Genomic DNA, 71746 nt, shown 5'->3' with positions numbered 1-71746 from the left:
ATGCTGGAGACCTTCCAATCAAGTTGACTAGGAAGAGAAGTAATTGACACTCATGTAGACTACTTCTACCCAAGACACCGGATCAAGACTTTCTACTCTAAGCATGAAACCTTTGTTCTTTCCTTTATTTCCTTTACTCTAGCATTGACCTGGAAAGATAATGCCATCGTCTATATCTTCCAGGCCATTGCTAAGGGGATGAGCTCTAGAATTTAGAACAACTTTTTATTTCTGGTTGGAAGAAAACCAACTGAGACCTGCTTTGAAGGGGCAATTGTGCCCTGACAGGATTAATCTCTCTCTGTGGTGGTTGTTATTCTCCTTGGGCCTATGAATGCCTAGAAGGCTGGTTCACAGTTGGGCAATGCCTCTTAGATTGTCTAACTGTGCCCCTACCTATTCTAGAAAGGACCTACCAGGAGGCATTCATGATTAACGAATCGCTTTCTTTGGCAGCGCCATATTTTCCTGTCTAGGAATAGATACAGATGAGAATATGATCAGAAACCCTTTCTTAACTCTTGGAGACATTGCAGATTCTGTTGCTAAGGCGTTAGCTGCCCAGCAACGATCCTTAGACTCCCTGCTGAGCAGGGAGCTGTCTGTGCTGTGGCTGACACCACTTGCTGTGCCTGGATCAACACTTCTGAGGAGGTTGAAACTCAATTGCATAAGATCATTGAGCAAGACATTTGGCTTCAAGGGGTGATTTCTTCAACGGGATCTTTCTTTGATTGGTTTGGGTCTTGGGGACTACGGCTCTGAAGTGCACTCCAAACGTTGGGCATTATCCTGCTTATACTTATCGCAATAATCTCTGTGGGGTTGTATTCTCTCAAAAGCTTTAAATGCATGTTTGCAGCTGCTAACACCAAGCAGATGCTCTCCCTAAGACTGGAACATCAAAGAGGGAATGAAGAGAATGGCTGAACTAAGGATTATGAACCTGGAGCTGTGACCTGTAAATACCTTGGAGATAATGCAAAAATATCATGCCACATGAAGGATCAACAGAGCCGGAGAGTGGTAGTTGAGTGTGACGCTAATGCCTTCATTTTTATCACATCTCTCAGTTAAGCTGAGAGTTTGATCAAAAAGGGTAACTTGTTAAAGAGAAAACCACAGGCCCCCAGTGGTGTTATTTGTGCTAAAACCAGTGATACCAAACCTAGATTTAATATCTGACCTCACTGCTGTTTCAGGCTCTCCCAGAAATATAATCTTAATCAACTAGTCTGGGATTTTCTGGTCAACACCAATGAGGTAATCTGTCATGTGGGCCCTCTCCATTCTTCCCCACCGATAGAAAGAAGAAGCAGCCTGCATGATATAAACCTTTGCTATCCCCTTCCCTCCAAAAGGTGTGCTGGTCTAAAAATAATCCCTTTTTTTCTTTTGTCCCACCCTTCTTCCTATAAAAACCTCCCATTTCATACAACCCCTCTGAGAGCCCTTCTAGCTCCTACAGAGACTCGATTCATGAATTGCTTAGTAAAGCCAATTCTACTTTCAAATTTACTTGGCTGAATTTTGTTTTTTAAAAAATCTTCTCATGTGCTAAATCTGCGAATCAGATTCTCCCTCATCCACAAAGTTTGCCAGGGATTTTTTGTTTGTTTGTTTTTTATTGTTGTTGTAGAGTGGCTCTCGCTGGGGATCAGCCGGAAGTGAAAGTTTAAGGTTTCCTCGGGTCTTTTCTGGCCTGGGTTCCTAACACAGAGCTCCTAAAACCCTTGCAAATTCCCAAGTGATAAGTGTAGTAGAAGCATCTTTGTTCTATTGAAGTGACTCTGAGTGGTCTCCTGGGTGGCTCCCGGATGGAGGCTAGTAACCAGAAAGATCAAGCCACGGTTAGAAGCTTGGAATTGTGAGCCCCACCCCTCCTCCTCCAGAGAGAAGAGAGTCTATGAAGTATAACTGATCATGCCTACGTGAGGAAGCCTCATGAAATCCCAATAATATGGCAGTCACAGATCTTCCAGGTTGGTGAACACATTCACTTACTAAGAGGGTGACACACTCCATGGGGACAGAAGTCCCTGCACTCGGGACCCTCTCAGACTTCACCCTATGCATCACTTCATCTGGCTATTCATCTGTACCCTTTACCATATCCTGTAATAAACTGGTAAACACAAGTGTTTCCATGAGTTCTGTGAGCCACTCTGGCAAATGGACAAAACCCTAGGAGGGGGTCTTTAGGACCTCTAATCCAGCTGATTGGTCAGAAGCATGCGTGGCAGGGGAAGGACAGGAAGGAGTCTTGTGGCACTGAGCCTGCAGCCTGTGGGATCTGACACATCTCTGGGTAGATAGTAATTAAATTGTAGGACACCCAGCTGGTGTCCCAACAAACTGCTATTGTGCGGAAAAGCCTCCACACATTTGGTGACCATAAGTGTCAGAAGTGCAATGTTTTATGAGAGTAGTAAAGGGGACTCACAGAAAAGAGAAAGACAGAGCAGGGAAGAATGAGGGTTTTCCCCTGCTCAGGAGGTAGAAAACTGAGTTTTTCCCTTTACACTTGGGGATGCTTTCTAAATTCCACCGTGTATTGGGTTGTTTGTGAATGTCCAAAACAAGTGCTGCTCCTTTAACTCTCTTGGAAGCTAACTTAGCTGGTGGGAGTTGAAATAATGGCATGGAGCCTCCGTGCCTTTCCCTCAGTAATATGAAGCAGAAATTCACAGTCAAACACAGAGTCATGATATTTAGAGGACAAGGTATTTAATATCCACTCTGGCTCTAGCGAGTCTTGCCAGAAGTGTGGGTCGCTGTCCCCACAAATGTCTGCTATGGGGCTGACAGCAGGTAGGACACGGGTAGCTGCCACCATGCTGATGGCAGTAATCGTTAGAAATTAACTGCAATTTATCAGCCAAGCTGTTTCCTGGAAGCTGCAAATGTTCAAATAAACCCCAGTGTTATGAAATGCAGCAGTCACTTTAGACTGTTTCTACAGCATAATTGTCCAGCTGGAGTGATAGATTCCTGCTGCTTCTTATTCCGCCGTCTTCCCTGACATCACTCCTGGCTTATTTTTAAAAGGCTAACTCAGCTGCTGTATTGAATGTGGACTGTACGGTAGCAAGGAAGGAAGTATGGGCACCAATTAGAAAGTCACTGAATTCCAGTGGGAGATGCTGGTGGCTTGCACCACAGTGGTAACAGAGAGTTAATGAGAATTCTCAAATTCTGTATGTATTTTGAAAGTAAAGCCAAAGGATTTCCTAATGGATTGAATGTGGGAAGATAAAGAGAATGAGCGAGATAAAGGATTCAAGGTTGACTTCATGATTTTTTTTTTAGATGTTCTTTTTTTATTTTTTTATTAGTTTCAGGAGCACAAGACAAAGTAATACTTAGACGTTGATCATTTATATCCCTCACACTGTGTGAATCCCCCTCCCCCCATCCACTATCCCTCTGACATCGCACAGAGTCATTACATTTCCACTGTCTCTATTCCTAATTCTGTACTCCACTTCTTGTAAGTATATACATGCATATATATACATATACATACATACATATATATATATATATATATATATATATATATATATATATATATATATATATATAAAAATATAATTGTAGTTGACATTCATTATTGTTCAGCTTCAGCTTCAGGTGTACAGTGCAGTGATCAGGCATCTACATCATCCCTGGGGTGGTCTCCCAAATGGGACAAGTGTCCATCGGATACCCTACAAAATCTTTACAACATTATTGATTACATTCCCCAAATTGATTTTTAAAACCCCGTGGCCACCTTGTGGTTACCGACTGATTCCTAATCCCCTCACCTTCCCCCTTATCCCCACACCCCCTCCCATCTAGCAACCCTCAGTTTTTCCTCAATGTCTCCAAAACTCTTTCTGATTAGTTCATTCACTTATTCTTTTCTTTAGATTCCACATATAAGTGAGATCATATGGATTTGTCTTTCTCTGTCTGACTTATTTCACTTAACATAATGTTCTCTAGGTCCATCCATGTTGTTGCAAATGGTAAGATTTCTTTTTTCTTTATGGCTGCATAATACTCCATTGTATAAATGTACCACAGTTTCTTAATCCAGTCATCTACCGATGGGCATTTCAGTTGTTTCCATGTCTTGGCTATTGTGTATAATGCTGCAATAAACATAAGAGTGCATAAAGATTTTTGAATTGGAGTTTTGGATTTCTCCGGATAGATACCTAGGAGTGGAATTGCTGGATCATAAGGTAGTTCCATTTTCAGATTTTTGAGATACCTCCATATTGTTTTCCATAGTGGCTGCACCAATCTGCAATCCCACCAACAGAGCACAAGCGTTCCCTTTTCTCCACATCCGCGCCAGCACTTGTTGTTTGTTGATTTATTGATGATAGCCATTTTGACTGGGGTGAGGTGGTATCTCATTGTGGTTTTTATTTGCATTTCTCTGATGGTTAGTGAGGTTGAGCATTTCTTCATATGTCTGTTTGCCATCTGTTTGTCCTTTTTAGAAAAATGTCTCTTCATGTCCTCCGCCCATTTTTTAATTGGGTTGTTTGTTTTTTTGGAGTTGAGTTGAGTGAGTTTTTTATAAATTTGTGATATTAACCCCTTATCAGATATATCATTGGCAAATATCTTTTCCCAATCAGTAGGATCCCTTTTTGTTTTATTGATGGTTTCCTTTGCTGTGAAAAAGCTTTTTAGTTTGATGTAATCCCACATGTTTATTTTTCCTCTTACTTCCCTCGCGCGAGGGGATACATCAGTAAAAATCTTACTCTGGGTAATGTCTGTGAGGTTTCTTCCTATATTTTCTTCTAGGAATTTTATGGTTTCAGATCTTACATTTAAATCTTTAAGCCATTTTGAATTTATTTTTGTATATGGTGTAAGGAGGTGGTCCCGCTTCATTTTTTTGCATGTGTCTTTCCAGGTTTCCCAGCACCATTTATTGAATAGACTGTCTTTACCCCACCGTACATTCTTGTTTCCATTGTTGTAGATTAAATGGCCATATAGGCATGGATTTATTTCTGGACTCTCTATTCTGTTCCATTGATTTATGTGTCTGTTTTTATGCCAGTACCATGCTGTTTTGATTACTGTAGCCTTGTAGTATAATTTGATGTCAGGTATTGTTATACCTCCCACTTTGTTCTTATTTCTCAAGATTGCTGAGGCTATCTGGGGTCTTTTATGGTCCCATATAAATTTTAGGATTACTTGTTCTATTTCTGTGAAAAACGTCGTTGGTTGTTTGATAGGAATTGCATTGAATATGTATATTGTCTTAGGCAGTATGGACATTTTAACTATATTAATTCTTCCTATCCATGAGCATGGTATGTGTTTCCATCTATTTGTATCTTCTTTCATTTCTTTCTTCAGTGTCTTATAATTTTCTGAGTACAGATCTTTCACTTCTTTGGTTAAATTTATTCCCAGGTATTTTATAGTCTTTGGAGCAATTGTAAATGGGATTGTTTTTTAAATTTCTCCTTCTGATGTTTTATTATTGGTATATACAAATACAACTGATTTCTGAATATTAATTTTGTATCCTGCTACTTTACTAAATTCATCTATCAACTCTAATAGTTTCTTGGTGGAGTCTTTAGGGTTCTTTATATATAGTATCATGTCATCTGCATATAATGACAATTTTACTTCCTCCTTACCAATTTGGATGCCTTTTATTTCTTTTTCTTGTCTGATTGCTGTGGCTAGAACTTCCAGCACTATGTTGAATAGAAGTGGAGAAAATGGGCAACCTTGCCTTGTTCCTGATCTTAAGGGGAATGGTTTTAACTTTTCCCCATTGAGTATGATGTTAGCTGTGAGTTTATCATATATGGTCTTTATTATGTTGAGATATGATCCCTCTATTCCCACTTTCTTAAGGGTTTTTATCATAAATGGCTTCTGGATTTTATCAAACGCTTTTTCTGCATCTATTGATATGATCATGTGATTTTTATTTGTCATTTTATTAATGTGGTGTATCACGTTAATTGATTTGCAGATGTTGAACCACCCTTGCATACCAGGAATGAATCCCACTTGATCATGGTGTATGATCTTTTTAATGTATTGCTGAATTCTGTTCGCTAATATTTTGTTGAGGATTTTTGCATCTATATTCATTAGCGATATTGGCTTGCAGTTTTCTTTTTTTGTGGTGTCTTTGTCTGATTTTGGGATCAGGGTGATAGTAGCTTTGTAAAAAGTGTTTGGGAGTCTTCCCTCCTTCTGGATTTTTTGGAAGAGCTTGAGGAGAATAGGTGATAATTCTTTTTTGAACGTTTTGTAAAATTCACCTGTAAAGCCATCTGGTCCAGGGCTTTTGTTTGTTGGGAGATTGTTGATTACTGATTCAATTTCCCTGGTGGTAATCAGTCTATTCAGGTTTTCTGTTTCTTCTTGAGTTAGCCTTGGAAGGTTGTACGCCTCTAGAGAATTGTCCATTTCTTCCAGATTGTCAAATTTGTTGTTATATAGTTGCTCATAGCAATTTCTTAAAATTTTTTGTATTTCTGCGGTGTCTGTTGTCACTTCTCCTGTTTCATTTCTGATTTTATTAATTTGGGTCCTCTCTCTCTCTTTTTTAATGAGTCTGGCTAAAGGTTTGTCAATTTTGTTTATCTTCTCTAAGAAGATAAACAAAATTGGATTCATTGATCTTTTGTATCGTTTTTCTGGTTTCTATTTCATTTATTTCCACTCTGATCTTTATTATCTCCTTCTTTGTACTCCCTTTGGCTTATATTGCTGTTCTTTTTCCAGATCCCTTAAGTGTGAAGATAAACTGTTGATTAGTGATTTTTCTTGTTTCTTTAGGTAGGCCTGCAATGCTATGAATTTCCCTCTTAGGACTGCTTTCGTGGCATCCCATAGATTTTGGGTCATCGTGTTTTTATTTTCGTTTGTCTCGAGATATCTTTTGATTTCTTCCTTGATCTCCTGGTTGACCCATTCATTATTTAGTAACATGTTATTCAGCCTCCATGAATTGGTGTGTCTTCCAGTTTTTTTCCTGTAGTTCATTTCTAATTTCATAGCACTGTGGTCAGAGAAGACAATTGGTATGCTTTCAATTTTCTTAAATTTATCAAGACTTGTTTTGTGGCCTAACATATGGTCTATCTTGGAAAATGTTCCATGTGTGCTTGAGAAGAACGTGTATTCTGCAGCATTGGGGTGAAATGCTCTGAAAATATCGATTAAATCCAAGTGGTCCAATGTATCATTTAAGGCTGTTGTTTCCATATTGACTTTCTGTCTGGAAGACCTGTCCCTTGTTGTCAGAGGTGTGTTGAAGTCCCCTACTATGATAGTGTTACTGTTGATCTCTGTCTTTATGTCAGTCAATATCTGTTTTATATATTTAGGTGCTCCTATGTTGGGTGCATAGATGTTTACTAGGGTTATGTGTTCTTGTCGGATCGATCCCTTTATTATTATATAGTGCCCATCTTTGTCTTTTAATATGTTCTTCATTTTAAAGTCTATTTTGTCAGATATAAGTATTGCAACTCCAGCTTTTTTCTCATTCCCATTTGCATGAAATATCTTACTCCAACCCTTCACTTTCTTTTTTTTTATTATTATTAAATTTATTGGGGTGAGAATTGTTAGTAAAATTACATAGATTTCAGGTGTACAATTCTGTATTACATCATCTATATATCCCATTGTGTGTTCATCACCCAGAGTCAGTTCTCCTTCCATCACCATATATTCGATCCCCCTTACCCTCATCTCCCACCCCCCCACCCCCCGCCCCCGTTACCCTCTGGCAACCACTAAACTATTGTCTGTGTCTATGAGTTCAACCCTTCACTTTCAGCCTGTGTGTGTCTTTTGATCTGAGGTGAGTCTCTTGTATACAGCATATACAAGGGTCTTGCTTTCTTATCCACTCAGCCACCCTATGTCTCTTGATTGGAGCATTTAATCCATTTACATTTAAAGTGATTATTGATAGGTACATAGTTATTGCCATTTTAAAATTTGTAGTTAGATTGTTTTCATCTTTCTTCTATTTACAGAAGTCCTTTTAGTATTTCTTGCAATGCTGGTTTGGTGGTAATAAATTCCTTTAGCTTATTCTTTTCTGAGAAGCTCTTTATCTCTCCATCAACTTTAAATGATAGCCTTGCTGGATAAAGCAATCTAGGTTGTAGGCCTTTGTTTTCCATCACTTTGAGTATCTCCTGCCACTCCCTCCTGGCCTTCAACGTTTCAGTAGAAAAGTCATTTGATAGTCTTATGGGAGTCCCCTTGTATGTAACCCTGTCTTTCTCTTGCTGCTTTTAGGATTCTCTCTTTGTCTTTAACCTTTGCCATTTTAACTATAATGCATCTTGGTGTGGACCTGTTTGGGTTTATCCTGGTTGCAACTCTCTTCACTTCCTGGACTTGTATGTTGGTTTCCTTCATCAGGTTAGGGAAGTTTTCGGACATTATTACTTCAAATATGTTCTCAATCCCTTGCTCCCTCTCTTCACCTTCTGGTATTCCTATGATGCGCATGTTGTTGCACTTGATGTTATCCCAGAGGTCTCTTAAACCATCTTCATTGTTTTTTATTCTTTTTTCTTTCTGTTGTTCTGTTTGGGTGATCTCTGCTAACTTGTCTTCTAAGTTGCTGATTCGATCCTCTGCTTCATCTAACCTGCTGTTAATTCCTTCAAGTGAGTTCTTTATTTCGGTAATTGTGTTCTTTAATTCTAACTGGTTGTTCATTATGATTTCTACATCCTTCTTTATGTCGTCTCGAAGCTCCTTAAACATTCTCATCATCAGTGTTCTGAACTCTGTCTCTGATAGGTTGGTTGCCTCTGTTTCATTTGGTTCCATTTCTGGAGGTTTCTTCTGTTCTTTTGTTTGGGACATGTTTCTTTGTTTCCCCATTCTGGCTGACTCTCTGTGTTTGCTTTGATGTATTAGGTAGATCCCTTAGAGTTCTTAGTTCTTGCTGGGTTATCTTATGTGGTATGTGTCCTTTATATTTGACTTGCACTACTTCGTTCTTCTCCTCTGCGTGTGCTTCAAAGGTGACTCTTGTGTTGTGTATATTGTCCTGTTAAAGTTGATCTTTAATTGCTTTTTGTTTGTGAGTAAGTGGGGTTAACTCCTAGGCTGACTAGTTGTGAGATTTGGCTCTGCCCACTGCAGGGTGTTCTGTTGCCTGAGGGTTGACCACTTAAATGTGGTTTGGCCTCTATGGGCTCTTGTGCCTGTAGAGAATTCCCTATGGGTGTGTCACTTGTAGGTCAAACCTGGTAGTACTCTGGTTTGGTCTGGAGTTGGCCTCTGGGTGTGTTGAATCTTGTGCCTCTTAAGCTGGGCCCTGGTAGAGCAATTTCAGAACAAAGCAAATCACCAAGCACAACAACAACAACAAAGAAAAAATCAAATGCATTCACATGTAAAAACAACCGACAACCCCCACTCAACACAGGCAAAGATATCAAAGATATAAAGACAAAACAAAACAAAACAAAACAAAACAAAAAGCAGCGCCAGTCTTGGCTTAAGCCCAAGTAATCTCCAGGTTGTCCTCTGCTGTATCAAAGAGTCCCCTGTGTATTGTACAGGCAGAGCCGGTCACCTGGTGCTCAGAGTGACGTTGGGACTACAGATTTAGATGCATGGGGCTGAGGGGTCTGGATGGTAGTTTCTACAAAGTCAGTGCAGTTCTGCTCTTGCCTGCTCATGTGTGCACTGAGAGTAGTACCACCAGCCCTGTGTCCAGTTCTCCTGAGTCTTAAGGCACTTCTTCCGTGTGTGTCTGTGTGTGTGTGTGTGTGTGTGTGTGTGTGTGTGTGTGGCGGGCAGGAGATTTCTGAGCTGCTGAAAGCCCGGAGCTGTGTCTCCCACTTACTGCTGATCTCTGGGAGTGCCTCCACACTTGTAATTGCCCTGCCCTAGGCAGGCCAGAAAAGGTGGTGGCTGGGGGTGGAGGAGTCTCTTCTCTCCTAGCCCAGCAAAAGTCACACTCTTCCCAGCCTCTTCCCTGGATCAGAGCTGCACGCCAGTGCAGGAGCACTAAGGCTCCATGCCAGGAGCACTAAGGCTCCTCTGTAATCTGACACTACTCCTCAGTTCAGGGACCAGTTTAAGTCTCTGGAAGGGCAGGTGGGGGGGGAGAGGGGAGGGGCCCAGGTATGGAGTTTGTGTCCTTTGTCCGGCCTAGGGCCCAACTGGAGGTATCAGCTGAGGTTATTGCCTCAAATGCTGGATATGCTGCCCCCTCAGTGGGAGAGATCAGCTATGGGACGCAGGGAAAGAGACCACTTCCTGGCTTTTGTGTTCTCTGTTCTATCCTGGGATCCCCTGCGTCTCTGCAGCTGCAGATGCCGGCCGCGTTTCCACCACCACAGATGCAGGCTGTGTTTCCACAGCCGCAGATGCGGTTCGAGTCTCCACTCCGCTCCCTTCCCTCTTCCCCTGCTTGCCCAATTTGCCCACCTTCAAGTAATCCTTGCACGAGTCTCTTAGCTGTTCTGCGTGATGAGCAGAGAGTCCTTTGATGGGTTACAGATGTCCCGTTTGTGATAAGATCCAGAGGAGAACTCAAAAAGTGCGCCCCGCTGCTGCCGTTCCTATGAAGTCACTTCCATGATTTTTGATTGATACAAATGGAGGGATGAAGTTGTCATCAACTAAAATGGAGGAAATATCAGGAATTCAATTTTGGCATAGAGCCTGCGATGTCTACAAGCATGCCTTCGAAATAGTGCAGATTCAGTTTCAGACCACTGCAATAAAGCAAATATCACAATAAAGCAAGTCACGTGAATTTTTTGTTTTCCCAGTGCATATAAAAGTTATGTTTACATTATACTGTAGTCTATTAAGCGTGCAATAGCATTATGTCTAAAAAAGCAATGTATATACCTTATTTAAAAATACTTTATTACTAAAAAAGGCTGACCATCATCTGAGCCTTTAGCAAGTTGCAATCTTTTTGCTGGTAGAGGGTCTTCAGTGTTGATGGCTGCTGACTGAACAGGGTAGTGGTTGCTGAAGGTTGGGGTGGCTGTGATAATTTCTCAAAATAAGACAACAATGAAGTTTCCCACATCCATTAACCCTTTTTTCATGAATGATTTCTCTGTAACGCGCTATGCTATGTGATAGCATTTTACCCAGAGTAGAACTTCTTTCAAAATTGGAGTCAATCCTCTCAAGCCCTGCCACTGCTTTATCAACTACGTTTATGTAATATTCTAAATCCTTTGTTGTAATTTCAACAATCTTCAGAGCACCTTCACCAGGAGTAGATTCCATCTCAAGAAACCAGTTTCATTGCTCATCCATAAGAAGCAACTCCTCATCTATTAAAGTTTTATCATCAGATTGAAGCAATTAAGTCATAGCTTCAGGCTCCAATTCTAATTCTAGTTTTCATGCTATTTCCACCACATCTGCAGTTCCTTTGTCCACTGAAATCTTGAATCCCTCAAAGTCAATCAATAGGGTTGGAATCAACTTCTTTTAAATTCTGTTAATGTTGATTTTTAAAAGTTTTTTTTTATTGGGGAACAATGTGTTTTTCCAGGGCCCATCAGCTCCAAGTCACTGTCGTTCAATCTAGTTGTGGAAGGCACAGCTCAGCTCCAAACCCAGTCGCCGTTTTCAATCTTAGTTGCAGGGGGCTCAGCCCACCATCCCATGCGGGAGCTGAACTGGCAACCTTGTTGTTGAGAGCTCGCTCTCTAACCAACTGAGCCATCCAGCCGCCACTTAACTTTGACATTTTGATCTCTTCTCATGAATCACGAATGTTCCTAATGGCATCTAGAATAGTAAATCCTTTCCAGAAGGTTTTCAATTTACTCTGCCCAGATCCATCAGAGGAATCACTATCTATGGCAGATATAGCCTTAAGAAATGTATTTCTTAAATAACAAGACTTGAAAGTCGAAATTACTCCTTGATTCATGGGCTGCAGAATGGATGTGGTGTTAGCAGGCATGAGAACAACCTTAATCTTGTTCTACGTCTCCATTGGAGTTCTTGGGTGACCTGGTGTATTGTCAATAAGCAGTGATATTTTGAAAGGAATTTTTTTTTCTGAGTAATAGGTCTCAATAGTGGGCTTAAAATATTCAGTAAACTGTGATGTAAGTAGATATGCTGTCGTCCAGCTTTGTTGTTCCACTTGCAAAGAGCATAGGCAGATGGTAAATGTGCATTAAAGCCACCAGCTATATTAGCCCCTAACAAGGGAATTGGCCTGTCCTTTGAAGATTTGAAGCCAGGCATTGACTTGTCCTCTATACCTGTGAAAGTCCTAGATGGCATCTTCCAATATAAAGATGTTTTATCTACATTGAAAATTTGTTTTCAGTGTAACTACCTTTATTAATTATCTTAGCATGATCCCCTGTGTACCTTGCTGTAACTTCTACGTCAGCACTTGTTGCTTCACCTTGTATTTTTATGTTATGGAAACGCCTTCTTTCCTGAAACCTCATGAACCAATCCCTGCAATGTAGATTCAAACTTTTCTTCTGCAGCTTCCTCTCCTGTCTCAGCCTTCATGGAATTGAAGAAAGTTAGGGCCTTCCTCTAGATTAGGCTTTTGCTTAAGGGAATGCTATGCTTGGTTTGATCTTCTATCCAGACCACTCAAACTTTTTCCATATCAGCAAAAAAGCTGTTTTGCTTTTTTATCATTCACGTGTTCACTGGAGTAGCACTTTTCATTTCTTTCAAAAACTTTTCCTTTGCATTCACAACTTGGCTAACTTTGGTGCAAGAGTCTTAGTTTTCAGCCTGTTTTGACTTTTGACATACCTTCCTCACTAAGCTTAATCATTTCTAGCTCTTGATTTAAAGTGAGAGAGGAGTGACTCTCCCTTTTTATTTGAACGTTTAGAGGCTATTGTAAGGTTATCAATTGGCCTCATTTGAATAGTATTGTGCCTCAGAGAACAAGGAAGCCTGAGGAGAGAGAGAGAGAGATGGGGGAACAGCTGGTTCCTAACCAAACTGTTTTTCTCCAGTTACATTCAGTTGTGTGTAGTTTTTGTCAAGTGAGTACAATAAAGCAAAAGAGGGGTAAGGAGGTGATTATAATGACTGACCATAAATTTAAGATGAATTAGTAGGAGAGAGGTCATGAAATGGGTAATGGGTAGTAGAAGAGTGGCAGATCAATAGATCAGAAGTGCTAGGGACAAAGGATTGGTGGTGGTGGTAGGTATAGTAAAGGAATGAGCTGGAGAGATAGGGGGTGTGGCCAGAGAGTGGATGGATGAGAGACTATGAAGAATTTACAATTACTGAAAATGACAAGGTAGGGCATGACCCTGGGAGCATGTGACTAAGGCAGGGTGGATAACAAGCTCATCAGAGAGAATAAGGGTCTGTTTTCTTTTACCAGCACAGAGATTGGGACATACTGTGTTTCCCTGAAAATAAGACCTAACCCGACCATCAGATCCAATGCGTCTTTTGGAGCAAAAATTAATATAAGACCCGGTCCTATGTAATATTATATTATATTATATAAGACCCGATCTTATATTATATTAAAATAAGCCTGGGTTTACATAAGACCCGGTCTTATTTTAATGTAATTAAAATAAGACCGGGTCTTATATTAATTTTTGCTCCAAAAGATGCATTAGACCTGATGGTCCAGCTAGGTCTTATTTTTAGGGAAACATGGCATTAGGCACTCAATAAATATCTATTGAATGAATGGTGGATGGCTGACAGCTACCTCCATAGCAATTCTGATTAATTTCTTATTTTCTCTGTTCCATCCCATTTGCTCCTAGCTCAGGATTGCTCAGGCAAAATTATTTTAGATCACAGAGACTTAGCACAGGTGACCCTTGGCACAACTGCAAAACCTGCAAAGTTTCTAGTAGTGGCTCTTGCTTTTCTTTCAGTGTATGTCTAAGACTTTCATGTGCAGAGACCTCCAGGGTCCCTGGTGGTCTCACTGTCTCCTGCTCCTGTATCTCTTCCAATCCCCAAATCTGGGAAAGGAATAATATTGCTTGTTTATACTTCAGAGTGAATAAGTCACTGTTTTCTCTCCTAGGAGAAGATACATTTCCATTGGGGGAATGAAAGGTTTGGCCCTTGTGGAAACATTGCAGGTCTCAGGAAGGCAGAGCGTGGTGTCTGGGGTCAGGAGAATTTGTATTCCTGAAATCAGATTGGGGGGTACACCTGCCTTGCCAACCTTTGCCCTGGGTGGGAGTGCTGAGTCAGTGGGAAAGTCTCACCAGAGACCAGTTTGCTTCCCTTTTCTTTCCTCTGTTCTGAGAGGACAGGCTGCAGTCCTGAAGAAATAATCCTAAAGTGTAAGTAAGGATGCTGATTCAGGCACGAGAGGGTGTGGGGGAGGGGGGGGTGTCTCACATGCACTGCACCTGGGGAAATACTGCCCCCTCCTCCCCAATCTACACCTGCTGCTGGGATGCTGGCACCATGACCCTCCGTGGCTCTCAAAGGATGAACTTCTGTGAGTTAGGCCACACTCCAACCATGATGATTCTGTCATCTTTTTAATTTCTGTTTTGATTAACTTTATTGAAGTATAATTTATACACTATATTTAATTAACTTTATTGAAGTGTAATTTACCAACTATATACACTATACATACACTTCAAATTCATTAAGTTTTGTAACACTCCAGTCAAGATACGAAACATTGCTATCACCCCAGAAATTTCCCTGTACTTCCCCTTGGTCAATTCACCCCTACTCCCAACCCCGGAAACCATGGTTCTATTTTCTGACACTATAGTGAGTGTTGCTTGTTCTGGAACTTTTACATAAATGGAATCATACAATATATCTTCTTTGAGGTGTGGCTTTTTCACTCAACACAATGGCTATTGAGATTCGTCATATTGTTACTTATTTCTTTGTATGTGAATTAGTATTGCATTGAATGGATGTATTACAATTTATTTGTCTTTATCTAGTCACCTGTTGATGGTCTTTTGTGTTGCTGGGTTTTTATTTTGGGTTTTTTATTTGTTTGTTTGTTTTAATTTTTAAAAAGAGTTAGCAGTTAAGCTTCATTTAGTACCAGGCACTGAGCTAGGCCTGGGTTCACTGCCCACCAGTGCGGAAGGAAAAATGAAATCAATAAACAGAATATTTTTGCATTTATCTCCTATACATTTTGTTTAGCCCAGGTTCCTCTTTGCGTCATCTCTGCTGGTGAGCTCGGGCAGACGGCAGGACAAATGGCTAGACAACCGGTGAAGTGTGACAGGGCCTTGGGGATGGCCACGAAGACCTGCTGTGGGGTTTTGTTTGTTTTGAGTATTTGGGTTTCTGTCAGTCGTTTTTAGATCATGCATTAACGTGGTTGCCCCAACTTTAACCTGGAATGAGGTTATTCAGGAATTCTTGGTGATCTTGGTGGCTCATCAACTGAACTAGTTGGGGACCCACAAATTCATAGAGAGTCAAGCTCTGCAGAGGCCACCAGGAATGGGGTCGCATATGGCTGGGACTCCTGCCCCATTACCCCTGTCTAATAAAGCACCGTGAATCACTTGGCTGTCACTTTGGAGAAGATCAGAACTTGATCTGCTACATCAGAGCCACTCAGCACACACATTTAAGTTCTCCAGTCCAATTACTGTATATGTACTCTGTAAGGAAAATAAAGCCAAACCCTGCATTTCTTGAACAACATGTTCCCCAAATGCAAGCCGACCACTTCATCTGATGCTCGACAGAAGTAACAGCCAGATCTGTGTTCTTGAAGATAAAAGTGTTTGAGTGGGACCTAGGAAGAGACTGTACAATTTTCCCAAATTGTGCGTTTTGTACTTTATGGAAAATTTAAGGGATTTTTAAAGGTAACATCGACAATGCAGGAGTTTCACTTTACAACGTGCAGGCTTGACAAAAGCTGCTTTTCTACTGAGATCCCTTTCATTTACAAACACCCTTACACTTTTCTTATTTCGTTTGATCCTCACACCCACCCTATGGGCAGACGGAACAACTATTGGTATCCCATTTTGCAAAGGGGAATGCAGAAACACAGACTAATGAATAGCGTTGGGATCAGGGTGAAGCAGTGACCAGTCACTGCAAGTGCAGCATGGGATTCTGTCTTTATTTAAAACGTTGGTGTTTTGTTCATGGTGGGCTGTTTGCATTAACTTTCAATTGTAAAATGTTGCATTAGAATATTATTTATATTATTTATCTTGATTACTATATCTTTTGCATCCTCGGCTAGTGCCTGCATTGCCTCACTCTAGTCCTGGCTCTGCAGGCTGGATGTATTAGCTTGAATTCTATGGTGTGTCCATTTATTACATGTCATAGGGATGAATATCCATAATTTCACATGGTTCACCCTAATGGGTCCTCCCGGGATGGAGACCTGAGGGCCCACACAGGTGTCCATGCTGCTTGTGACCACTTCATTATTCTGCACAGGGGTCCTCGGCCTGGCTGTGCTTTAGAACCAGCCATGGGGCTGCTAGTAAAAGCAGAGCCTCACGTTGGAGGTAGGAACTGGCTTGTGTGTTTTCAAAAAGCTCCCCTGGTGCGAACCTCTGGATTACAGCTCCTGGATTAAACTGAGTGTAGAGGCAGGGGCTTCTGGATTTGAATGCTGGTGCCAGCACTTTCTAACCACAAGATCTGAGGCAAGCTTCAAGTTGTTGTGAGTGTTGAGCAATATATGTAAATGTGTAGCACAGCGTCTGGCACCTAATAAATCTTGGGTAATGGTTAATGGTTCTACGATCTATTGCTGTGTGCTGAGGTTCAGAAAAGTTAAGTAAGTCACCCAAGGTCACACAGCAAGTTAATGAAAGGGATGGGTTTGGATTCCAGGTCTTTCTTGTCCCATAGCCAGAGCTGAAACAATTACACTTGACATCTACTAACTATTCCCTCCAAGCATGGTGGTACTAGGTAATTAGCCCATAGTATTTTCCAATGAGCTCCTACCCCACTCCGTGAATGAGGATGTGTTTGGTCAGAGCTGAGCTGACCAGGCAGAGTGAGTGGGTTCCTTTGGCTGTGGAAATTTCCTACTACAGGGGAAGCCCCTGAAGCCTCTATTATCTTGTGCAGTCCACCAGTCCACCGGAAACTTCTAACCAGAGCTCCCTGCTGCCTTCATTTCCTGATTTCTAGTTCTCTCCTTTTAACCTCTTCTGTTCTGCTTCTGCTCCTAGCCGCAGACTTTCTGATTGTTGAAGTTGTGGGCACCACTGGAGATCTCAGCCTAGTGGGGCACTGCCAGGAATTCACTTTCATGTGTTTCTTTTCCCTTTTACTTTCTGTCATGCCACAGGGCAAAGAAAGTGACTCAGCCGGCCCAGCCTCTCCTGCCACCTCTCCTTCTCACCGCTTACATTCCAAATGGGCCAGACGTCTTTGTTTCTCCCGACCCCAAGCCATCCCATCTCTGTGAGGCTGCCCGTGCCATTTTTCATACCTGGATGCCCTTGCCTTATGTTGCTCTCCAGGTAAACTTGCAGTCATTCCTTTAAATCCAGACCTGATCCTGAAACTTTCTGTGCTATTCCCACCCCTGCTTCCCCAGCTTCCAGACCACTTCTGTCTTCTCAGGTTCTTCAATGATGACCACACTTCACAGCGATTTTCTGGAATTCAGTTGTATTCACATCCATCCCGCATACCAGACCATGAAATTCTTTAAGGAAAAAGTCGTTTCCTTCATCTCCCTGGCACAACGTCTCCAGTGAAGAGGCAATGACCTTCGTGCTAATTACTCACCAGGCACCATCTTAGCCACCTTGAATGATTTAATTCATTTAATACATGTAATCATTACCATCTTTTCTCTTCTACAAATGAGGAAAGTAAGGCACTTAAAGCTTAAAGCCCACAGTCATACAGCTGCTGTGTGGAGGAGGTGAAATTTGAACCTAGGCATTTGAGATCTTCGGGTCTGTGTCTTAACCACCTCGCCATACAACCTCCCCGTAGGGCGTGCCCAGCCCGAGAGATATAGGGAAGAGGTTTCTCCCCACAAGTTGCTGAGAGCTTACTGGGTCCAGACCAAGCATACATGTGCACACGCAGAAAACTGTAAGGGGAAATATAATTAAACGTTAAAATGGGAGGTATAGAGCAGTGCTTCTTCAATACATGCATCATACATTTAGATTCAGTCTATACGGGGTGAAACCTGAGACTCCGTTTCTAACAAGTTCCCCAGCGATGCTAATGCTGCCGTCCATGGTCCATACTGAGTAGCAAGGATGAACCCCAAGAATAGAAAGATGTCAGAGGAGGGATATTTCTGTGGGGGCTGGAGAGGTTCCGGGCAGCGAGTTGGGTCTGAAATGATGGCAGGGCTTGGGTAGGCAGACGGGAAGGAAAGAAACGTCCCCTCTGGTCATTCAGCTCTCTGCTCTCAGAGGCCTGGGAGCAAAGACTTGTGCCAAAGCCACCCAACCCCCCCTAACAGGCCACTTCACTAAGCAAGAGTTCCACAAGTGAATAGCCTGTTTTTGAGAAATGCCCAATCCTGATCAGGGCAGGAAACGTTTTGCAAATTCGGAAATCAGAGCCAAGGGGGAAATGCTGCGTGATCTACAACTAGTAGTTAAATGAGAACAGTCTTTCCCTGAGTGGCTCCTCATAAGGGAAGCATTTCTGCTGGCTCTAGGACTTTGGCCATCTATAAAGCCTAGCGATGGAAAATAAGGAAATTCTCAAGGACGAAGAGTTCTTAGCTAGCACTGAAGACAGAGCTGCCTTCGACCAAACCATGTTTCCTGCAATGGAGAGCTTTGAAATCAGTGGTAAAGTACTACCCCCCAATAATGACATTAGCCTGGTGAGGTAGTCTTTCTGTTGGTGACAGAAGACTAGAGAAGTCCATAGAAAGTCTGGGTTTGCACCGTAGACTCTCTAATTCATTTAGGGAATGCTTCAGTCTGCCATTTGTGTAATGCTAATAATAGATGCTGTATCTTTGGCATATAGTTTTGTGTTTTTTTTAGCTCCCCAATTCCTTTCAATGGTATTTAAATATTTTCCCTTAGATTAATGCTAATGCCGTTTTATGCGTGCCTTATTCTCACACACAGGTTGTGTGATGAAATGGCAATGCAAAACAAGGGGAACGAAAAGTTCCACAAAGCTGAAGTCAAGCGCGTCCTATCTATTTAATAATGTAGCTTCCCAATTCCTTTCAATGGTATTTAGATATTTTCCCTTAGATTAACACTAATGCCCCTCCTTTCTATGCGTGCCTTATTGTCACACACAGGTTGTGTGATGAAATGGCAATGCAAAACAAGGGGAACGAAAAGTTCCACAAAACTGAAGCCCAGCGCGTCATATCTGTCTAATAATGCAGTGCCTTTAAAATTCTTTAAGGTGACTTCTGCTATAACTGAAGTGTTGATCAGGGAGTGCTTTAACTATTTCCTGTTGCCTACGATATGTACATAGCTTCATGATTAGTTTGTTTTACGTTAAACTCGGGTTTTAAAATTCAGTCAACTCTGTCGTCTTTATTTTTTCGCTTAGCATTATACAGGTGATGCATTTTTAAAATCTTCTAGAATTTGTAGCATTTAAAGTCACTGGTGAGTGACTTTCTACAGGGGAGCACTAATCTCCCATTCCAGAATATCCACTGAGAATCGTCTTCCAAGTCGGTCAGTCATTTCCACGCTCAGTCTTTTCTGGAAGGTGTGTGTTCAGGAACTGCATCTCTGTCCTCTGGCCTGAGTGTCCCTCTTATCCAGCATCTGTCTGTGCAGACCACTATTGGAATTTATGGGGACACAAAGATGAAGGGGCCATGTGCTACCATTAGGAATTTACAGTGTAGTAACAGCGAAGGCACACATGCAAATAACTTTAATAATTATTGGCTATTCAGAACTTGGGGGAATGCAGCATTCTGGATAGATGACTTTTTAAGGTATTGAAATGTTCAAGCAAAGTCAGCTGATCAAACATTTTCAGCACCTACTACCTGCACTGAGGAAACAGACAAGAACAAACATGGCCTCTGGCCTCCGGGAGTCCACAGTCGTGTCCGTAGTGGCAGGAGGATGGCAGGGTGAGGATGGCCATCACCTATTTCTATACAATCCGTCACCGGCTGTGACTGATATTTGCACAGGACATTATAAACGAATCTGGTGTGGGGTCATGGAGGTCAGAGCCGAGACGGCTTCTAAAGTCTAATGGATAAAGAAGAGTAATTAGAGAAAGGAGACAGCGGCTTGGGTGGGTAAGGGACCATATGTTTAAGAAATATTCACAAGGAATATTCAGGGAAATGCACATTGCTGGGCCAAAGCTGGGTGGGAGAGCTCAGTGGGGATTGAGACTAGGACCAATTAGCTTTATCCTGAGGGCAATAGGGAGCCTTGACGGGGTTGAACTTGGGCTGAGAGGCATTGGTTTGCATTTAAGATTGTTCACTATCATAGATGGTGGACAAGCTGGAAAGAGTAACGCTGAGGACAGAGAGGAGCATGGCAGCAAGAGATGAGAGGCAGTAGTTGTGAAAAAGGAGAAGGAGAATGGTCTGGAGAAACATTAGAAGTCAAATCAGTTGGACTATAATGGTGGGACATGGCAAGTGAGGGAGATACAAGTGTCAAGGGTGCCCAGATTTCTGACTTGGGCTATGGATGCCACTAACTAAATATCAACCCAAGAAACAAAATCACTCCAGTTTTGATGGAAGGAATATTTTTCTAAATGCATTTACAACTTCCTGTCTTCTCCTACAAAGACCATGGAATGAAAGGAACTTTCCAGATGAGTGCAGTTGTGGACAGTAATCCCTGTAATACAGTGACTTTCTCAGGGCTTCCTGAGTTGGATGAAACTACTTGCTTCAGCACCAAATGGCTCCAGGCATCTTCAGATGTTGATTTACGTCTGCTAAAGATTGCTTTAGTTTCTGAAGATGCTTGAGCCCTGAAGGTCCAACAAACCCCCAGGTCTCCCTCAGCCCCATCTCCCACATCAATAATGGAACACCTGAGCTTGAACAAGTGACTTTACATTTGTCCGTGTTGACAATATCTTTCTGGGATGCACTCCCTTCTAACTTTTTGAAAAACACGAACATTTGTCTGGCTCCAGTCTTCCTGTCACTCTCCTGATTGTATCTTGCTTCTCAAGAAGTGGTTCTGTTCCCACATTGTCAAGTTCTTGCAGGTCTGTGGAGTGTCATGTGTCTGACCTGTCACCCTAAGCCCTCAGCTATTTCAGGCTTCACATCTTTCTTCATGATAGTTCTTCCCACTAATTTTAGTCTGAAGAATATTCTTCTTGACAGAGAAGACTCCCAGTGATATAGATAGAGAAGTTATGGGTTTTGTTATTGTTTGTTTTAATTAACATTAAGCATTGGCTCTTAGCTGCCTGTCCCTTCTTCCAGTTCTAAAGATAATTTTAAACATTTTCCCAACAGACTTTAATTCAGGGTCAGCCTTGCAGATGTGACTACTATCGTTGCATGTCATTATTCTGACTTTGTTCTTTGTCACATCACTATTTCTCAGCATATTTTAAACATTTGGTTTTACCCCAGAGTTTTTAAATCTTTTTATTTTGAAATAATTATAGATTCACAGAAAGTTGCAAAAAGATGTACAGGAAAGGCTCTGTGACGCACATCCAGTTTTCCACAGTTGACTGATATTGGTACAACCCACAAAGCTTATTTAGATTTCATTAGTTGTACGTGCACTCATCTGTGTGTGGGAATATAGTTCTCTACAATTTTATCATACACATATATTTGTGTAACTACCACCAGAATCAAGACACAGAATGTGTGTTCAATCACCACAAAAATTTCTCGTGCTATTCCTTTATACACGTACCCCTCACTCCTCTACCAGCTGTCACTAAGCCCTGACAACCACTAATCAGTTCCCCATTTCTGTCATTTTGTTATTTAAAGAATGTTATATAAATGGAATCACACACTATGTAACTTTTTTAGATTGGCTTTTTTTTTTTTTAACATAGCATATTTCCCTTGAGATCCATCTAAGTTGTTATGTGTATGAATAATTGGTTCTTTGTATTAATGAGTATTATTCCATGGCGTGAATGTATCAGTTTGTTTAACCCATTGAAAGACGTTTGGGTTGTTTCCAGTTTGGGGCCATTACAAATAAAGCTGTTAACACCATTTATATAAAAGTTTTTTTGTAAGCATAAGTTTTCATTTCTCTGGGATAAATGCCCAAAAGTTCAATTGCTGGATTCTAAGAGTATGTTTGGTTTTATAAGAAGCAGCTGATCTATTTTTCCAGTGTGGATGTAACATTTTACATTCTTGCCAGCTTATCTATACTTACAAAAAAAACCTCACTGGAATTTCATAGGAATTGTATTACACCTATGGATCAATTTGAGGAGAATTGACATCTTTACTATGTTCAGTTTTACAGTCCATGAACAAGGTATGTCTCTACATTTATTTAGGTTTTTGATTTTATTTTTTAAATAAAGATTTTGTAATTTTCAGCATACAGATCCTGTATATATTTTGTTAAACTTATACCTAAATATTTTATTTTATTTGCATTGTAAATGCTATTTGTTTTACCTTTGATTTCCACGTTTGCCAGTAGTTGTATGTATTAGGTTGGTGCAAAAGTAATGAGGTTTAAAAGGTTAAAAATAATTGCAAAAACCGCAATTACTTTTGCACCTACCTAATAGAAATGTGATTGAATAGAGAGTGAGAACAGATATCATTGCTTTGTTCCCAATATTAGGAGAAAAGTCCTCTGTTTCATTAGTAAGTATCATGTTAGCTTTAGATATTTTTAAGATACTATTTGTAGATACTTTTTTTAAGTGAGGAAGTTCTCTATTTCCAGTTTGCTGAGAGTTTTTATTAGGAATTTGTCATTATGGGAATTATAATTGTGAATTATGATTTTGAGAGCTTTATTATGAATTGGAATTTGTCAAATGCTTTTTCTGCATCATTTATATGATTAAATGATTTTTCTTCTTTAGCCTGTTGATATGATGGTTCATATTGATTGGTTTTTGGATATTGAACCAACTTTGCATATCTGGAAATCCCATTTAGTCAGAGTATATAAATTCTTTTTATACATTACTTGATATGGTTTGCTAATATTTTCTTGAGGATTTTTGTGTCAAATTTCATGAGAGAAATTGGATCTTTTTCCTTTTCTTTTTTTTGGCATTGTGTTTGTCTGGTTTTCATACCAGGGTAATTCTGACCACATAAAATGGGTAAGGAAGTGCTCTCTACCCTTCTATTATCTATAAGAGATTGTGTAAAATTGGTGCTAATTATTTTTTAAAGTTTGTCAGAATACTTCAATAAAATCATCTGGGCCTAGATTTTTCTTTTTCAGGAGATTTTAAGTTACAAATTAAGTAGTTATAGATATTTTTATTATATATTTCACATTGGTTGGGTTTCGGTAGCCTATGGTTTTTGAGAAATGGGTTCATTTCTTCTAAGTTGTGAACATAAAGCTAGTAATAGTATTTCCGTATTTTTTTTTTTTTTAATGGCTGCGGGATCTGTGGTAATATCCCCTGTTTTATTCCTGATATTGGCGATTTGTGTTATATATATATAAATTTTTTGTCAGTCTTGCTAGAGCTTTATCAATTTTATTGATTTTATTTAAAGGACCAGCATTTCGTTTTGTTGATTATTCTCTCCTTTTTTTTTCCATAAATTTTATTGGGGAATATTGGGGGACAGTGTGTTTCTCCAGGGAGTTGTCCTTCAATCTAGTTGTGGAGGGCGCAGCTCAGCTCCAAGTCCAGTCGCCACTTTCAGTCTTTTGTTTCAGGGGGTGCAGCCCACCATCCCATGCGGAATTGAACCGGCAACCTTGTCATTGAGAGGTCGCGCTCTAACCAACTGAGCCATCCGGTCGCCCAGATGTTCTCTTTCATATTCCTACTTTAAATCTCATTGATTTCTACTCTGATCTTTACTATTTCTTTTCTCTGGTTGCTTAGGGTTTACTTTGCTCTTCTTTTCTAGTTTCTTGAAGCAGGAACTTAGTTTATTGATTTGTGATCTTTTCTCATTTATAATTAAGCATTTGGTGCTATAAATTTCCTCTCGGTGCTGCTTTAGCCAAATCCCATAATTTGATATGCTGTATTCTCACTTTTGTTCATTTCGATTTTTTTTAATTTTCTTTGAGACTTTTTCTTTTTCTTTTTTTTTTTTAATTAAAGTTTATTGGGGTGACAATTCTTAGTAAAGTTACATAGATTTCAGGTGTACAATTCTGTATTACATCATCTATAAATTCCATGTGTGTTCACCACCCAGAGTCAGTTCTCCTTCCATCACCATATATTTGATCCCCTTTACCCTCATCTACCCCCTCCCTTACCCTCTGGTAACCACTAAACTATTGTCTGTGTCTATGAGTTTTTGTTTCTCATTTGTTTATCTTGTTCTTTTGTTGTTTTTGGTTTATATACCACATATTAGTGAAATCATATGGTTCTCTGCTTTTTCTGTCTGATTTATTTAACTTAGCATTATAATCTCAAGATCCATCCATGTTGTCACAAATGGTCCTATTTCATCTTTTCTAACCGCCAAATAGTATTCCATTATGTATATATACCATAACTTCTTTATCCATTCTTCTATTGAAGGACATTTTTGTTGTTTCCATGTCTTGGCCACTGTAATCTTTGAGACTTTTTCTATGGCCTGTCCATCACTTAGAAGTTGTTTTGTTTTGTTTGGTTTCATTTTTTCCACGTGTTTTGGAGATTTTCCTATTGTCTATATGTTATTGGTTTCTATTTTGTTTCCGTTGTTAGAGAACATACTCTATATGACTTAATTACTTTTACATTTTGTTGAGATTTGTTTTATGACACAGAATATGGACTATCTGGCTGAATATTCTATGTGTTTATGGGAAGAATGTGTATACTTCTCTTGTTGCATGGAGTAGTCTATAAATGTTAATTACATCCTGTTGGATTATGATGTTCAATTCTTCAATACTCTGGTCATTTTCTATCAATTGCTGAGATTGAGGTGTTAAAGTCCCCAACTATAATTATGGATTTATCTATTTCTCCTTTCACTTATATCAATTTTTGCCTTATGTCAATGGAAGCTCTTTTTTTTTGGTTTCTTGTAGATAGTATATAACTGAGTCATGCTTTTAAAATCACTTTGCCATGCCAATATCTACTAGATATAACTTCTCTTAGTTTTTCTTCATCTGAGAATCTCTTCATTTCTCATTAATTCTTAAAAGATATTTACATTGGATATAGAATTCATGGTTGATAAACCATTTCTTTCAACACAGGAAAAATGTGTCACTTCCATCTGATCTACATGGCTTCAGATGAGAAATTTGCTATCTTCAGATTGGTATACCTTTATAGGCAACGTACCATTTTTCTCTTGGCTGCTTTCAAGAGTTTTTCTTTTCCTTTAGATTTTTAAACTTCTTTGTATCTAGATTTTTTTTCAGAATTTTACTTGTGATGTGTCTTGGTATTGATTGCTTTGCATCTATCATGTTTGGGGTTTGCTCAATTTCTTGAATTTGTAGGTTTACGTTTCTCACCAAATTTGAGAAATTTTCAGCCACCATTATTTGTTTGAATATTTTTTTCAGCCTCATACTCTTTGCGAGACTTCAGTGATATGAATATTATGTATTGTGTTATTGACACACAAGTCACTGAGGTGGGTTTTTTGTTGTTGTGTTTTGTTTTGTTTTTGTCAATTTTCTCTGTTTTTAATATTGGGCAATTTCTATCATTTTATCATTTAGTTCATCGGTCCTTTCCTTTGTCATACATATTACACAATTCAGTCCATCTAATGAGATTTAAACATTTTTTCAGTGTTTTCAAGTTCAACAATTTCCATTTGGTTCTTTTTTATATCCTCTATTTTTTGTAAGATTAAAAATTTTTTGTGTTACTTTCAAGAGTATTAATAATTGTTCATTAAAGCATTTTGTGATGGCTGCTTTAAGATCCTTATTGAATAATTTCACCATCTATGTCATCATGATACTGACACCTGTTGTTTTTCTTTTCTCACTCAAGTTGTAATTTTCTCTGTTCTAAGTATGATGAGTATTTTCTACTGTATAATGGACATTATGTACAGTATATCAGGAGACTCTGGAGCCTATTTAAATCTTCTATTTTAGTAGATAGTGACACTGTTTAGGTTTATTACATAGATTCTGGCCCACTTTTGTGGGCTGTAGTCCAATAACAACTTAGTTTCAAAGCCCTGACTGTGCTATGCTTGTCTGCTCTGTTCACCTGATGCTATGGGTATTCGTGCTGTCTCCCTGCTGGTGATACCTGCAGGGGCAGAAGGCACTTCTACAGACTGTCAGACGGCCAGATGCTACTAGATGGGAGATGGGAACAGGGCAGAGACCAGTTCCCTGGGCCTGCTCACCAGCAGCTCAGTGCTGGGAAAGAGAGAGGGGGATTTGCTCCTGCTTAATCTCTAATAGTGTCACAACAGGAGAGGAGCAAACCAACCAAGCCACCTTCTGCCACCAGGGGAGGAGTTGGGATATGGCAAGCCTGGGAACCATGGAGTTTGTGTGCAGCCTTTTTTCCTTTGTTGAGATCTTTTATAGAATTGAAATTTTACTTCCTTCTGGAGCCATCTTTTCAATGTAAGTCAGACAATAGAGCTGTCAAATTTCTGAAAACGGCTTCCTTAAAAATCTTCGCCCAGGCTCACTTCAGGGGGGTTCTTTCTTGTTCATCTGAGGTTGTTTTCATTTTCTCATCTCAAGCAACAATTGCTCATGGTCAAATCCAATCCAGAGTAGATATTCCTTTGCAGTTTCTTCTACCCTGTAAGAGGTGATCAGCATAGAGGGTAAAGAATTTATCAGATCCTCTGCTTTCTACGAAGTGAATTAGTTAATGCTCAGAGATCAGAAATTCCCAGTTTCTAAAATATCTTGCCTCTCTGCCAGGTGATTGCTCTGACTTACAAAAGCATCCCAGGCGTCAGGGGACAGCCACGAACCACTCTTATCATACTACCATGTCTGGTTTTCCTCTCGTTATTCTTACTCAAATGCCTTCCTCTCTGCTCCTACCATCTAGTTTGAACATATTTCTATCTTTCATGTTGGCCCTCACCTCTACCTTTGACCTCTGACCTCTGGAACACCTGTGTCTCTGAAGCACAGTTGATCTTTCCACTCCCATCCCATGTTGTGTTTCATCAAGTTTAGAGCTATCTTTGAGATTGTGTTCACCAGGCACCATCTTCTGTGAAGTGTAAGGCTTCCCTCTGTGTTACCATCCTCACCATGATGGTTGTGTGGATACCTGAGGCCCTAACTTGCATTCCCAGTGTTCTTCCGACACTTCTAAACTGACAGAGTTGAACTGCCCACAAGCTCAGCACCCAGACATCTGAAGCCATTCATTCATCCCTTCATCTGTTCAGTCATCTTCTTTCCAGCACATATTGTGTACCAGACACTATGTTCGTGCTGCAATATAGCCTAAGAAGCTATAAAGAGACACTGTTCAGGGTGATCGGTGCCGTGACAGGAAGAGACTCAGAGTGACGTGGGAAAACAGAGCATGGTCCCATTCAGTTTAGGGGACCCAGAGAAGATATCTTGGAGCAGGAGAAGCTCCATGATGCTCCCAAGGGATCAGTAGGAATTCGTCACGCTGAAGGGAGGAGAGAGGGCTGTGTATACAGAAGAGATACATGGTCCGAAGCAGGAGGGACGTAAGCACGAGTAGTTTGGCCTGACCGGCCCGACCATAGGTCAGGGTTTGTGTGGAGGTGTGGTAGGGTGTGCAGCCACAGGAGAGCTGGTTGGCAGGAGGGCTTCATCGACCAGCGGGGAGCTGTTTGTACTGAGCCCAGGGAGCAGCCTCAAGGGCTGAGCAGGGGAGTGACTTGGCCAGGTTGTGTGTTAACTCACTCATGTGTGTGGGCCTTTATTTGCGGGGTATGGTGGGGAATATTCTGTGTTAGACTGAGCATAACCAAGTGCCACTAACTAAAAATCTACCCGATAGAAAAGCCCCACTCTTCTTGGCACTGCCAGAGCCATCTCTGGACCACTGTGCATTAGATGCTGCTCGAGCAGGGACTCCTGTTCTGCTGCTGCTGGCTGGAAAGACTGTCAGCAGGGTAACACAGCTCCCACAGGTGATGGAGAAAGATGCAAGGTCATACACCTCTATTGCAATAGTCAACTGAAACTTCTCCCTCACCAATCTGAAGCAAAACGGTGCTCACAATGCACCCTCCATTTCCTGGGCTGTTCACTTCTGATCGCTTTCCCCCTCAGGTCTGCCCAGGGCTCATTTCAACTGCATTTTCCCAGGGGCAGCAGTCAATGTAGGCTAGTGAGGTGAGCTCAAGCCTGGGAGTTAGATCGACCTGGGGTCAGAGGCCCACTTTTTTGGACTGAGGCCTGTCCTCTACAGAAGAGGAAGATCACACCTACCTTGCAGGATTGCTGTGAGCACTAGAGATGACGTTGGCCAAGGTCTGGAGCAGAGTGGGTGCTCGGTCATGGGAGTGGCGGGAACTGCAGGGCTAGGTGGGGGTCCCTGTCTTTGGATTCCTCTCAGCTGGCTTGAGCAGAAGGCTGGAGTTGGAACCACTGCAGCCTCTTTTGTAACACCCCAAACTGGAAACAGCTCATCAATAGGAAAACATTTGCATGAATTGTGACTTTTGTCTTTAAGGACTATCAGGCAGCTATTAAAGGGAATTGTGAAATCTTTCTCTACAAAGCAAACTGGAAGAATGTCCATGGAAAATCATTCATTGTCAAGAGCAAGGTTCTGTAGTAGATGTAATATGACATCATTTATGTAAAATTAAAAGAAAAGAGAAGTCTACCTATGGGGTATATGGGTATTAAGTTTCTGAGAGCAAGAGGGTTAGGAGGAAGGCCACGCCCCAAAATGCGAACTAAGCTTTCCTCCCCTGTTAGGACCTCGGGTGTTCAGGGGAGGTCACGAAGTCTTATAATGCTCTCTGTACTGTTTAATTATATTAAGCATGTTTTACTATTATCATTTAAAAGATATAAAGACAAAGAAAACAAAGGCCTGGAACTGAATCCCAGATTCGTGTCTTATAACGTAATAGGTTTTTCTACTTCTCCACACCCTGCTCCTTGTTTATAAAATAGGAACAGTCATCCTCCTGTCAGAGGTTTGAAACAAACTCATCAGTTTACTCCTTCATCTGCTACACACCCACGGAGGGCCCTCGTGGCCAGGCATTGTGCTGGGGCTTTGTCAGTGACACCTGGTTTACAGACCACACTTCCAACTGTGATATGTGGCCCAGGGTTTTGTTTGCCTGGCCACACAGATGAATGGCCCACCATGGCACTTCTTGCCCTGTGGCAAGAAGGATGATTAGAGGAAGATTTGAGGGTCGTAGGGTTTTGGTGTGTTCCCCACTCGACTTCACACAGAGGGGATTTGGCCCAGTAGGGGTCCCCTGTTCTCCAGCCTTGGCAGCAGCCACCTTCTACCTGGGTTGTGTTTCAGATACAAAGCCGAAGAGGACAAATGGGACAAAGTGCTTCATGGCCCTGGTCCTCACCTACCTGATTCTGCTCTCCGCGGGGGCTGGGGTGCTGGTGATGAAAGGTGAGGCCGTCTTGGTCTGGTCTAGTTCCTCTGGGGGTGACTGAACATGGCCCAGACTGACACAGGGCTCAGGTTGAGTGGGGAGCCCTGGGACCACTACTTCCCACCTGCTGGGAGACAGTTCTCAGTCCCTGGGCTGCCATGGTGATGGGGTGGGAAGGGGGAAATGTGAGTGTGTGTGTGTGTGTGTGTGTGTGTGTGTGTGAGAGAGAGAGAGAGAGAGAGAGAGAGAGAGAGAGAGAGAGAGAGAGAGCCTGTATGTGTCTAAAGCAATGGCTGATGCAATTATTTCACATAGGCAAGCCATGATCATCTTACATCAAGCGTTTCCAGCTTCTGAGTGGGAAGGGGCTTTGTTGATCGCAGTATTCATTTTAGCATGACTTTACTTTGCAAAGTGTTCCCAGTCCAAATGTTAAGGTCACAAAGCAATTCCATCAGCAGACACTGAAGTCACTCAAGAACGCTATGTGCCCAGCTGTCATAAACACATGTCACATGCATACGAAGTCAGACCAGCACATCAGTTTTCATGCTCAGAACATGCACGAAAGTCTTAATAGCACAAAGGCTGAAGGTTGATTGTGACTCAGTGGGTGCATCTCCAGGCCACGCAGGAGTGTTCTGTGGGTGTGTAATGTCATGCCTGAGTGTGGAGTGCACATGTGCAAGATACAGAAAAAGCTCTGTGCTCACTCTGGTCCTCACAGCACATGGAATGTGTTTATGTATTCAGGCCTACAAAAGGTATGCACCTTTGACAAAAAAATGTCAGGGAGGTTCTCCATGCCATGGGCTTCAATGAGGTCCCTAAGAGAATGCTGGGGGGTGGGTGGGATGTCCAGTTCTGAATCTGCAGGAGCGGCTCTGGGCCCTGGAGCTTCACTTCGAGAATGAAACACTGGCCACTGAGGACAGCCCGTTGTTTCTCCATTCGGAGCCTGGCGCTCACCTGGCTGTAGGTGCACCGAAGCTGCGAGTCCTGCAGGCCCAGCTCACACAGGTCCACACCAGACAGGAGCAGCTGCTGCGGCAGGTGGACAGCTTCACTCGGAACCCAGGTTTGGCCCCCTCGCCTCCAGATTGGGACTCCTCAGAGATGGATGGGAAAGGAGGAGCTGCTTGTTCATGGGAAAGGAGATCTTTGGGTCCAAATCCCCTTCCCTGGCAAGGAAGGGGGGCTTCCAAAACCCTGGCCTGGTATGGGACCCTGGGGGCCAAGACTCAGAGTGAGAGCTGTATGGGGTGGACATGAAGTCACAGGCCCCATGAGTGGCTGCAGACAGGGCTCTGGGAGACAGTGGGGTCAGCAACCTAGGAACCAAGGGCCCTATCCAAGCAGAGTGTGATCTCAAGAGCCAGGGACTAGAGCAACCAACCCACGGCCAGATCTGAGTCACAAAGCCCTCAGGCTGATCCAGAATGTTTAGGAGGGTGGGTGAGGCACAGAACCCGGGGTAATGCCCAGGACCATGCCATGCAGCCAACTAATATTGGCCCATGGTTGGGAGAGAGTCAGGGCAGACACCAAGCTATCCAGGTGGAGCTGTGGAGGGGAGAGGACAGCTGGCCCTGCTGGGGAAACATGCTGGCTTAGGTGGCGGGGCTGCAGGCAGGAGAAAAGGGAACCAAAGGGGAGAGGCCAGGGGCCCCCTTCCCTTGGTCCCCTCCAGGACTTGTACCTGGCACTCTCTCAGGCTGTCCCAGAAAGGAAGGGCTAACTTGGGCAATACCAGCTCCTATGTGTGACCTCATTAGTACAGGGCTAACAACTGTTACATGGAGTCTGGGGTCGTTGCTCTGATCCCTGTGTCTGGGGTGAGCTGGGACGTAGGAGGGTGAGCCCATGGCCAGAGCCCACAGGCACACGTGCTGGACACACATCCAGGAAGGCAGATCCCCCCAGAGGCTGCCACTTCCCCAGTGAGCACAGATGAGGGCCAAGTTGAGATTTGAGGAGAAGGGATGGTGTAGCAGATGGGCAGAGTCCAGGCTCAGATGCTGGGACACAAGTGGTGTCACACTTTCACTTGAGAGGTGAAGGAGCTCGTTTGAGCAACATGAGGGCCCTTCCTTTAACATGACACACTTGTCCAGCTGCTTTGGCTTCATAGTCTTCTAATAATGTGGGGCGCTGTCTAGGTCTCAGCTCCCTTTCCACACTTCTGGGGCTCCCAGGGATCTATGGCTCTTGGGTGTAAACCACTAGTTACAACTAAACATCTGGCTCTTTCCAAGGACTCATTTCCTGAAAAATGTGCCGGTGTCTGGCCCCTGTTGACCAATCTGTCTGCTTCAGCTCCTCACCCCCGAGAAGCCCCCTGTTTGCACTGAGCTGGGACCTCTAGGTGTGTGCCACCATAGCTCAACCTGCAACCTCTTCCTTCCCTTTCAGACCAGTTCCGGACCAAAGGCGAGCGCGGCGCTCCAGGTGGGTTCATTTCCGTGCTGACCCACGCTGCCCTCCCCACAACCTTCTCCCACAGGCCCATATTCAGGTCACACAGGAGTCAGGGGAGCCAGCTGTCAAACCCTGAACTGATTCTCAACAGTGTCCTTTCCTGAGACCCTGTGCTGAAGTGAGAGGTGCCAGTCCCAGTTCTACTTCCATCTCTCTGGACCCCACTCTTGTGTATATAAAATGGATATACCATTATGGACCCTACACACTCGACTAAGCTTCTGCTCTGTAATACAGTCAGCCCTCCATATCCATGGTTCTGCACCCACACATTCAAGCAACCATGAATTGGAAATATTAAAAAAAAAAAAAAAAAATCCAAAAAGTGGATCCCAAAACAATACAGCATAACAACTATTTACATAGCAGTTACATTATGTTAGGTATTGTAAGTAATCTAGAGATCATTTAAAGTATACGGGAGGATGTGTGTAGGTTATATGCAAATAGTATGCCATTTTCTATGAGGGACTCGAGCATCCTCAGATTTTGGTATCCACAGGGGTCCTGGAACCAATCTCTCGGATACTGAGGACAAGTGTAGAAAGCGTCCTCACCGTGGTGCCCTGGCATGGGTGCAGGCTTTGCTGTTGGGAAACCCAGAATCTGCTGGCTTCTCTCCAAATGCGTCACCTCTGGCAAGGGCCATGCCTCTCAGAAAGTCACTCTTCTCTGTGATGATGTGAGGATGTGCTACGATCTGAGTATCTGTGTCCCCCCGCCAAAATTCATATGTTGAATTCCTAACGCCCAAGGTGATGGTATTAGGAGGTAGGGCCTGTGGAAGCTGATTAGGTCATGAGGCTGGAGCCCTTAGGAACGGGACTAGTGCTCTTATAAAAAAGGCCCCACAGAGCTTCCAATTTCCTTCCACTGTGTGAGGACACAGCAGGAAGTCAGCCACCTGCAACTTGGAGGAGGGCTGTCGCCAGAACCTGGCCATGCTGGCACCCTGATCTTGGACTTTCAGGCTCCAGAATTGTGAGAAATGAATTTCTGTTGTTTATAAGCCACCCAGTCTGTAGTGTTTTGTTACAGCCGCCAGAATGGCCTGAGACAGGACAAGGAGCCCTGTCCTGCCTGCCGAGTCATTGTGAGACTTGAGTGGGCAAAGCAGAGCAGCTCTTGGAAAGGCAGAGAACTGCGTAGGAGTGAGTGGCAGCAGCAAGAGTTCCGTTTACGCAGAGCCTGCCTTGTGTTTTCCCTGTGGTCTGCACGCAGTCACCTCAGGACAGCCCTGCAGCACAGGTATATCAACCTCATTTTACTGATGAGGAAACCGAGACTCAAAACGAAGAAGGACTTGCACAAGGTCACCCAGCTAAAGGGCCATGCTACGACTCGGACCCAGGTCTGTGTGACTCAGCCTCCCTCAGAAGACGCCATCTATAAAGTTGTCTCGCTCGCCAGGCCATGAGCTTCTTGCAGGAAGGAGCTCTGTCTTTGTTTTCTTCCTTCCATGCAGTTTGGTTCTCAGTGCTCAGTGACGGTCTGTTAAATGAACAATGGTGTGAGTGAGTGGCATTGTCACCCCACCTTGTTGGTTGGCTCACTGGTGGCTCTGCCCCTCCTCCTCAGGTCTTCCAGGGGAGAAGGGGCCACAATGGAGCCACTGGTACCACCACTTGTCTACTGGCTTCATAGTCTTCTTTGTCCTTCTTGTCCAGGCTATGTTCTGAATTTCTTTCCCTTTCTAGGCCCCCCAGGACCCCAAGGCCTGCCAGGAATCAAGGGAGAAGCAGGTGAGTAGAGGCCGGGTATATGCACTGACGTGCACAGCAGGCTTTCTCAGAGAGGCTGCAGAGGGCGGCAGACACAGACAGACACACTCCAGAGTCTAAACGCCTGGTGGGGTCTGTGTATGAGGAAGGCCAGCCTGGTGGAAGGCGAGACCCTAGATGGACCGGGCATGCTGGTATTGCTGGAGAGGTTTGGATGCTCCAGTCTCCTCCTCGGGGCTCGGCGTCCACGCCTGTGAGCATCACTGGGGAGAGTCAAGCTCATTGGTGCAGCGGGGGCTCTAGGGTCTGACACAGCTGCCTCCACCGTGGACTAGCTCTGTGATCTTGGGAACATTCCCTTACCTTTCTGTACCTCAGCTTCTTTGTCCATGAAATGAGGATAAGAGTCCTTCAGAGGGTTGCTGGGGGATTAGTGATAATGATGAAAACCCCATGATTGTTTCTGTCTTTTAGGCTGTAGCCTAAACCTGTACAGCCATCTTATAAATGGCCACGGCATGGCTAGGGCAGAGAATGTGGGGAGCTTGGCTGCACCCCAGCCCCAGGGGAAGGGGGAGACACAAATGTCAGAGCCGGTGACTGTTACAGGCCAGTTCACTCTCTACTTAGACTCTCCAACCTCCATATTCCTGGAGGGACTAAGGCTGCTGAGATGTAAAGATGTGAAGACAATAAGACGATACTAGAGAAAGAGCAGAATGAGAGGATTTATCAGGAAGTGGCAAATAAACAAACCAAGTCTCTAAGCTTCCGGGCCACTGAGGCAGAAAGAAAACACCGCCAGCTATGGAAGGGAAACTTGTTAGCAGGGAAAATCTTTAGGGAGGAACTAATTTGTGGGAGGAATTTAAATAGAAAGGATCCCAAAGAGTCTCTTGTTCTGTCTCCAGCAGAGGTTTTTCCAGGGGGAATTTCAGGGGAGAGGATGGGAAAACAATAGGAGGAGGGCTTATGGTGCAGTGAAGGACCCACGGAGGCACTTGCACACCCACGTGCTCACACACACGCATGCGTGCACACACATTTATGCAACACTCTCATACATGGACTGTCACGGTCGTGCACATGCTCATGTGTGCATATACACTCACACTCTGTGTGTGTGTGTGTGTGAGAGAGAGAGAGAGAGAGAGCGAGAGACCTAGAATGTAGCTGATGGAGGAGCCCAGACCGCAGTGACTGAGACCTTTCCTTCTTCTCAGGCCCCCAAGGACCCAACGGCGCTCCAGGGAAGCCAGGCGCCCCTGGTAACTCGGCTTCCTCTGCTTGGGGTCACTGATGCACTGGCCCAGGCTCTGAGCCCGCTGCCCAGTATGCTCTTCCCGCGACGCCTCCCCGGCTGCAGAGCGGTCACACCTCCTATCGTCCTCTTCTCTTGAGTCTTACTGGACCCTGTCAAGATCACCTGAGATAAGCTAACACACCTCCGGACTTCATCTGGGGACCCCTTGCCCTTTCCCCCAGAATGGTCCCTGCCCATTGCCCAGAAGTCCATCCCCGGGAAGATGGCGGGAGCCCACCTCATCAGCCATTCCCTTCCCAGGACCTCAAGGAGAGAAGGGCAGCAAAGGCGATGGGGGTGTCATTGGCCCGAAAGGGGGAACTGGAGCTAAAGGAGACAAAGGAGACGTGGGCCTCCCAGGTAAGGGCTGTATTTGTGTGTTGGTGCTCGTTGGGGAGCTGGGTCCCCGCTCTGGGCAACTGTGTCTATTCAGCGCTCACTGAGAGCAGAGCAATACTCTGTCTACTGGCATCCCAGGGGCATGGATGTGGTCCCTTCCATCTAAGTAAGCAAGGACCGGAATGCAAAAGCAAAGAGCAATGCAAGAGGGGCAACAATGTCATGCCAGGCACCATTGGTGGCAACTGAGGACACAGGCAGTGCTAAGAGCTTGGAGGAGAGGAAAGAGAGACATTGAATGAAGTAAGGGCCTGAGGTGGGCCTGGGGAAGGAGGAAAGCCTGGCTGGCAGTGAGGGCAAAGGGGTTCATTCCAGAAGGGGGACTTCACAACACCCCTTGAGGGCAGGTTCTATCTCTAGAACAGTGTTCCTCAAGCTACGGGCCATGAATAAGAACTATGTGGGGTGTTTGTTCAAAATTCATGTCAGGCCCAACAGTTGGGCCCTGTGTTTGAGAGACATTGGATGATTCTGACCTTGGAGTTCCACAGAGGCACGCTCTGAGGAGCACAGCCCGAGGGGCTCTGGCCGTGACTGAGCCCCTTCATGCTTTTTGTCACGTGGCCTCTTTTGGCCCCCTCGGGGTGGCTCTTGGGTTCAGTAGGGGAAATGAGGGCTGCAGAACTAGAAGGTTTGGTTGCCATCCCTGCTCTGTGCCTGTTCACCTGTGTGGCTAAGCATATGACTTAGCCTGCTGAGATTTGATGTCTTCATTTCAGAAGAGAATGGTAATTAAATTAGTAAATACACACACCTTGTGTATTTTTACACAAGTAAATTATACACACCTTGTAGGACAGTTATAAGGGTTAGAGATCATATTTTCAAACTGTGCCATATGGTTGACTCTAAACAAATGACAATCATTATTAATAGTAATAGTAGTGATCCCGTAAAGTAAGAAGGAAAGGACTTCAATCCCAATAACAGACAGAATTTAATTCTAATATGGCTCACTAGCTGTGTGACCTTGGGCAAATGACTTAACCTTTCTGAACCTCAATTTATTCACCTATAAAAGGAGGATAATGATAACAACCTTTAACTACAACAGGAATATAAGAAGAAGTCTGCTGCTGTTACCTGCAAATTGAAGTTATTTACATGATAAGAGACTGGGTATGCTTGCCTTCACACAGAGTCTCTTAGCAGGGACCTGTCAGCCATCCTCAAATACTAGAAAGGCACTTGTGGAAGAGAAAATAGACTTGCTCTAGTGGTGCCCAGCAGAAAACGAGGACCAATGGGCAAAAGTTTCAAGAGGACCAAAGGTGCCATGATAAGTGGGGAAGAATGAGTTAAGACTTGGGGCTACTCCATGGTGCAATGGGCAGACGAAAGTCTTAGGGGGCAGCCCGCTCCTGGGGAGGGAATGAGAAGTGCAGAATTCTCCCAGTGGGACTGAAAGGGGACCCTTGCACCAGGCAGGTGACCTCTGAAGATGGTCCCCAAAGTGGCACTCTGTAGTTCTCTCTGCATTGGGGAAGGGAGGCCCAAACTTTCTCAGGGTGGCCCTGCCAGCCCCAGAGAAGGGGACAACAGCCAGGCCTTTGCCCTCTAGCCCTTTCCTATGGAGTCTGAGCCATGCTGTTTCCCGTCCCACACTCACCCACTATCACTTGGAGGGCACTGAGCCCATACCCAGACGCAGGCCTGGGAATGCTGTGGTTGGGTGGCGAGGGAAAATGCAGCACTTTCAGTTCTTCAAAAATCAGGATTCCAGCCTACCCCTCCTCTTCCCAAATTTCCTCTCCCAAGATCACAAGTCCTCTCTTACCCACGGCTTGCTCAACCAACTGCTATGTGCCTCGGTGTCACTGAGGCTTTCCGTTCTTTGTCCCAGCAGACGGGTAATGCCACAGTGGTGAAATTCCAGGGGACATTCTCCACCTTTAGCTGTGATTAGAAAGCTCTGAAGTCAGATGCAGCTGTCATACCTCAGTTGGTGCCAGACTTTGGTCTTTTTGTTGATAGTGCTCTGCATGCAAGGTTGTCCCCTCTGATGGAGACACAGAAGTCATAGGAATACAGACTCAGGCCCAGGCCCCACTCGAGAAACCTCATATGGCCACACAGTTGCCCAGAGCGGTAGGGTACCAGCAAGTTCCTCCAAGAAAATAATTCCTAGTCCTTTCTAACAAGTGCCATTTGGCCCTTCTGCTGAAATGGACATTGAATGACCAAGAACTGCCTTCTGTGCTGTTCGCACCTAGATTGTTGTAAGAGATCTCAGCTGTACCCAAGTTCTTTACGGTTGTTTTGTCTTCCATCAAGGAAAAATCGTCCTTCAAGTATCCAAACCATCTCTGAGAATCCAATGCGCAAGCCTTGCTTCTAACATCACTCAAAGCTTAGACCCAGATAGGTTTGCATGACAGTTGCTTCTCTTCCTCCTCTTCAGACCATTTTGTCTCCTTTCCTCATTCACTAGAGAAAAGACTGGTGGCCTTCTTAGTCCTCTCCAGCTCTGATAGCATGAAATTAATGGAATGGAGGTGTTTAACCAGTTCCATTCCCCACAGCCTTGGGGAGTTGCTTGGGGTGGGTCTTTGTTGATGGAGGGACTTCAGCAGCTTCTTGAGTGGCAGGTAGCCAGTGGGCTGCCGATGAGCAGGCCCCACGTGTGACAAAGGTCAGGCAGCCTGCTCCCAAACCAAACTCACAGTTGTGGAAGGGGTTGGTGAGTCCTACCCTGTGAGGAGCTGCCCTCAATTGACATGCACCGCTGAGCAGTGGCAGAAAAGAGAGAGCGAAGAAGGACTATGGAGGGGACAGGCCGGGATGAGCCTCAAATGCTGGTGACAAGTGGAAAATTTGAAATCTTGGGTACCAGCAAAGCCTGTGGCTGAAGTGCTGGCAGGAAAATGGGCTGCTGCAATGTTTCTCTCTCCATCAAAGCCTCCAAGTTTCTATTCTCAGTGTTTGAGATCTGCCTTCTGGAATATTCAGATTTCAGTTGGGGAGGCTTGAAGAAAATAATTCCTCAGGGCGGCCGGTTAGCTCAGTTGGTTACAGCACGTGCTCTTAACAACAAGGTTGCTGGTTCGATTCCCACATGGGATGGTGGGCTGCACCCCTTGCAACTAGATTGAAAACTGCAATTGGACTTGGAGCTGAGCTGTGCCCTCTGCGACTAGATTGAAGGACAGTGACTTGACTTGGAGTGATAGGTCCAGGAAAAACGCACTGTTACCCAACAAAATAAAAAATAAAAATAATTCCTCAAATGCAGACACTAAAATCAGGGCAGTGCTGGTTGAGCCTGGGCTGTGACAGTCCCAAGGGCACCTGACAGTCTGCCCCCTGGGCCTTCCACTGCCCATCAGCCAGGCCAGCTCACCTCGTCCACTTTTCATACATTTGTGCCTTGTCTCTGGGATAAGATGTGTGCTCCTCGCGGGCAGTCATCATGTCTTCCTCTTCTGGGCCCAAGTAGGACCTCAAGGAGTCTGAGGGTGGAATTTGGGTGTGACAAGAAGTCTCAGAGTGACCTGCGGCCCAGGCTTGCCCTCTTCCCATGGCTGACTGTGACTCCTTGGTTTTTCAGGATTCACGGGCGTGAAAGGAGACATGGGGGTTATGGGACCTCCTGGAGCCAAGGGCAGTAAAGGTGACTCGGGGAAACCAGGCCCCCCAGGTAAGAGGCCGCATGGTCAGGTCCCCTGGCCTGAGGTATTCCCTTTTTTTTTCTGCCAGGCTGAGCTAGAGGGGAAAAAAAAATCCTTAAAAGTTTTTCTTCATTTTAGGTGTGGCTGGAATTCCTGGAATGAAAGGAGATCAAGGTAAGAACTGTGGGAATCTGGGCATCATTCCAGCTCCCACTGCCCCAGGAAAAGTCCAGTCCAGGACCTGATTCCGCTTTTATTTCATTGGAGTATTAACGCAGAGCATGTGGGGTTTCTAAACCCTGGCCCCACCTAAGAGGAACAAGCAGTATGCTTAACTGATATCCCTCTTTAGGGCTTTAGTCCCCTCTGCCACCCAGGTTTGGAGCTGGACATTCTCAACCCAGAGTTCCTAGTATGTTCACAAGTCCCAGATGCAACCGTGAATGGGAAATATCAGTAAATTGCTGAGACGGTAATTTTCCTCCCACTGTTAGGGCTACTCCTCTGCTTTTAAAGCCCAGGGAGCATATTAGGTGTTGAGAACACAGGTGTGTTGAGAAGGTGGCAGCCAGGCCCTCTGCCAACCACCAGCCTTGCAGTCATGACTTAACTTTCAGGACCACCTGGAGCGGAGGGGCTTCGAGGCCTTCCGGGTCTGTCAGGATCCCCGGGTGCCAAGGGTGAGCCTGGCCGAGCTGGTGCCACTGGTCTAACAGGTGAGGTCCTTGGTCCTGTGGTGGGCATGGGGAGAGATGTATGAAGATCCATCTAGCCCAGCCCTATGCCCACCATGACATCTGTTGCCCAGGACCACCAGGGATACCCGGGATTCCAGGAGCTGCAGGCATGAAAGGAAGCAAGGGAGACACAGGTAAGAGGGTGTGGGTAGGTGGGTGGGCGGGCTTGCTGGGTGTCAGGGACGGAGAGGGAGGGGGACCGGCTCCCTGGGGGCCCACCAGAGGGAGGCAGAGGGTCTCCTGTGCTCTGGCCCCAAAGTCTCCAGGACTATTCTTCCTACGTTCAGGCCTCAAATGCCACGGCCAAGCCTCCAACATCAAAGGGGAGAGCAGGGCACCTCGGCCCCACTGCCTCCTTGGCCTGCCTTCCAGCTGTGGACACAGTTTCCACTCTCTCCTGCTGACCTGCAGTGGGGCTTCACGGGACAGGGCTCTGGGTTCGAGAAAGGGGTGTTGAGAAACCCCTTCTTGCACATCCTCCCAGGGTGCTCAGGCTGGGAGGAGTGACCCACAGCCACTGAACCCACAAAGACTAGTTGCTAAACCATTGTGCCAACTCAGCCTAGGTTATAAACCGTCTTTCCAATTTGGTCTACTTTATAAACCACTATGCCAGTTTTACCTGGTCACTGTGTAAGTTTGGGCACCTGCAATGGGCTAGAAAGTCTGGGCCACCGTGTTTCATAAGACCTGGTGCCTGCCCTCAGACATCAGGTCGATGCAGGAGAGAAACAGGCAGACTTACCAGACTGTCAGGCACACTTCGATGTGGCATTTGCATGGAGAACTGCCACATGAGGTTTAGAAAGCCAGGTGCAGGCCAGGAGGTGTTGTGACAGGGCAGGGCTGTGAGAAAGGGCTGTGTATCTGCCTAGGATGTTTGTGGGCAGAGCAGAGGTCATGCTGGTGTTAGCCAACCTGGATGCCCTCACCCCAAGGCCCTGTCACGGACCCACACCAGAGGCAGGCCCTGTCAGTTTTCATTGATCAAGTGGTCAGCTTATTGATTCCTTAAACAAATGTGACTTAACCCTCTTAAATGCTTCAAGTTAGCAATGGCCTGGGTCTGGTGGGGTTGGTGAAAGGCAGACCAGTGCAGGGCTTCAGCTGAGTCTTGGAGGATGAATGGAGCTTGGCCACATGCAGGAGGGGAAGGAAAGTCTAGAAAGGAAACAGCTGGTGAAGTCACGGAGAAGCGAGGGAGCACTCTGCAGGTTGGTGTTGCCGGCACCTGGTTGGTGTCTAGGGTTTGGTTGTGGGGGAGTCAGGAGCTCTGTTCAGAAGTGTGGGCAGGGCCACATCCTGGCCAGTTTTGGACTCTGGGCCTTTGACCTTTGGGGTCTTCCTGAAGGTTGTCAGGAGCCATGGAGCGGGCAGCTCCTACACCCAGTTTTTCCAATCTGTCCAGTCTCGGAGCTGATTTCTTTTTCACAGATTGTGTGTCACTGTAGGCAGGGGCTCTGCTACCCGATGCCATATAAATGCCACCTGAAGGCCACCAGCAACGTTTCACCTTCCAGAACGATTCCATCTGGGTGTGGTGGTCAGTTGGGCCTGACTTGTCAGCTGCCTGTTCTGATCTTACACCTCCCTCTTCCCTGGTCCCAGATCTTAGGGTATCTGACTTTGGGGGCTGAGGCTATCTTGTCCCTGAGTTTTCTGCTTGGTTTCATGGAGGTGATGACTTTCATCCTTCAGTTATAAGCAGGGAGTCTCCCTCCCACCCCTCCACCCAAGGCCTCCATTGCTAAACTAAGCAGGAATATTGGGGTAAAACATGATTATACCCAAAGGGGCACTGTGCCCACTCCCTAGGCTCCAGCCTGTGTCTCCCACTGTCTGAGGGGAGGGAATCTTGCCCTGAACTCTGCATCCTGGGAGTGTTTGTATAATAAGAGCAGCTCCTGACAACGAGCATCTTCATGAAAACCCAATGGGCTAAGCACTAACTCTTGCTAGTGCTATTTCAAAGTAAGAGATGCAGCCAGACTTCGAATCCAGGCCTGGCCAATCCAAAGCCTGGGCCTTACACATTACACTCTACCATGCCGTCTTCCTCCCCAGGCAGCCTGAGAGTGCCCTGCTCCCATCAGGACACTCCGATGAGCCCCACCTCTCCCCCCATCCCAGTCCAGGAAGGATCAGAACAGAAGCTGCAGCAGCTTCTTCCACTCTCAGAAGAAAGCACGAGGCTCTCAGGCGCTGTTAGGGCTCTTCCTTATTTACCCAAGACCCCACCCCCATTTCAGCATACAGCCTGGGGTTCACTTTCACTCCATCATTGAGTCCTTGTCTATTTGTTGGGCACCTTTATGGGGCTCTCCCATCAATCAGGCCTAGTGGTAAATACCAACCAGGCAAATTCTAAGGGCAATTCCTTAGTTCCTGCTGCCCAAGTAAACATGGGGAATCACACTTTCAGTTTGGGTCGTGTGATAATTACCACTTATTTGCATAGATCCCCTACACAAACCCAAATGCTTGTCTTGATCAAGTAGCTGATGGTCCACATCGACCTCTCAGAAGGGATTTCCCATAGGACCATAATCTGGCTCATCGTAGCCAGGTCTATAAATCATCTTGAAGCCATCGGTTAATAAACTTTGGGAGAGGTTGCATTTCTGAAGTGGGAGGAGGAAGGGTCGGTGGTGAGTGGCTGCCAGATCACATCATGGGAGATAATGCAGACTTTTCAATGTCAGGACATTGGTATTCCCCAAATGAGAGGTCCTACGGTGTTTGTCCACTTTTGATTATATCAAGCCAGTTTTTCAAATTGATATATTTCCCATTTTGTAAATAAAATCATTAATCTTTCAAGAGACTATCTAGACACATTGAATGAAGCTAGAGAAATGACAGTGCCTTGGCTTGACCTGGGTAGCAGTGAAATCTCATTATTGCACATTAATTATGAAAATGAAGAGTTCTGTTTATTATTAACAATACCTCCAGCCAGACACTGTGCTTGGGACTTTACTCCCAGGATCGTAGTGGTACATGGGTCGATGCACAACCTCTCCAGGCCTTGCTTTCCTGCTCTGTGGGATGTGAGGAGTAGTCTAATATCAGTTGGTTTTGCAAAAAAAAAACAAATTTTTTTTTGCAAAACAATTAAAAATGAACCTAATTTTAGCTTTAAATTCCTTAGCTATTTTGAAAAGTAAAGTTTGTTTGGAAATGAGGAAGGGCTCACTTCACCTTGTAATTATGGCATTTCTTTTTCTACCATTTCTACTTCATGAAATGTTAAAAGCAGCCAAAATGTTTATGCTCCAAAACACCAATCTGATCAGAAATCCCGCATTTCAACAGCCTGACATCTAAAATCTGAGTTTTCTATGTCCTTTTATTTATCTCTTGAGGCAAAGTCAAAGTGCAAATAACTACAAATCTATTTTCTCACCTGTATTTTATAACATTTTACTTTAAAGATAAACAACAAAGAATAATCCATACCAGCAATTAAGCCTTATGCAGTGAATTTAATTTCTCAGTTAATTCCATTCCCCACATCTAAGTACTGAGTTAGTCCAAGAACTTATTAAATTCTACCAAATCATGTTACTAAATTGTCACTTATAAAGCTTTTCCTTGTTTTCCTCTAAGTCTCTTAAAGATATCTGCAGAAGTCTACATACGTCCCAATTTTGGGCCCCCCACCTACCCTCTTACTTCTCACCACACACCTCACTTTGTTAGTTATTAAATTAATCCTAAATTTGCCGGGAAGCAATTAGCCTGTACCATCAGGATGGTGTTTAAGGAAGTTTCCTAATATACTGGAAATTTCTATATTAACTCAGTCATGAGACCTGTGCCTCAACGTGGACTTATCGCTGACTAGCTAGGTGACAGTGGGTTGGAATTTGACCTCTGTGGACCTCAGTTTCCTCCTCTGTGGGGTGAGAGGAGTAGTCTAGAATAATATCTGGGTTCCTGCCAGCTTGGTAGCACTCTGTGTTTGAAACAGGCAATTTTCCCTTGGAGCAGGAACATTGTAAGATTTTAGTCAGAACACCAGCTGAACATGAAACAATAGGAGGGCATGTGCTTTCTAACTAAACTTTTTTTTTTTTTTTTTTTAAGAAATAGCTTCTCTAAATAAACACTTCGCAAATAAATATTCTGGGTCTATTAGTTTGGTAAGTTTGTGATACCCAGGGAAACCCAGTGTGTTTGTGATTAAGAGGAAAACCCCACATTCCTTCGCTTTCTAGTGTAGTTTTGCAATATGCATATCTAGATCTTGTGTTTCAGCCATTCTCTCTCTCCCTGATCCAATCAGGATGCTGCCGTGGTCTGTAGTGTAATTAGCAGTCCTTCGATTGAATAATCAGTGCACGGCCATTCAGGAAAACACCCTCTAGAGTCCAGTGAGGCTTGGAGAAAAATCATACAAAACTCAATTCCAATTTCCTCTACGCGAAGAGAGGAGTTTTGAAGACAAAACCGCCACCCATCATACACATATCAGAGGGCATTTCATCAGGGGCCAGAAGGTTCTGGGAGCACTCGGGCATGGGAGGGACTGAGAGTTCCCCCGAGAGAGGAAGGCCGGCTGTGAGCTGGTCCCTGAAGGTTGAACGAGATGTGTTTGAGGCGGTGCTACGCAAAATGTGGTCCCTGGGCCAGGAGCACCAGCGTCACCTGGGAACCCGTTTGAACTACAGTCTCAGGTCCCCATCCCAGATCCACTGAATCTACTAATCTGGGTGGAGCCTAGCACATTGTTTTATAACAAACCCTGTGCAGGCGATTCTGAGGCAAACGCCAGTTTGAGTACTTGTCTAGGACAAAGGGATGGCCCCAGGCTGGCTGGGAGTATCTTTGGAACCAGGCGGACATCCACAGTGAAGCTCCAGGAAGCAAGCAGTGAGCTGGCAGCTGCAGGGACCAGTGGGAGGCTGAACATGGGTTCTGACTCCAGCTTCACCACTGCCTGTGTGACTTTGGATACATCCCCTCAAGAATCTGAGTGTGGTCTTCCTCCTCTGTAAAGAGGGAAATGGCCCTGCCTAGCAGGGCAGCTGAGAGATGGAAGGAGCAGTGTAGGTAAAACCCCAGGCAGGGTGCAGGCAGTAGCAGCCGCTAAGTCCCCAGGAGGTGAGGGGTTGGGAGGGAGGGTGTGAGAAATGAATTGGGGAGGGTCAGGCTGCAGAGACCACGGACCTAGTGAAATAGGGGCTTCCGTATGGTTTCTGTCTGTACAGGGTGTTTGTTGTTCAGTGCTTTGGAGACAGCTGGAGAGGGGTACTTCTTTGGGGGTTGAAGGGGACAATAAAGGGAGGTCATGGTGCCTGGGGTCCTTGTGCTTTGCTTCTAGGGGCAGGCTCTTAAGGTAGAGATTTCTGCAAATATGCACCCTCTAGGATGCAGACAGAGAGAGCCAAGAGTCTAGATATGGACTATTTTTCTAACAACCAAAGACGTGTGACTCAGCCTCCCTAATCGGGACACACGCAATTCAGACGCAGGTAAGCAGAGAGGAAACACCTGCTACCTCTGCTGGGTGACCTCCAGCCAATAGCAAGCAGTCAGGGAAACTTGCTGGGCAGAAAGCCTGGAGTTCATAAGGCGGTTTCAGCCCCCATATGTGAGGTGCTCCCCACCTGGAGGGGAGACAGACACATGCAAACAGGCTCCACAGGGCACCACTTATTGAGCACTTGCCAGATATGAGGCTCAGCAATTGACACAGCGAAATGACTTCATTCAAGTCTCACAGCTGCCTCCTGGGGCCACCAGGAGACTCAGAGGAGGAAAGGGAGGCTCAGGAATGGGGACACCTTGCTCAAGGTCACAAAGGTGGACACAAGCCCAGGGTGTCCGACTCTGGCCACTTTGCTGTCTTGGGAGGAAGTGCGCTATCCATGGGCGAGGCCAGAGAAGGCTTCACAGTACACCTAAGATGACATCTGACATCCTAGCAGGTTTTACCGTCTTGATCAGAATTCTCCAGGGGACCAAAAGCGTGAGGCATTCTAGACAGAGGGACCAGAGCACAAATAAGTGGCCCGGTGAGCTGGGGCCTACTTGCCATGGTTTGGCCTCTAAGGCACCTCCAGCTCCTGAAAGAAGCTCTCTGAGCCTTAGTCCTATCCCCATCCCTAAAATGAGGGGCTGAAGCAGTCGCCCTCTCAGATCCTTCCAGTGCTTCCTGCTTCTCTTGGTGCCAACGTGTGTCGTGGCAGTTCGCAGCTCCTTGGCCTTCTGACCCTACCACAGCGCCCGGCCTCAGGCAAGACGTCTGAAAGGCTTGCAGGAGCCAGGACTTCTCTGGCTCATTATCCCAAGAAGGTGCCCTGAAGCGACTTGCCAGGCCTCTCACCTGTCCTCCATTGACCAGCACAGAGTAGGTGCTCAGGAAAGTCAGGAACTGGGAGACAGGAACTTCCTCAGGTAGGAGCTTTCCCCAGGCAATTGGCAGTGAGGGTAACTGGTTTCCGGTGAGCATCAAAGGGTTGGGACTTTGGTGAAGGCTGGACCAGCACCATGGAGGGGAGGGACACCAGTCAAAGGCATGGTGATGTGCACAGTCCCTCATAAATAGATGTCTACATTCCTATTGTTACAGTAATAGGAATTTACATTACTTCACATTAATAATGAGCTTTTGTTTTCCCAAGTCTGTGTATTGGAGGGTCCCGTTTCTTTGAATTGGAACCAATTCTGGCACTTAAACTTGAGAGACCGTGACGTTGCTAAACCAATAAGTTATTATCCCACAGTGACCCAGCCTGTGCTGGAAACAGTAGCCCTTCCATGGAAGTTAGTGAATGAAAGGATGAATGGGTGGAAGGAAGGAAGGAAGGAAGGAAGGAAGGAAGGAAGGAAGGATCTTTCACATTAGAACTACAAATAGTATCCACCAATAATTGCAGTGATTATTTTTCCATTTTCTGGATGTGAGACCCTTTAGCCACATGATTCTTTAGCCACATGAATCTAGGGGCCACAATGAAATAAATCAACAAAGATATTGAACATCTACTAGGGGTGAGGGCTCCCAAACCTTCTGGTGGCCACTGAGACCCCTCCATAGTCTTTTGGAAATAAAGATAATTTTATTTTCAAATATCTCTCAATTGTTTTCTAATAACATGTAATAGGAAGGAATTGAATTGGATTTAGACACCAAGTCAAGCTATCATTGGCAAGGAAGACCCGCCAGTAAGTCGGGTCTGTCTAACTCGGACTTCCATCTGCTGTATTTCGATTTCACTCCAATACACGGGTCCCCATTTATCGACCATCTGCCTCCTTTTATGCTGTGCTGAAGAGGCTTTAAACAATCATGAAGAACCAATGTATCTTTCCATCTGCATTAATCAGACAAAAGGTAGAGGTTGTCTAAGATTAAAAGTGTCTAATATCCAAGTTTTATTATCTTCTCCTCTTTTTTTGTATTTTGATCTTAGGACTTCAAGGACAGAAAGGAACAAAAGGAGAATCAGGATTTCCAGGTAAAGGGCTGGCTTCATTTTAATTCCCCAGAATGATAACTGCAAAGGCTCACGCTCAGAGGGCGGGTCTTGTTGACTTTGAATACACCGCTGTGACCTTCCCCCAAAGTGGCCCGGGCTCAAGACCATTTGAGGCTAAGACTCCAAGCCTCTGTCAATCAAACCTCTGATTCTTCCCCTGGAAAACGTGGGAATGACAGGAACTCACTGACCTGAGGGGTAAAGAAGAGGGGCAGGGGCTAATGGTGGTGGAAAGGGAGGAAATGTCAGAGTGGTCAGGTGGTGGCTTCAGGCTGTGCAGCCGTCCCCTCCAATCCCAGGTTGGTTGCAAGGTCTGCTTCCCCATATCTGCTCTGGTCTCGCTCCATCTGCCCTTTGTTGCCTCAAGCCCCTCCCCTCCTCCACGTTCTTCTCACTATATACTGTCATCATCCTGGTTCACTAGGTCCTTGCTTGCAGTTGGTTACTGAGTTTGGCACTTTCCACACAGCATTTCTAGTCTTCTCAATAGACCGACGCCAAGGAGTGCTAAAACAACCCTTCTTAGACAAATTGCTTGAGCAGTCTTTCTTCCTCATGAACTACATATTCTATTCCTATTTTAACCTACTGAAGGAGAAATTGAGGCCTAGAAATATTCTAGCGAATTCTCCCACAATGGTAGAACTTCTGCACAATTGTATAGTCCGACAAGAACCAACAACCTTTGGAATCCTCTCAGCACTTTTCACCTGTATGTTCTCAACCAGCATTTACATGGGAGTTGGGCGATCAGAGCAGCACCCTCCCCCCAGTTGGACCAAAGACATCAGTAACATCCAAAGAAGCCATCCACGGGGTGAAACCTGCTAGTTAAGGACAACTCATTCATTAAACACCCAGGCCCTTGGTCGTCCTTGAAAAGCAGAGCAGAGCATCTGACGAAGCGGTCTCTCTCTTCTCCAGGCCTTGCAGGCGTGAAGGGAGATAAGGGAAGCACAGGCCCGGCAGGCCCCAAGGGTACACCTGGACCAAGTGGCCAAAAGGGAAACCCAGGAGAGAAAGGTAAGGCCTCTGTTTCTCCTTTGTGGGTTTGAAGGACAGGCCCTGTTGTAAGGCGTTTGGGAGTTTTCAGAACAAGAGGGGTCGAGGTCTGTTGGTTCAGTGGATAAGTTCTGAGCTGGGATTGGTCTTGGCACTGAGCCTACAGAAGTGAATAAGGCCCAGCTGGACACTCAGAGAGGCAGACACGTCACCATGTGCTCCAACACGTGCCAGCCGTGCTCCTGGCCGCCCTGGACAGCGTCCCTGGTTGATTGGATCTTTCCACAAAAATGATCCTTCCCACTCCACGTCGCTCACCCGTTCAACGTCCCTCACTAATCTAGTTTAAATCCGTCCTGCTGTGGCTCAGGCCATTTATTGACGCTTAACTGATGGTGCCCATAATGCAAGGGCACAGGCAAAGCTGGGGAGAGAAGCTGCACTCCTCCCCACGCCTCCACCTTTCTCCCCAACGCTGGCAAAGGAGGCTGAGGGGGTCCTGGCTTGGTTTCCTTCAAATCATGTGGTTTTCCTCTTCATGACAGGATCTTCTGGGTCGCAAGGAATAAAGGGAGAAAAAGGTCAAAAAGGTAATTGCCGCTTCTGTTCTCTTTCATTTGTGCTTTAGAATCAATTCTATTCTTGAAAATTGTATGTGTGGTAGGTCGGGGGAGAGGCCTCGCTTCTCAGAGAAATCCCTCATTTTTAGGAAAAGTTAATGGGTTCTCTCTTTGAATAAGCCTGCTCACAGGATAGACTGGCACAATTTTCCTCCCTCTTCCCTTCCTCCTTTCTTCTCTTCCTGTCTTCTTCCCTCCCTCCCTTCTTCCTTTATTCTTGCTCTCCCTTTGCTTCTACCCTTCTTCCTTCCTTCTCTCCCTTTCTTCTTTTATTCCTCAACTTTTCTTTTTCTTTCTCTCCATGACACAAGACAAGATGTGGTCATCTGGATTTCAAAAACTATCCACAGAGGTCCCTGCTTCTACCCTGTTTCCCCGGAAATAAGACCTAACCAGACAATCAGCTCTAATGTGTATTTTGGAGCAAAAACTAATATAAGACCTGGTATTATATTATATTATATTACCCATTCTTATATTACAGTAAAATAAGATCGGGTCTTATATTAATTTTTGCTCCAAAAGACGCATTAGAGCTGATTGTCCGGGTAGGTCTTATTTTTGGGGAAACAAGGTACGATATCGTGCCTGCAAGTCCAGGTAAACAGAGGCTGCTTGCCAGGTCGTGTTCATGCCATAATGTGGGATCTTTCTGGCTCTGGTGACAGCCAAGCAGAGGGGTTTCTTTCCTGTAACCACAGATCTTCCAAAAATGAACAGGGAGACCTGCATTCACACAAAGCCCTAGGCTGCCTTCCTCACCTCTCCCACTTGTGTTTTTTCACCCAGGCGAATCCCAAACACCTGTCAGGATTGCTGGCTCTCTGAATCGAGGCAGGGCTGAAATTTACTACAACGGTAACTGGGGAACAATTTGCGATGATGATTGGGACAATTCAGATGCCACTGTCTTCTGCCGCATGATGGGCTTCTCCGTGGGAACGGCCCTTTACAATGTGGGAGCTGGTAAGTGAGTCCTCGACCAGCAGCCTCTTTCCTTGAGCGGCTGATGTAGGGTTTCTCTCCCTGGTGGAGTGTTGACACCCTTTGGTTGCAAGTGACTCAGTGTGGTTTGAGTTTAAAGAAAAAGATTGGCTCAAGCAAGTGAAAAGTTCTGCAGCTCAGGGCCCCAGGCTTACATCCTTCCAGCTTGGCAGCCCCAGGAGAAAGATGACCTTTCTTCCCCACAAGTGACAGCAAAGGCTTGGTTGAGGCTTTGGCTGACCTGGCTTGGGTTAATGTCTGGCCAGCCCTGGAGCCAAAATTCCACCTGGCCAAGGGTGTTTGGGAGGCATGGCTCTCTGATGACACCTGAGGTGCTGGTGCTGGAAGAACAGAGAAAAGACACAGGGCAGGCAAACACCGGTGTGCATTCCAGCTGTTTGGAAACTGGAGGCCATGCTGAGATCATCTGTAAGAAGACTGTGTGAAGGGAAGAGAAAGCAATCATGGCAGGGACTTCCGAAAATCAGTTTGGGAATGATGTCCTGGGGTGCTGGAGACTCACCCTGTGTCTTTCAGCAAAAAGTTCAATCTTCCAACAAAGGAGTTAAGTCCCCAGGCTGAGACCATTCCTTTGGCCATAAGCGCTGACCTGGCATGGACTCTAGCCCCTTTCTCCTGCTTTGCCCCGAAATGTTCTCTGCCCTTTCTCCACCCCAAAGTACACACCTAGTTTTTAATCTGAGTCCAGGATTGTAACACTCTTTTAAAATGCACATATTCCTCCATAGATTAAGTCTATGTAGATTATCACACTATAGTATAAATTATTGTAATCAAATAATCCAACTATTTTCCTCTGAGTTCTTCATCTGAAATCAATTGTATCAGAAAAAAGTGGGGTTGAGGAATGTGTGAATGCTTTAGAGCCAGAGAATGACCTGGTTAAAAGGGCATTTGAGGAGGATGGGTACAGCTGTAGTGAATTAGCCGGAAGGCGATCCCCTACGAGACCCCATTCAAAGCATGCATGGATTAGGATTTAAACACTTGGATGAGACTTTTGTCAAAGGATAGAAAGCAGACAAAAAGGAATGAAAGCAGAATGAAGCACCTTGGGCTTGAGTGCATGTGAGAGAAACTGGCAGTCTACCCCACGTGGGAACCCCAAGCACAAAGGGGCCACTGTGCTTTGACCCTAATTTCACTCCCCGCTTCCTCCTTGTTTCTCTAAATCTAGGCACCGGGAACATCTGGCTGGATAATGTCGCCTGTCAAGGGACAGAGATGAGCCTATGGAACTGCAACAAGAACACCTGGGGCTCTCACAATTGCAACCACAATGAGGACGCTGGTGTGAGCTGCAGCTGACCCTCCCTAGACTTCTCAGTGCTCTGCTCCCAAGGTGTCTGCAGTCATAGGCACTCATCCCACCTGGGGGTAGGCCAGCGCTCTCTGAAGGGTTTCCTGAGAGAGGTCGAGCGGCTTCTGGGGTGGGGTCATCAATAAAGCTTAAAGTGCTACCTGGCAACATCATTGGCTGTGGCTGAGATCACTAGCTCATACCTCCTGTACCCCGCCCCCCCCACAACGTTTCATTGAGTTCTACATGCCCCTGTACCCGGGGACAGTGGGGTCTCCACTTATAGCCAGGGGGAGGGTGGAGGTACAGGGGGATCTACATGCGATCCGGAAAGTGAAGATCACCCGGAGTCAAAATCAGCCATGACCATCCCTTCAGTCATTGAGATGTAGCGTCTCTCACAGCGAGTTCTCCCTCCAGCACTGGGGCTGTCGGCCAGCAAATGCAGAGGTTGGTTGGCATGTCATTGGCACCATGTGGTATGATAAATAGGAATTGTACCTTTAAGCATGAAAATTAGTTCTCATTAAGATGTGAGCTCCATAAACGCAGGGACTTTTGTCTGTTTTATCCATCCCTGTAATGGCACAGTAAATATTTACTGAATAAATGAATAAACCAAGAAAGGAGAGCAGTTCAGCCTCTCTGAGGAATTTGGCTTCTCACTCCCTTTGTAGTCTTCCTCAGGGATATATACTCTGTCCGAGTGCAATCACATTCTCTCTCTCTCTCTCTCTCTCTCTCTCTCTCTCTCTCTCTCTCTCTCTCTCTCTCTCAGTGTTTTAAATGGTTCAGGTGAATGTTGAATTTGGGAGAGTGACGTGTGTGTGTGATATGACTGACTATCATCACTCACCCTTGACCCATATGGAGCTTAGTCAGGGCATTAGGAACACAGCTGAGGGTCCCTCATAAGTGGTAAAGCCAGGTTAGAACCTGTGGGAGGGCTGGGAGATGGAGTGGCCAGAGCTCTGCTGCTGAGCGTGGGCACAGCCTGAGAGAGCAGCCCCCACTGGGACACCTCAGGGCTTCCCCGGGAGCTCAACCAGCCACCCAGAGTCCACCATACTTTCAGAGGCCGCTGCAGCACAATTCTAGAACTAGTGTCAGAGCTGCAGGGGGACAGAAGGGCGAGCCTTGGCACAGAGGAGAGCTTGAAAGCTGGTTGTTTTAATTTGGCAGAAACCTCTATAATGATGCACCTTTTTCTATCACGTTGAGATGGGGGAGTGGTAGGTCAGGCAGCATATCACAGGTTCTGGGATATATCGTTTTGCAAAGGTGTAACTAAAGTGTCTTACCAGTGCCTCTTATCTCTCAAATCTTGTTGCCTGTTCCTTGTCTCCCAAGAAACTTTTTTTTCCCCCAAAGGAAGGAAAGGGTAGGTACTGCCTGAAATAAAGATGTCATCTCTCCCATCTGAATCTCCACACTGACTTCCTGAACCTCTTTAGAAACATGAGCACCATGAAAATAGATTTGAAAGCAGAAACAACTTTTTAGTTTTTTCCATTTATCTTATCAAAAGCCAAGCCTGGCTGACTCGATCATAGGATTTTAAGTAAAGGAGTAAGGAGTTCTGACCTGAGTAAACAGGGAGGGCATGAGGTGAAAGCCCCCCTACCCGCTTGCCCCATGGATAGTGAGAAAAGGAAATAAGGAAACAGAAATCGAGGGAAGGGTCATCCTGGCAGTCTCAGGCCCAGCTCCCCCATCCTTTTCTATCCCAGGATCTGCCTCCTCCAAGAATGATGGACTGTGGGACCCCTTCTGCCATCTTTAGGGCTCTGTCGGCACTTGTGCATTCACTCTCTCTCTCTCTCTCTCTCTCTCTCTCTCTCTCTCTCTCTCTCTCACCTTTCCACAGGAAAAAAACAAGTCTATAGGCACAGAATAGCTCAAATCCTTGCAGAGAATGGACCATCTGTGCCACCAAAACAATGACGCCGCCGCTGTGACTTAACCACACCCAACAAACACTTCCATGGCTGTGGTTTTCATCTCTGACCTATTGACGAGGTGCCGACCCGTCTCCTGAGCGCCACTCATCTATATCTACCTACTACCTCCACATGGGTACCTCAAATGTCAGGCAGCTAAAGCCTGGCTCTTCGTCTGACCCTTTTGTGTTCCTCATCTCAGCCAGTGGCTCCCTCCATCCAGTGCCCCAGACAAAAACTGAGTGTCAAACGCCATGCTCCCCCTCCCTTACCCCTCAGCCACCAGGCACCAAGTCCCAGTAATTCTACCTCCCAAACAACTTTCCAGTCCATCTGTTGTCCCCATCTTTGCCATCACACTGGTCCAGGTCACAGCACCTTGGAACATCTCCTAATTCCATGTTTCCCTGAAAATAAGACCTAGCAGGACCATCAGCTCTAAAGCATCTTTTGGAGCAAAAATTAATATAAGACCCGGTCTTAATATAATATAAGACCAGGTCTTACAATATAATGTAATGTAATATAATATAATATAATATAATATAATATAATATAATATAATATAATATTAGGTCTTACATTAATTTTTGCTCCAAAAGAAGCATTAGAGCTGATGGTCTGACTAGGTCTTATTTTCAGGGAAACACGGTTGGTCTCTTCCTTCCACCACCACCCATTTATTCACCACACAACAGCCTGAGAGACCTTTAGAAATGACAAAGCTAACCATGCCACTCCCTGCCTAAAGCCAACAGCGGCTCCCTGGTCCCTTAGGCAGTGGTCCAGATTCATCACTGTGGCTTACAAGGAAGTGACCATGACGATTGATCTCACACCGTACTCTAGCAACCTTGATGTTTCGATTCCTCTCAATTGCTTCTAGTTCTGTGTTTCATGCAGTTTCTCTTATGCAATGTCTCTTACACAATAGGCTCTTGATAAATGTTTTCTGATAGACTTCCTGAATAAATGAACAAATAAAAGAATGCTAAGCAGAGCACTTAGCTTCTCTGTACTGGAATTGTGTCATAGTCCTTCCTCAGACGATGGGTGCATCCTCGTCGTACACTCTACTCTGATTATTGTGACTTAAGACCCCAAACAGTTTCCCAGATACGAAGGAATGGCTTTCTCCATAGGCAAATCAAATCCTTGGCTTTTTGCATTTTATAAGGTCAGCTTTCAAAACAAAATCTTGGGGCCCATGTTTCACTAGGTGTATTATTCTAAATATTTTCTTAAAGTTCGTATCTTCCTGCTGCCTCAACATCCCCATGAACACGCTATGAGCACCCGCCCAGGTGACCAGGGGCACCAGGGTGAGAAGACGGGCCCCTGCCACAAGTTCTCTTCCTAACTGCCCCCCCCACGACTGTGACCTAGTGACATTTAAAGGTGCCAGTGAAATCCTCTTGTGCCCTTTGCTTGTGTGCCCTACCATGACTCCCAATAAAGGCCCTTGCCCACAAATCCTCACTCTCTCAGCTCCATAACTGTGTGGTGGAGCACACGCCCTTGGCACTTTCTCTGTATGGCCCCCTCTTTGCCTGTAATGACCCTGACTCTCTAGGACCTGTGAGTATAATCAACTTTGTTTTCCCATGCCTCTCCTATGTCCCTTCTTGGGTCCACACCTGACTGACCATCCCCTAAAAGAACACAGAATCCTAGAGCATCACATGATACCAGTGAGATTATTCCCATCTTATAAATAAGCAAACTGAGTCACAGTGAGTTTCAGTAATGTGGAATGTTGGTTTCAGTTCACACCCTTCCATGGCCTCTGCAATTTGACTTTGCAGCTCTTACTAGAAGCTAGGTCTGTTGCTCTTTTACTCTCTCCCTTGGAATTCCTGCCACATTATGCAAACAAGCCCAAGCTAGCCCACTGGAGGATATGCCCCCTGAGGGCATGCACTGTCGGCTGGCCTACAGCTGGCCACAGTCACATTAGTGAGCCCAGGTGAGACTGGTCAAGCCGGGCCCACATCAGAAGAACGAACCGCCCAACCGACCCATAAATTCATGAGCAATCACACATGGTTGTGGCATAGAGCCACTAGTCTTTGGGGTGAGTTGTCATATACAGCAATAAACACCTGACAAGGTTAACCTGACTGAGGACACACAGCTGATAAGAGGCAGAGGGCGATTCGAACCCAGGTCTGTCTGACACCAGTAGGATTAAGAAAGGAAGACTTGCTGCCGCCTGCACCTCTGTGAGGCAGTTCCTCTGACAAGCTCTCAGGCCGAGCTAAGCTGAGGAAGCCGCCCTGTCAGACCCACAGGGGCCATAACACATGGCTGCAGATTGTGGGCACACTAGTTCTGCTGCTGATTAGCAGCTGATTTGGGACTGAAGAGGAACTGGGTAAAATTAACATGAGAGCTCCTCAATTGCCAGGGAGCCCGCTGTGGTGGGGCTGAGGCGGCTGAATGTTGGGCATGGCATGGCCTCCTGACCTCTGCATGACACTGCTGTCAGTGGCTTTGCTGTGCTGTCCTCTTGAAATAATTCTCCTCCCTCTTTTCCCTTCCTGGACACTATGACCTTGCTGAGGGCTGCACGACAGATACGAGCACCGAACAGACTGGCGGGGCAGGACAGAGACCGCAGGGCCCTCAAAGGACCTTCTGTATACCAGCCCCCTCATCATTCCCCTGCCCAGATTGCTTCCCCGCATCCAGTGTAGAGATGCAGCTAAGAACGAAGGTGCCTGGGTTAGGATACTTGAGCTGCCACATAACAGGCATTTACCTACACAATCAAGTTATTAAAGACCATCTGGGCCTGGTTTCCTAGTTTGTAAAATAAAGATAGTAATAGTTCTTCCCTCTCAGAGTTTCTGCGAGGAATAATTGAAATGATAAGTAAAAAGGAAGCATTTAGGGCTGGCCCGGTGGCTCAGGCGGTTAGAGCTCCATGCTCCTAACTCCGAAGGCCGCAGGTTAGGTTCCCACATGGGCCAGTGGGCTCTCAACCACAGGGTTGCCAGTTCAGTTCCTCGAGTCCCACAAGGGATGGTGGGCAGCGCCCCCTGCAACTAAGATTGAACACGGCACCTTGAGCTGAGCTGCCGCTGAGCTCCCGGATGGCTCAGTTGGTTGGATCGTGTCCTCTCAACCACAAGGTTGCTGGTTTGACTCCCTCAAGGGATGGTGGGCTGTGCCCCCTGCAACTAGCAATGGCAACTGGACCTGGAGCTGAGCTGCACCCTCCACAACTAAAACTGAAAGGACAACTTGAAGCTGAATGGCACCCTCCACAACTAAGATTGAAAGGACAACAACTTGACTTGGAAAAAAGTCCTGGAAGTACACACTGTTCCCCAATAAAGTCTTGTTCCCCTTCCCCAATTAAAAAAAAAAAAAAAGTGGAAAAAAAAAGGAAGCATTTAAAATCATTCCTGGCACATGGTTAGTGTTCAGTGTTAGTTATTATGATCAGTCAAGACCCTTCGTAGTTCACCCCTCGCCCCCCAACATTGTCCCACTGAGTGTCTGCACCAAGTAGACGAGTCCAGGGCCCTGCTATCTGTACTAGGCTTGGAGGCAGGGTGGAACAGGATGGTGTGTCTGTGAGTCCTCCAGAAGCCGACACAGAGGGAGCTGGTAGTGGGACAGGTTTGCTGTAAAAGATGAAACCTGGAGGGAGCAGGAGTGGGCAGGAGAGTCTCAGACCAACATGTATACGTGACAGAGTCTCAGCCAACTCCACAGGGACATCTGGAGCAGAGATTGCCCCTCACAGGAGTCCCATGTTAGGCAGAAATAGCCAGGCTCTCGCCTCTCCCCGCCCATTCAGTCCCTGGCTGGGGGCTGCCCTGGAAGTACGTGGCCTTGACCCAGAAGTGGAGGTGGAGCCTGAAGGTGCTGCACTGAGGCTGGAGGCTCCTGCACTTTCACAGCCTGACGGCAGCTTCTCCCTTGAAGCCAGAGACCCAGAAGCACCTCCATGGCTGCTAGAGATGGTTTGCTGGGATTTGGATTCAAATCCCAGCAACAATGACCAATTGTGTGGCTTTGGGGAAGTCATATAACCTCTCGGAGTTTCTGCTTCCCCATTTGTAAAAGTGGAAATAATAATGAAAAAAAAATACTACCTTATGTGGATTAACTGCTGTGCTCTTGGCACACACTGTGGGCTGAAGAATAGCAGCATTTATTAGAACAACTTCTGACTCCACACCTTGTTCTAACCGTGTTTCCACACCCAGAATATCTTCCCTTTTCCATCCACCATTCCAGAAGTGACCCCACCCTTTATGGTCCAGCTCAAATTGTACTTCCTTTAGGAAACCTTTCCTGATTGCTCTCACTCCAGAGAAACCTTTCCTTTCTCTTAATCCTTATAGCCCATCCATATAAGGAAGGAATAATCACTGCAGAATCTAAGATTTTTTTTGAGGGCTTACTGTATGGTATGCACCATGCTAGATGCATTATATTTTTGTGCTGGTTAACAACGATCTTATTTATTCTTCACAGCAATGCTGAGTGAAAGATTCCATCATTATCTCCATTTTACAGATGGAAAAACTGAGGCTGGGAGAAACAAAATTACTTTCCTTTGCTCATTACAACTCATCTTCAGGTTTTCTAGTTCTGAATACTTTTTCATTTCCACCATGATTACCTCAGGAAGCATTCAGAAAGTATGTATTGTTGCAACATAGGAATTTGCGTTATTAAAATAGTATCCAGCACTCACAGGATAAGGTTGTTCTAAGTCTGTGGGACTGAGGTGGGGAATTCATTTATTCAAGCACTCTTCAGTCCCTCTCTGTGGCAGGATAATCAGAGGTGAATAAGTTCAAGTCCCAGGAATATAAACCATCAGTTCACAAAAGAGAGATTATAGGCCAGTAAACATATTAAAAGAATGTTTATCCTCACTTATAACTTATAACAAAAGAATTGCAAAAAATTTGAGATCACTTATTTGCATGTCAAATTGGCAATTTAAAAAAATCCTTGGTGTTGGTCAGGCAGGAGAGAAACAAGAATAAAAATATGGATGGATTTCCACTATGAATAGAAATATGGATGGATTTCCTGGGGGTGGGAGGGATTTGACGAGATGTGACCTGAGATTTTTGAACCAAAAAAAGGAACTACAGTTGATCCTTGTACAACATGAATTTGAAGTGGATGGGTCTACTTATATGCAACTTTTTTTCAAAAGTATTTTCTCTTCCTTATGATTTTCTTAATAACATTTTATTTTCTCTAGCTTACTTTATTGTAAGAATACAGTATATAATACACATAACGTACAAAATATGGTTATTTGGCTGTTTATGTTATCAGCAAGGCTTCCAGTCAACAATAGTTTAATTTGGGGGGAGTCAAAAGTTACACAAGAAGTTTCAAATATGTGGGGGTTGGGTGCCCCTAACCTCCTGGTGTATTTCAAAGACCAACTATAATCAGAAATACCCACTGTACTGGTTAGTTACTGCTGCATAACAAATCACACCAAGCCTTGGTAGGTTACAGTTATGCTCATTCACGCATCTGCAAATTGGATGGAGAGTGAGTGATCTTGGTTGGCGTCAACTAGGCAGCTCTGCTTCAAACTGCAGATCCAGCTGGGTTTGGGTCCTCACTGTGGGTCAGCTTAGGCTTTTCCACCCATGTTCCCTCTAGAACTTGCCTCCTGGTGAAAGCAGCAGCATAAAGGGGTAAGCAGAAACACATGATGCCTCCTAACGCTGAGGCTCAGATGTGGCACACTGTCATCTCTGCCCACATTTTATTGGTCAAAGCAAGTCACATGGCTGTGCCCAAAGTCACAGGGCAGGAAAGTTCCCTCCAGCTCTAACGGGAGGACAGCGAAGGGACAAAGGGCATGTGTAGGAGGGGTGCAGAACTGAGACCAACGAGGCATCAACGAGCATCAAAGTTCTTTGAAGAATTGTGTATAACACTGTGGAGTCACACAGATGTGACTTTAACTTATGTAAATTTAGAACAATTTAAATAGTGGTCTAAAGTTATATTTTGCACATATCTTCTTTATTAGATGCTGTACATTATATATTTACACATACACATTATTATGCATGACTGTATAGTATGAAGACTATACTTCATGGGTGATTTAAGGGGTTTTCAAAGGTATTTTGACTATGTGTGATTTCCCCCTTATGAGCTGAGATTTGCTTCTCTTGTAAAGAAAAATTGGAAATAGCCAATATTTCAACATTAGAGTTTTGGTTAACTAAATGACAGTACATAAAATGCAATTGCAGACTATTCAACCATTATAAACCATATTAGAGAGGATATTTAGGAATATGGGAAAGTATTCATGCTGTATTTATTTTAAAAGACAAGCATTATAAAACAGTACGTACAGAAGAACAACAATTTGATAAAAACAGTTGCCTCCCTCTCCTCTCCTCACTACCCCCACCCCAGATTCGAACAAGCACTAAAGACATGCGAGTGCTCCCACAGATGCTTCTTGGGTACATCCACTATCCCTCCACCTGCCACCCCCACCTCCACCATGGCCCCCACCACACTCTCAGTGGTCTGATTGTAACAGCTCTGTGGCTTGTCTCTCTCCCTTCACACTTACCTCTTCCTAGACATTCACTCCAAACAGCCAGAGCAGCCTTAGGTCTTGTCCCTCTCTTTGTTTCAAACCCTACCAAGACCAGCCACTGCCATTACAAGGAAGTCCCCACTCCCATGGTATAAAGGGCCCTCAGTCATCTGACCCTGCTGACCTCTCAGCCTTTGAATTGCCACTGGCCACCCAGCCCAAGTTTACTCTCCAGCCTAAGGAATTTCATTCAGTCCCTCAGAACAGTTGAGCTCATTCATCTCCCCTTCTTTCCACCTTTCCTCCTACCAATTTCCTCTGAGCCTCACACCCCTGGATGCAGCCAGCATGATGGCACTCAGTGTAATTTAGGAGAACTGCTCATCACCTCTCTGCTCTGAGAGCAAGAACTGTGTCTGTACTCCCATTACTGAGCATACATAATATGTATTATATTACATATATAATACAAGGTCAGACAATTAAGTTTGCAAACTCATCCTAGAAAAAGTGCTACATCCCTCATTGCTGAATATCACTCTGGTCACCTTCATAGTACTTCCCTTGGGAAGCTGTGCACCAACGCCAGTGTCTAGTCCACACTTCAAAGCAATTTTGGAACTCTTTTTCTGGAATGGCCATCAGAGCTGCTGTCGTATTACGCTTGATGTCCCGAATGTCATCAAAATGTCTTCCTTTTGATATTTCCTTTATCTTCACATAAAGAAAGAAGTCATTGGGGGCGAGATCAGGTGAGTAGGGAAGGTGTTCCAATACAGTTATTTGTTTACTGGCTGAAAAACTCCCTCACAGACAGTGCCCTGTGAGCTGGTGCATTGTCATGATACAAGAGCCATGAATTGTTAACGAAAATTTCAGGTATTTTATTTTGTATTTTATTTTAGAATATTGGGGAACTGTGTTTTTCATGACCCATCATTGTTTTTTTCAATCTAGTTGTGGAGGACTCAGCTCACTGGATTTGGCAGTGAGAAGATGAGGGATGGGGGAGTTCTCATCTAATTGCTTGTATTTCCTCAAAGGGCATGAGCCAAGGACAGCAGCTGAGTGAGAGTAGAAGGTGGAACAGTGCTGGGTGTCAAAAAGGAGGATCCGGCTATGGGATGCAGAGGACTTCACTGCTGCCTCTATTGGAAATGTTAGGAGTAGTCAGGCAGCCATCTACTGAGGGCTCACGCTGTGCCAGGCACACGATCTCTCATTTAATCTTCAGAACAACCTTCATGGTTCAGGTTCCCGGACCACTGTACAGATGAGGAGCTGTGTGTTCAAAGTCACACAGCTAGTAAGAGGCAGAGGCTGGATTTGAAGCCAGGTGTGTGGGACGATAGAGTGGCCCTCCACATACTGCTCAAGAAGCCTTTGCTGAGCCTTCACCCCCTGCCTCCCCTTCTTCCCTGCCAGGCACCACCTCATGTCACAGTTCCCCTCCTGGGCAAGTCCTGTTTCCTGAGGGTCCAGCAAATTTGGGAACTGTCATATGTTGACGGCTGCCAAAGGCTTAATGTCCTACCAGGAGAATTTAGGGCCCAGGAGAGTTAAAAGGCCCCTCAATTTACCTTAATCCTGTGCTGCCTCTGTTTTCCTTTCCATCTATCACAACCCTGGTCCCAGGTTCGCCATCTCCCCCTTGCATTTTCGCTTACAATTTGGCCGACATTTACTTGTGTCCTTTACCACCAGCTTCCTTGCTGGGCGTTGCTGACACAAACATTAGAGAGCCAGTGCCTGCCCCTGAGCTCAGGGTCCATGGGGGAAGTAAGTGAACAATCTCAGTACAGAGTGATGGGCTGGGCTGGCCCAGGAATGTGGGGGCCGGCAGAGTCTCAGCTTTGAACCCCCACCAGGCTCAGGGCCAGGCTGACAGTCATTTCCTCATCCCTGCCCCCCAAATCTATATAGTAAAAATCTTAATGAACACATGCAAAACAGTTTTATGGTGTCTCCCCATCAAATGCGCTCAAAATCATACAAAAGATAAAACAGGAAACTTGTATGTTTGTTAAAATGCATATTAAAATGGCATTTTCCTGTATTTTCTGACTGCAGTCCTCTGGTAAGCTGAGAGGAGCTCTTCTTTGGTCTCCGGCCCCATTTGGAGGGGGCTGGGAAGAACATAGCAGGTGCACCACGCATCTAGTGGGTACTTGATACATGCAGGCTCTTGTCTCCTAGAGAAAACTTGGTAAACACTGGGAGGTGACTGACCGTTGCTGGTGGTGGCAGTGCTACCACTGAGGAATGATCTGGGTGAGTTTCAGGTCTCCCCGCCCCACAAACAAGACCTGGATGCCTCCCACTCCGAGTCTGACTGGAAAACGTTAGGGCACAAGGCGCGAGGACTTTATTTACTTGCAGTCCAAGGCGCGGTTTGGGAGGTTGCTTTCTATCTCCAGGCACGCGGGGGCGCTGCAGGCCAAGCGCCGGCCTCGGTGTCTGCCGGGCTCCGGCAGTGTCTGAACCTGGAGAGGCTGCACGTCCAAGAAGGCTCCAGGGCGAGTGCCGCTGCGACCCAGCCCGCCCGCCTCAGAAGAAATATGCCCCCTTCATTGTGCCCAGTCAGGGCCTCCACTAAATGCCCTCATCGTGACCCCCAGTACTAACCCATCTACTGCTGCCTCTGGACAGAACGCATTCAAAAGAGCAAGTTCAGGGGGTCAGCAACCTTAGGATATAGGGAAACTCCCCTTCATTAAGCCCTAACTGTGAACTAGTACTGTGTGAGGTTCTTTATATACATAACTCCTCAGAACAATCTCATGAGATTCTAGAGCTCCCAGTTTACTGAGAAGGCAACTGAAGCACAGAGAGGTTGTTAGGTTATCTGCCCAAGGCCACACAGCGCGCTGGTATGCAGCAGACCTAATGGTCCAAACTCAAGGCTGACCCAGAAGCCCATGTTCTTCCCCAATACCTGTCATCTGCTTCCCATGTAAAGAATTTGGGAAGGAGGAAGTGGCTACCAGCAGGTTTGGTGGAGGGACTTCTGAGGAGCTTGGGGGAGACTGAGTTCTGTAGTGGGAAAGTACCAACAACATAGTCAGGGGACCTGGAGTCTAGTCCCTACTCAGTCAAATATTGGCTTGTGACCTTGGCCTCCAGTGCCTGACTCCTCGTTTGGACGAGGTCATTCCAAAGCCCCCCAGCATTTCCAACAGTTTGTACATGGAGGACTTCCCTGATGAGGGGCTTCCTCCAAGAGCTGGCCAGTGAAGAAGAAGGGAGCCAAGAGGGGGCTTTCATGCAGACTGTCTCAGGGCTGTGCCACCTGTGATGTGGGGCTTGGCACCAGATGACTAGAGCCCCTGAGAAGTGCCCCGTCGCCAGGCCTGCCTGAGGGGGTGGCCAGTTGGTCTGAGAAGGCGGGGGGGCAGAGAAGTAAACGCCCTTACCAGCAGTGCTCACTCCTGGTCTCAGTGGGCTCCCTGGTTCTGTCCTATGCCCTCTGGCATCAGGAGATGCCCCCAGCCTATGACAGCCCACCCTTCCCAAGCTGGAAGCTGGTTCTCTCCTCAGGCTGTTTTCCTTATGAGTATTTTGGGCTTAAATCCATTCCAACAAATGCTGCCCAGGCACATCCTATGTGCCAGGTGCTATAACAGCTACTGGGCTTGCACAGTGGCTCAAGGAGCTACTGGACCAGACCCATCAACAGACAACTAGATGATCTTATATGGGGTTCAGGGACACAGAGGAGGACGATAAATCTCCTGGGAGTGATGGAAGTGCTGGGTGGGTTCCCATGGGAGTCCCACCTGAGCCGGGAGAATGAGTAAATTCAGCTATGGGAGTGAGGGCAGAGGGAAGACGCTCTAGGAAGAGGGAGCTGGATGAGGGGGGTATGGGGGCTGGACATTTAGGGGACATGACCAGTGAAGAGATGAGTACATCAGCCCAGCTAAGAGACGACGAGGCTAGAACAGGGGCAAGGGGCATGAGATGGGCCGTCCATGCCCCGAAAGTAGGGTGGACTCCAGGCCGATTCCTGGCTAGGATGCCCAGGAGTGTAGTTGCACTATTCACCAAAACAGAGAATTCAAGGGGAGGGCAGACTCGGGGAGAGAGAAGCTTGGGTTTGACCTGTGGGACCCCTGAAGGAGCTGTCTGACTGGCATGGATAGGAGGGACCCGTCAGGGATGCCTGAGCCTGCTGAGACAGCCCTCCCAGGGCACCGACGTGGGGAGAGTTCTCAAAGGCAATTAAACGGATTCTGTGATGCTGATTGTGGCCCTTGTTGTCATTGATAAAACAGGCTGCAATTAATTAAAAATGAGCCTCCTCCCCGGTAAGCAGTGTTTACAGATTCTCCCAGTGGCACCTGATGGTTCTTTATCTCCTGGATGAATCAACTTTCCTCTCCCAGAGTCTCCCAGCTGACGGCTGAATCCTCACTGGGCAAGGAGGCTGAGGGATCTCTGAATACATCGGTTTGCCCAGGGAGCCCTCCCTGCCCCCATCAATACAGGAACCCTCCTGGGTTAGCTCAATCAGTGCTGAGATGTGGGCCAGAAGACAGCTTGGTCCAGAGGCAAACTTACCCTCCAAAGCCTGCAGGCCTCTCAGGCCCCATTCCTGGGGCTGGAATCCACGTGAGTATATGTGATTAACAAAAGTGTACCAAGCAGTTTCTCTGTGCCAGGCACTGGGGACCAGGGAATAAAAGTCATGATCCACAATCCCAAGGAGTTCACAGTCTAGGGGGAAGACAGAGATATCAACAGACAATTCCAACAGGGTGGCACACATCAGGGTGGGACACATAGTCAAAAGGGTGATGTACATGCCCTTGAGAAGACTTGAAGGAGGATTAGGGAGTAGGCATTCTGTGCTCTTCTATCATTACTTTCTGGTGCGATGATAAGTAGTTCCCTTTTTATTGAGCACCCACTATGTGCCAGGCCCCTGCAATAAAAGCATCTCTAATTTGTACCACCACCTTGAAGGTACTTTCTAAAGGGAGAAACTGAGGCTCAGAGAAAAGAATTGGCTTATTCCAGGCCACATGGTTGATGAGGAGCAGAAATGGGGTTTAACACAGCGGTATTTGCCTCAAAGGCTCAGACTCTCCATCCCAGCTCTCTGTATGTTCAGGCTTAAAGAGGCTCCACGGGTAGAGAAACAGAATATATAACCAAGGCTTGAGTTGGGGTCAAGAAAAAAATGCAGAAAAACCAGACTGTGAGAATCCTCAGAAGTCATGACTTGAGTTAGATGTCTTCATTTTGGAGATGAGTGGATCCAGAGGCAACGCAATTGGCCCCAGAACACAGCTGTTGACTGCTGAGCTGGATTAGAACCCACGTCTCCTGTTCCCTAATTCAGGGCTCCTTTCATGCTTCAAGCTGTACCTCTCACCTTGGGACACACACACACACACACACACACACACACACACACACAGTTGCCCAAATTAGTGATTCATTTTATCTTTGGCCAAGGCAATACTTTGATGTTAGGGGATCAAGTGAAATGGAGATTGCTCAGAACAAACTCCTGTCATGGCTGTATCTTGGGGCAAGACGAAGGGGGCTAGTGGGGTGCAGTACATCTCAGCCACCTTGCCGGGGGGGGGGGTTTCTAAAGACCTCCAAGAACAAGATGCAGTGACAAAAGGATTTCATAAGACAGAGAAACAACGGGGTGCAGAGGGGCGATTGAAGACGCTTCCAGTCCTGGCTCTTATTGGCTGAACCAGTCATGGATGTTTCTCACTCATGGCCGTGGGCGAGCTACTAATTATTGTTTTCCTCTGTAATTTTATTTAAAATCTATTATAAAGTAAAAGTAATACATGCACATAATTAAAAAGTTCAAATAGTGCTTGAAACATAAAATAAACGATAGCAGCCTTACTTTCTACGTGGAGCCCTTCTCAGCCTTCCTCCCAAATGTACTTTAAATTCAACCATCTGAGTCCAGACTCATGATTTGCACCCAAAGACCTGCTCCTGCATTTTTCATCTCGCATAATGATCACATGGAACACCCATTCATATAGTGTCTCAAGACAGACGTGTTTGCTAGTTTCACATGTATCCTTCCAAAACAATTTAGTATAATCCATATACATAATATATATGCTTTTTATCAGCATAAACAGCATAATGCTAGACACACTGTTCTCTGCCGGGCTGATTCCACTTATATGTCACCCTTTCTAATGCTATTCCACAGTACAGACGAAGTATAACTCATCCATCCAGTCCTCGACTGATGGATCTTAGGGAGTTTGCAATCTTTGCCCTTTCAAACAACACTGCCTGAGCACCCCTCCTGGTACACCTTGGAAACCTCTGCAAGGCACCTGTGGAACTCACTCCTAGAGGTGGAGTTGCTGGGTCAAATGGCATGTGTATTTTAAATGCCAACGTAGTCCTAAATTAGCTTCCAAAAAGGTTGTACCAGTTGACTGCCACCAGTAACAACCTCTTTCCCCACACCCTGGACGGCACTGGATAGGAATGAGCATTTTCATGTTTGCCAAGCTGAGATGTAATTATTGAAGTCTCATTGCTGTTTTGAATTACATTTCCTTAATTATAAGTTAGGTTGAGAATATTTCCATGTTGGCTTTCATTTTTAAGAATTTCCTGTTCACATCTGCTCCTTTGGGGTCTTTCAATGATTCTTTCAATGTTAATTAAGGAAATTAGTCTTTTGTCTGTCATATGCATGGCAAATACCTTTACAGTTTGTCCTGAAGATATTTTTCCTCTATACTAAAGCTTTTAATTTTTTGTGTAGTCAGATTTATCAATCTTTTCCTTTTGGCTTCAGGGTTAAGCTGTTATTTAAATGTTTTATAGCTAGTTTCAGTTTTCACCCGACTAGAGTGTAAGGTGCTTTTAACAGCATTACCTGCAAATTCTAACACGATGACTTGTGCTTGGCAGTCATGCCTAAAGTATTTACTGATTAGATAGATGGATAGATTGACAGACAGACAGAGAGACAGACAGACAGATAGATAGATAGATGATAGGTAGATAGATGAGGTATTTGACAGCGCTAACCATTGCCTCCTTTCAAAAAAATGTTTTAAAATCAAAACGCACAATGTACTTTTAAAAAAATATTTAGTAAATATTGCTTTAATATTACATAATTTAATCTTCACAACACAATGTTCTTTTTAAAACATTGTCTCCCCTTCATTTTCTCAACCTTTTTTCAAGTGGGGTCACCCACTTGTCTCCTGACTGCCCTTCAGCCTTCCTGCCCTACCCCTTAGAAATTGACATTCATCCTCTTTCTTCCATATGCACACGTTCCGTGGCAGGGATGACACCAAGGGGTGGCTGGGGGGGCGGTGACCACCCAACTCCATCTGCTTCCTCCCAACGCCACCTCCAAAGCAGATGAAGAAGAAAGAGGAGGAGAGAAAAAAGTAAGTGAAGTGTGTGTTTCCTCATTCTTCAGGAAAGCCTGGTGAAAACGCCTCAGAAGGCTGTTTTTTCTACTGATGTAGCCTGCACAAGAAGAATGTGCTGTACATGCTCGCACAGCCTCGTCCAGCGTGGCTGCGGCTGCTCTGTCCTGCGGGGTGTCAGCCCTGCTGACTGCGCCGGCTCGCTCACCGCGGCAACCTCCCCGTCCTCTGGACTCCACACAAGGGCCTTCAAGTGCAGTTCCAAACTAGGGCCACTGGTTCCCCACCGTAGTCCTTCTCTCACTTGAAGATGTCACGCATGCATGCAGTTTTGGTTTGTTTTTTCCAGAAAGGAAACAAAGGGGCTCCCTCCAGTTGCCCCGGTCCTTTCATTTCATTCTGTCACCAAGTCATCCTCAGATCCTTCCCTGTTCCCAGCACCACTGTGTTAATCCAGATCTTTGCCCTCTTCCATCTGAACCAGCCTCCAGCTTGTCGCCTGCCTCCGTTCTTGTCCCTTTAATCTCTGTGCCACTCTCACACCCCTTCTAGACCGAGGGGTTTTCTAACATTCACATCTGACTTCCACATTCCTTAGGGCGAAACCCCAGCCCAGGACCAGACAGAGAGTGGGCACCTGCCAAATGTTTCAGGGTCTGAAGTAAGACGAGGGGACTGTAAGAGATGGGGCTCCAGTGCGTGGTGCTCCTGTCCCACGTATTCCCTCCCAGTCCCCGACACGGGCCCTGCACACAGGGGTTCCTACATGTATTTGCTGAATACATGAATGACTGCTTGGCTGTTTTGGCCTGCCCTCACTTCCCTTTAGATCCCACCTCCAAGCTCTGCCAGCTGCCTCGGCCCTAGGGTTCTGAGCACCGTGCCCTCCAGCCAGCCCTCCCAGGGTAGGGCCCCTGCTGCTTCACCTCCCTGCCCTGGGGCACCTGCGAGGAGAGTCGTGTAGGAAGGCAGTGAGAATAGAGCTTTAGGGCAGTGATGGGGTTTGCAGAAAAGACACTAAAGGTCTCATGTCTATCTTTTCCTTAGCTAGGTGTGTTTTTTTTAATTGAAAATTTACTTTCACAAATGGTAAAAAATATGAAAGCAACACAACAGGATGTATTGTAAGAGTAAGTCTCACCCTGACTCAGACTCTAGTTCTCATTCACAGTCTCTGTGAATTGTTTCTTGTATAGTTCCAAATATATTTTATACATATAGAGGTGTATATACTTTTCCCTCCCCCACAATTTTGCCAACTTACTATTCATTCTGCTCTGCAGTCACTTTTTCACTCAAAGGAGTATCTGGGAGATGGATCCTTAAGACTACATACAATTCTCTGTGCTCAAATCCTCTGCAGCCTGGGGCTCCACCATGGATGTACCATAACCAATTGAACTAGTCTGCTATTAGTGAACGGTTAAGCTTTTCCAGTTCTTTGCTGATGCTCGCGCCATGACTATCTTTGCATGTAAGCAGCACTAGACTATTAGCTCCACGGGGCTGTGTGGTGGACAGAACAATGATCGTCAAAGATGGCCGCGTCCTAATCCCCAGGACCTGTGACTATGTCACCTTAGGTGGCAAAGGGACTTTGCAGATGCGATTACATTACAAACCTGGAGATGAGAAGATCATCTTGGATTATCCAGGTGGGCCCTAAATGTAACCACAGGGTCTTTATAAGAGGAAGGCAGGAATGTCAGAGTCAGAGAAAGGATGAAGGGGCCACGAGCCAAAGAACGCGAGAGTTTCCAGAAGGAGCTCAGTCCTGCTGACACCTGACTGTGAGACTTTTGACCTCTAAAACGGTAAGATAATAAATTCGGGTTGCTTTAAGTCACTTGGTTTGTGGTAATTCGTTACAGCAGCCATAAGAAACGAATCCAGGAGTAGTGGGGTTTTACTCTCGTCCCATTGTATCCCAGTGCCAAAAACAGTGGCGGGTAGACAGGAGTTTTCTCCAGAGTTGTTGAGTGAACAGAAGCACATGTGAGATTACAACAGTAAAACAGCTCCTAGCAGTGGCATTGACCTCCAAAAGGGGATAAGCAAGTAAAATATTGGTAAAGTGGCAAAACTGTCACCCAAAGAGGCCACACCAACCTACACTCTAATTAACGTACATGTTTCCCTCCCCAGCCCCTCGCCCGACTGCAAATCATTATTTTGCCAACATAATTGTGAAAAAATGGCACTGCATTGTTTCGATGTGCATTTTTTAGTAATGAGTGAGTCTGAGCTTCTTTTCATATGTTTATTGACCAATTGCTCTTCCCTTTTTGTAAACTGCCTATGTGTTTCTTCCCTGTATTTTTAAATTGAGTTATTATTCTTTTGCACTAATTTGTAAGAGCTCTTCATAGTGCATGGGTATGAATATGTAAATATATTCCCTTGGTTTGTCCTTTTACTTTGTTCACGGTATTTTTTTTTGCCATGGAGAAATTTTTAATTTGACAAAGGCATGAATGAGGTGCTCGTCCCAGTTTGGCAGAGAGGCGAGGGGAGATCGTTCAGTTGCACCTGACAGGAGCAAAGGCTCAGAGATAAGAAAGAACAAGGAAGATTAATATGACTGGAGCAGTTAGGGGAGAGAAGGATTGATGAGGTGTGTGTTGTCAGGGTGGGGAGGCGGGCAGGAAGGCGACAGTGGAGACAACCAAAAGCTGGATGGGGGATTTGGATCATCCATTCCTCATAGGCAGGTCTACAAGCAAGGAATAAGCTTTTTCTTTTTCCTTTCTTTTTCATTCCTTCTAATGTGCCAGGTACTATATTAGGCATTTAAAATACTTTATCCTACTGTATCTCTACCATCCGGGGAGGTAATACTATTATGCCCATTTAAAAATTGGAGCAATGAAGGTTCAGGAGAATGAGGCAATTGTTCAAGTTTGCACAGCCTTCTGCCTGACCTCTGAGTCCAAGGTCTTAATCACTGAACTCATGACAGTCCTAGGAGGTCTAAGTATCCTGTTTATGGAAGAGGAAACTGAACCTCAGAGAGGTTAATTAACGTGTTCTAAGTCGCACGGCTTGTAGGTGGAAGAATTAGGATTTGGACTCCAGGACTGCGGATTCCAAAGCCCTTGTTGTTCTCATTCCCTCTTTTCATCCATTCCCTGAGCAAAGCTGCCCCTAGAGATTCCGATTTAACTGGTCTGACGTGGATCTGGGAACATCACCAGGTAATACCAACATGCAACCAGGTTGGCACCCCTGCCCTTGCTCAGGAAGTGAGTGCCCAGGGAGAGTCACCAGCCTGCTGAGTTATCCTCTGCAAACAGCTGCCTCCCTAGGGGACCAGGGCCATAGCCACCCCGGCCAAGCTCATCGGCCCCATTGCGGTCTAAACGCAGAACAGGGCAGAGAAATTCTTAGGCAATTCAGTTTTTCGTGAACCGTAGATTTATAGTCTCATTCATCATTTTCCTTGGAAGTACCTCCCTTGGGCCTAGGCAAATAGACTACTGTCTTGGCCCTCTGCCTCTGGGGGCTCACTTTGGGGTGCCTTCCTTGAAAGTCCCTGAGTCCCCCTTGGGTTCCTGGGACCAGCTGGGGCTGGGAGTTTTGTCCAGGCAGGGCCCCAGGCTTAGACCAGGACCTGCATGGGTCCTAGATTCCAGAAGCACCCCCTTGAGATTTTCTTAGGTCCCCACCCCGGTACCTGAGACCTTCCAATGTTGGCGGAGGCTCTGTGTGGGCTACCCCAGTCCAGGCCTAGTTCAGCATGGGCCTCTGGTCCTGGGTCTCCCCTGCCAGGTATGCTCAGACCCTCTACTCCATGCATGGGACCTACAAGACGATGGAAGGAGCCTCAGGACTCATGCCTAGAGGATTGTCCCAGGCCACAGGACCAGGCCATGCTTCCAGGAGGGCGATCTGAGGTATGATTGCAACTGTGGCTGGCGTGCAATTTCTTTCATTAGATGGCACAAGCCTGGACCCCTAGAATGGTGCTGACATGCTGATTTGGCGTAACTGTCATTCATGCCAGACAGAGTATAAATTTGGGGCTCTGAGCTGTCCACCACAGACCCTTTGGGCTTGAGCCACCCGGTGGGCACATGTGCTGGTTCTCGGTCAGTGCGTTTCAATCACTGTGCCTCCTCAGGTCCATAGCACCTGAGTGGTGGTGGTGGGCTGAGTGGGAGTGGTGGCAGGCCACCTTCAACCCGTGTGCCTCCCACCACCGGCACCTAGGATGGTGCCCACACCTCCTCCCCAGGCTCCAAGTCAGGCAGCTTCTGGGGTGGCCATGCCTCTCTCCTCCTGGGCTTGGAGAAATGCCAATGGATCTTTCTAAGTGATGGGGTCTCCTACGGCTGGTGGCTGTGGTGACACCACGCTCCCCTGGCCCACCTTAAGGGGCACCAGAAAGGGGACGGGCACTCCTCGTGACAATGCCCAGGACCGCCACACCCTGTCGCCCGTCCTCCATGCCGGTGGTGGTGTGTGGAAGGCAGGGGCCGGGCCACAGTGAGAGATCACATTCTGGGGAGGCAGTAATGACAAGCTAACGAGTTCAAGACATGATGTGGGTGGAAGATGTGTTGTTTTACGTTTA

General features: G+C 45.5%; 1 protein-coding gene across 1 annotated transcript; it reads left to right on the top strand.

The window, feature by feature from the left end:
- The first annotated feature begins 18602 nt into the window (after nt 1-18602).
- Nucleotides 18603-51456, top strand: MARCO (macrophage receptor with collagenous structure). The gene is made up of 16 exons (XM_019714916.3): nt 18603-18779; nt 29542-29643; nt 30489-30704; nt 32039-32074; nt 33802-33846; nt 35049-35093; nt 35390-35488; nt 39075-39164; nt 39274-39309; nt 39753-39851; nt 39944-40006; nt 47294-47338; nt 48284-48382; nt 48907-48951; nt 49771-49947; nt 51164-51456. Exons 1-16 carry the CDS (start codon nt 18671-18673, stop codon nt 51292-51294), a joined length of 1437 nt encoding a protein of 478 aa, XP_019570475.3. The 5' UTR covers nt 18603-18670; the 3' UTR covers nt 51295-51456.
- Nucleotides 51457-71746: the final 20290 nt, after the last annotated feature.

Source organism: Rhinolophus sinicus, chromosome 17 (genome assembly GCF_057876585.1).
Source record: "Rhinolophus sinicus isolate RSI-liver-muscle chromosome 17, RSI-T2T, whole genome shotgun sequence".
In the NCBI taxonomy this organism is placed as follows: domain Eukaryota; kingdom Metazoa; phylum Chordata; class Mammalia; order Chiroptera; family Rhinolophidae; genus Rhinolophus; species Rhinolophus sinicus.
Note: the sequence above shows the minus strand (reverse complement) of the source record. Positions and strands in the feature narration are given on the sequence as shown.

Coding starts and splice junctions, on each gene's coding strand:
- MARCO (XM_019714916.3), top strand. CDS start 18,671: ATGGAAAATAAGGAAATTCTCAAGGACGAAGAGTTCTTAGCTAGCACT. Junction 33,847..35,048: donor AGGAATCAAGGGAGAAGCAG/GTGAGTAGAGGC, acceptor CCTTCTTCTCAG/GCCCCCAAGGACCCAACGGC. Junction 47,339..48,283: donor AGGAGAATCAGGATTTCCAG/GTAAAGGGCTGG, acceptor TCTCTTCTCCAG/GCCTTGCAGGCGTGAAGGGA.